General features: G+C 48.5%; 6 protein-coding genes and 1 pseudogene across 7 annotated transcripts; 3 read left to right on the top strand and 4 right to left on the bottom strand.

Moving 5' to 3' along the window:
- Window positions 1-16566: 16566 nt before the first annotated feature.
- On the bottom strand, window positions 16567-19288 carry LOC112894069 (serine/threonine-protein kinase AGC1-7-like). The gene is made up of 3 exons (XM_025961652.1): window positions 19040-19288; window positions 17677-18446; window positions 16567-17559 (listed from the first exon to the last, which is right to left on the bottom strand). Exons 2-3 carry the CDS (start codon window positions 18444-18446, stop codon window positions 16707-16709), a joined length of 1623 nt encoding a protein of 540 aa, XP_025817437.1. The 5' UTR covers window positions 19040-19288; the 3' UTR covers window positions 16567-16706.
- A 937-nt stretch (window positions 19289-20225) lies between these two features.
- LOC112891423 (cyclin-A1-3) lies at window positions 20226-24590 on the top strand. The gene is made up of 11 exons (XM_025958272.1): window positions 20226-20504; window positions 21419-21818; window positions 21912-22045; window positions 22765-22857; window positions 22952-23085; window positions 23186-23261; window positions 23366-23442; window positions 23529-23562; window positions 23660-23809; window positions 23916-24050; window positions 24134-24590. The coding sequence occupies exons 1-11, from the start codon at window positions 20313-20315 to the stop codon at window positions 24203-24205; spliced, it is 1497 nt and encodes a 498-aa protein (XP_025814057.1). The 5' UTR covers window positions 20226-20312; the 3' UTR covers window positions 24206-24590.
- A 1645-nt stretch (window positions 24591-26235) lies between these two features.
- Window positions 26236-28372, top strand: LOC112892289 (salt stress root protein RS1-like). 2 transcript variants are annotated; one of them, XM_025959446.1, is made up of 5 exons: window positions 26236-26394; window positions 26499-26652; window positions 26796-26885; window positions 27038-27125; window positions 27615-28372. In XM_025959446.1, the coding sequence occupies exons 2-5, from the start codon at window positions 26548-26550 to the stop codon at window positions 27938-27940; spliced, it is 609 nt and encodes a 202-aa protein (XP_025815231.1). In that variant the 5' UTR covers window positions 26236-26394; window positions 26499-26547; the 3' UTR covers window positions 27941-28372. The 2 variants fall into 2 exon arrangements, with proteins under 2 accessions (XP_025815231.1, XP_025815233.1); XM_025959448.1 differs by having other exon boundaries at window positions 26281-26398.
- Window positions 28373-32438: 4066 nt separating this feature from the next.
- On the top strand, window positions 32439-36371 carry LOC112892288 (glycosyltransferase-like KOBITO 1). The gene is made up of 11 exons (XM_025959445.1): window positions 32439-32878; window positions 33419-33568; window positions 33653-33705; window positions 34071-34179; window positions 34276-34410; window positions 34502-34546; window positions 34726-34913; window positions 35028-35169; window positions 35505-35551; window positions 35643-35730; window positions 35810-36371. The coding sequence occupies exons 1-11, from the start codon at window positions 32489-32491 to the stop codon at window positions 36059-36061; spliced, it is 1599 nt and encodes a 532-aa protein (XP_025815230.1). The 5' UTR covers window positions 32439-32488; the 3' UTR covers window positions 36062-36371.
- A 69-nt stretch (window positions 36372-36440) lies between these two features.
- LOC112892897 lies at window positions 36441-40327 on the bottom strand (annotated as a pseudogene).
- A 4219-nt stretch (window positions 40328-44546) lies between these two features.
- On the bottom strand, window positions 44547-48239 carry LOC112893473 (putative ubiquitin-conjugating enzyme E2 38). Its single transcript, XM_025960834.1, has 7 exons — window positions 48116-48239; window positions 47883-47979; window positions 46784-47173; window positions 46637-46700; window positions 45732-45871; window positions 45327-45638; window positions 44547-45226 (listed from the first exon to the last, which is right to left on the bottom strand). Exons 1-7 carry the CDS (start codon window positions 48124-48126, stop codon window positions 44894-44896), a joined length of 1347 nt encoding a protein of 448 aa, XP_025816619.1. The 5' UTR covers window positions 48127-48239; the 3' UTR covers window positions 44547-44893.
- A 1890-nt stretch (window positions 48240-50129) lies between these two features.
- On the bottom strand, window positions 50130-61958 carry LOC112893474 (tRNase Z TRZ3, mitochondrial-like). Its single transcript, XM_025960835.1, has 16 exons — window positions 61553-61958; window positions 61086-61175; window positions 60778-60822; window positions 60586-60640; window positions 60439-60482; window positions 59939-60328; window positions 59257-59522; window positions 58807-58942; window positions 58674-58724; window positions 57703-58151; window positions 57001-57604; window positions 56372-56674; window positions 53700-54458; window positions 52671-52826; window positions 51543-52469; window positions 50130-50633 (listed from the first exon to the last, which is right to left on the bottom strand). Exons 1-16 carry the CDS (start codon window positions 61889-61891, stop codon window positions 50598-50600), a joined length of 4650 nt encoding a protein of 1549 aa, XP_025816620.1. The 5' UTR covers window positions 61892-61958; the 3' UTR covers window positions 50130-50597.
- Between the last annotated feature and the right edge of the window lie 6668 nt (window positions 61959-68626).

Below are 68626 nucleotides of genomic sequence, written 5' to 3'. Positions count from 1 at the left end.
CGGATTGAAGGCTGCGGCACGGTTCTTTTCATCTGCAAGAAAAGCGAGCACAAGGTACTTGCCAACGTCTATTACATCCCACGCCTTACAGCTAACATCGTAAGCGTGGGCCAATTGGATGAGGCTGGGCACGAGATCGTGATCAAGGAGGGTGTGATGAAGGTGATCGATCCATGCGGGCGGCTGTTGGCTCAGGTGCCGCGCATGGCAAACCGGCTCTTTGTGCTCAACATCGTCATTGCACAACCGGTGTGTCTAAGTGCGCGGGCAGAGGAGGAGGCTTGGAAGTGGCATGCACGCCTGGGCCATCTAAATTTCCAGGCACTGCGGACCATGGCGCGCAAGGAGATGGTGCGCGGTCTGCCGGAGCTGACTCAAGTGAACCAGCTGTGCGAGGGATGCATGGCGGGAAAGCAACGGCGAACGCCGTTCCCGGCGAAGACGGAGTACAGGGCAGAGAAGGTGATGGAGCTTGTATATGGGGATCTATGCGGGCCCATCTCGCCGCAGACGCCGGGTGGGAGCAAGTACTTCTTGCTGCTGGTTGATGACCACAACAGGTACATGTGGGTGAAGACCTTGCGGTCCAAAGATGAAGCAGCGGAGGAAATCAAGCTGTTTCAAGCAGCTGTTGAAGCTGAGATAGGAAGGAAACTAGATGCGTTGCGCACTGACAGAGGAGGAGAGTTCACCTCTGTTGATTTCATGAAGTATTGTGCTGAAAGTGGCGTGAGGAGGCAGCTAACAGCTCCCTATTCGCCGCAGCAGAATGGTGTTGTGGAGCGACGAAATGGGACAGTAGTGGCGACGGCACGGAGCTTGTTGAAGGCGAAGGGGATGCCTGCGTACTTCTGGGGAGAAGCGGTGGCTACAGCAGTATATCTGCTGAACCGGTCACCAACAAAGGGTGTTCATGGCATGACGCCGTTTGAAGCGTGGTACGGCAAGAAACCGGCTGTGCATCACTTACGCACTTTCGGTTGCGTCGTATACGTGAAGAACACCAAGCCCAATCTGAAGAAGTTGGAGGACAGGGGGCAGAAGATGGTGTTCATTGGGTATGAGAAGGGATCAAAAGCATACCGGGCATATAATCCAGCCACAGGGAGAGTGGTGATCACCCGTGACTGTGTTTTTGATGAAGGGGATCAGTGGGACTGGTCAGATTTGGAGAAGGCGGAGATAGCTGGCGATAACAGCGGCGGCAGTACCTTTACTGTTGAGTATCCGGTGGTGGGAAACAGGGGAGCTGGAGCAGAGGAGAGTAAGGAGAGCGCTCCAAGTGTTCAATTTGAACCTGAAACAGAAGGAGGCGCCAATATTGAAGCAGAGGAGCCGGCCACTCCAATGGCAGCTCAATCTGTCCCTGTCCAGAGCCATCGCCGGTGCAGTTCGTCTCTCCATCAAGCAGTATCAATGATGACCACTTAGATGCAACACATGGTGAGTCTCCTGTGAGGTTTCGCACCTTGGACAATATTATTGGAGTTGCTACTCCACCAGGACTGGCGACACGACATCTGGATGGAGGGGAATTACTTGCAATCAGTGCAGATGAGCCTGCATCTCTTGATGAAGCACTAAAGCAGAAATTGCTGGAAGAAAGCAATGGCAGAGGAGCTAGCTGCCATTGAGGAAAACAAGACATGGAGTCTTACCACTCTCCCTGCAGACCGGCAGGCAATAGGTCTGAAATGGGTATTTAAAGTGAAGAGAGATGAAAGTAAGACATAAAGCAAGGCTGGCGGTGAAGGGGTATGCTCAGAGGCAAGGAATTGATTTCGAAGAAGTATATGCTCCTGTAGTACGCATGGAGGCTATTAGACTTTTGCTGGCACTTGCAGCTCATCAGGGCTGGCAAGTACATCACATGGATGTGAAGTCAGCCTTCTTGAATGGGGATCTATAGGAGGAAGTATATGTAGATCAACCACCAGGTTTCTTTGATCAAGAGAACCAGCACAAGGTGTATAGGCTGAAAAAGGCATTATATGGATTGCATCAGGCTCCAAGGGCGTGGAACCACAAGCTGAATGAAAGCTTGATCTCACTAGGTTTCAAGAAAAGCCCTTCTGAACATGCCATGTACTGCAAGGGTGATGATGCTGGGAGGCTGGTAGTGGGGGTGTATGTGGATGACTTGGTGATCACAGGAACTAGCAGTCAAGAAATTCAGAAGTTCAAGAAGGAAATGGCTCATTTGTTTAAAATGAGTGATCTTGGTCTGCTACACTACTACCTGGGAATAGAAGTGAAGCAGCTAGAAAAGGAAATATCACTGAGTCAAAAAGCATATGCTGGAAAAGTTCTAGAAAAGGCAGGAATGGCTGGGTGCAATCCCTGCAAAACCCCCATGGTAACCAGGCTTAAGTTAAGCAAAGGGAGTGAAAGCCCTCAAGTTGATGCAGCCAAGTATAGAAGCCTTGTGGGAAGCCTCAGGTACTTGGTTCATACCAGGCCTGATCTTGCTTTTGCTGTAGGATATGTGAGCAGATTTATGCAGGAACCACATGAGGAACATATGGCTGCTGTGAAGCAAATTCTGAGATATGTAGCTGGGACATTGAACATGGAACTGTTCTACTGCAGGGAGAAAGGGGAGAAGCCACTGTTATCTGGGTTTAGTGACAGTAACCATGCTGGTGATGTGGATGAGAGGAAAAGCACATCAGGGATCATCTTCTTCCTAGGCAGAGCTGCAATATCTTGGCAATCAGTAAAACAAAAGGTGGTGGCAAATTCTAGCTGTGAAGCTGAATATATAGCAGCAGCCACTGCAGCTTGTCAGGCAATTTGGCTGGTCAGAGTGCTAGCTGATATCATGGGAACTGAAGTTCAGAAGCCAACGCTGAGGATTGACAACAAGTCTGCAATCTCTCTCATCAAGAATCCTGTGCTAAATGATAGGAGCAAGCACATTGATGTTAAATTCCATGTGGTGAGGGAGTATGAAAATACTGGGAAGCTAGAGATCGAGTTCATTGACACTACTGAGCAACTGAGAGATATCTTGACAAAACCACTTGGAAGGCTAAAATTTCAGGAGTTAAGCGACAAGATTGGGAATTGTCAAGTGAAGTAACCATACAAGGTTTAGGGGGAGAATGTTGGTTGTAAACTGTCGGAGGAATTCTCCAGCCGGGTGGCGGAAAGCACCCGCCTAATCCTAGTTAAGGATGGGTTTGGAGGAGACTTAGGAGCGCTCGATCGGTGGACAGATGAACGCAGGAAGGACACGCAGATTTAGAGTGGTTCGGGCCGCCGTAGCGTAATACCCTACGTCCACTTTGGTGTTGTATTGGCTGCGTGAGCCTGAATGGAAAGCAGCCTAAGCTTGTGTGTGTGACCTGGAACTTGGAACGTCTAGTGTAAGTGTTTTTGTTCCTGTGTTCTAACGAGTGCATTCTCCCTTTTATAGTCCAAGAGGAGTGCTTACACTGAGCGGGACCCCGACATGTGGGTCCGGCCAACAGGAGCTTGTTCTACGAGAGATATGGAGGTCATCTCCTCGAGCTCCTCTCCGTAGTCCTCTCGATCGGGAAGTTGATGTGCGTATCCACAGTCGGGATACGGCCGTGTACAGCCTTGTCTTGTACAGTGTTCGGTGTCAGCGTTGCCCAACAGTGAAGCCGTGCTGTCACTGTTGGGATGGAACCTCCAGTCAGGGGGCGAGCCAGCGCTGGCTCGTGCCATGCGCACTGTTACAGTGCAAGCCTTAGCATGCCTATTACAGACCATCATCACGCGCGTAGTACCGTGACGGGACTGCACACAGTCCGCGCACTGTGCGCGGTGATACGATACGCCGTCTTCAGATCAGGCGGGCTTACCGTGGTGTCAGCTTACCTGCACCGTGTGTCAGTGGCAGGCCGCACCTTTTGACCTTGGCGCGCCCAACTCAGCTACCGCATTAAATGCTGGTAGGTGGAGAGGCGACCCGTAAGGGGCCTCCGGCCGCAGGCACGCGGCGGGGTCAGCCCCGCTCCTCCCGCCGGGCAGCACATGGCGGCACCGGACCCCTTCCCGGGGGAAAGAGGGGTCCGGGGCCCCCGTGGCCGGCCGGAGCGGGCTAGCCTGTGATGGTCTAGCCATCACACGTGGCGGCCCCGGACCTCCCAGGGGAGGCCGGGTCCGCAGGGGTTACCCGAGAGCTCTCCCGCCCACGTGGGTGTGCAGAGGCCCCGGACCTCACGGAGCTCGGGGAGGGTCCGGAGACCGTGGTCCCAGCTGTCAGGCCCGGAGGCCGTATGCCACGTGGCCCAGAGGCAAAGGGGGAGCGTGGATTATGAGAAGTCCCAGGGCCTGGACACCCTAGCAGGAGGTACCCCTATCTGTATGTAACGATAGAGGCCCCCGGGCCCACCTCGGGAGAGGGATGAACCCGCAGGTGGGGCTAAATCCCAGCATCACGCCGGGTGTACAGCTCGTTCCCGCCAGGCGAGGGCACGGATGTCCTTTCGCCCGTAGCGGGATCCCCGAGGGACCCGTCTTCCGCGCGCACCGTGCGCGTCAGACGGTTCAGATTCTTGTCTCATTCGAGCCCGCCGCGCGGCTCGGTCGGTTCGGATTCCGCCCTTCCCACGATCCTCCAGCGCCCACGCCAATGACTGGTGGACCCGAGCCCACCGGTCATTGAGTGTGAGGGTAGGGGAAGGCGGTGCTGGCGACCGCTCGGCTTCCCCTCGGTCGCCGCGGGACGCGAAGGGGGGAGCAATCTTTTGCATAAAAGGTATGCGCCGAAGGGAACGGCTACCTTTTCGCTCTCGCCAACAACAGACGCCGTAGCGCCCCTTCGTCTCCGCATCCCTTCTCGCGATCAGCTTCCTTGCGCCCGGCTCCTCTCTCTTCCTTGCTCCTTCGCGATCCACCCCAACAATTTCCATAGCTTCACTTCCTTTCCCGCGCCGCTTCCAGACCCAGGATCAGCTGGATGCGGTGCGGCGCCTTCTAGGGTGGACCGCGTCGGCGAATGCCGGGAAGGTCAAGGCCGGCGAGGTTCCCCTCCGCGACCTTGCCGCGGGGGAGTTCGTCCTCTTCAACTCGTACATTATGTGCGGGTTGGTTCCTCCGATCTCCTCCTTCTTCCTCCTGCTCCTGGAGGAGTTCGGCCTCCAACTTCATCATCTCACCCCCCACTCCGTTCTCCTCGCGGCGGTCTTCGCCCGCTTCATGGAGATGTTCGTGGGGGTGCGCCCCTGCACCACCATCTTGAAACACTTCTACTCCCTGGTCGGGACCGGGAAGAAGCGCGGCGAGATCGGCGCTTACTACTTCCAACTCCGGCACGGGATGTCGAGCGCCTACATCGCCGCCTTCTCCAGCTCCAAGTGGGAGGACTGGCGTGAAGGCTGGGTCATTGCGGTGACGGACCCCCACGACCGCCTAGAACTGCCGGAAGGGGGCCCCCAGAGCGACCGGAGCACCTGGAAGGCCAGGCCGTCAATACCGGTAGAGCTCGACCCAGTCCTGAACCGGATCAAGAAGCTGGCAAGGAGCGGCCTGACTTCCATGATGGTGCTGGGCGACTTCCTGAAGCGACGAATCGCCCCCCTGCAGCATCGGTCCCGGATGGCCTACGTGTACACGGGGCTAAACGACTGCTGCAGGATCGCGCGGGGGCCCGGCGGCGACTTCACCCGGGCGGAGCTGGAGGCGGCGATCCGGGCGATGACCGGCGAGGCGTTCGTTCCAGAGTCCCTGGTCCTCCCGAGCGGGGTGAAGGCCCTGTGCGAGGACCAGGCTCTGCGGTCAACGGTCCTGGCGTCGATGCCGACCCTGGACGAGGGCGGCCTGGCGGTCCGGCAACTGGGGGGCGACCCCAACCGCGGGCTCCAGATCCCTGGCGCCACACCGGACCGCCAGCAACGCCCCAGCGGAGGTGCCGGGGAGCCGGGACCCAGAGGTCCGGCCCCCGGCGGGAAGGGAAAAGAGAAAGCGCCGGTGCCAGAGCACCGGCAGAAAGACTGTGCGGGTGCTGCCCCGGCCCAAAGGAGCGGCGAAGCTCAGGGGCGGCACCCGAGCGGCGCAGCCAAGCCGAAGGGAGCAAGTCCCGGAGGCTCCAGCGAGGCGATGGCTCCTTGGTGGGGGAGCCGGCGCCCAAGCGCCAGAAGACAACGAGGGTGGAGAAACAGAGCGGAGCTGCACCACCTCCACCACAGTACCGGCCTCCGCCGGGACAACAGACTCCTCCGCCACCACCACCAGGGCCGCGGCCAGCGACACCACCGCCTCCGTCCGAGACCAGACCACCGTCCCCAACGCCGCCGCCAGGAGGCTCAAAGGTCGGGGACGGCCCCCAGAGGTCCGGGGGGTCCTCGGCAGGGAGGAAGGTCCCTCCGGCCGCCCGGGGCAGATGGGAGTGGTACGACTTCCCGTAAGTGGTTTTATCAAGTTTTTTCATTTCCTTTCACGGCTTTTGGTGCTTAACCAAACAGGTGGTACGGCAGGCCGCAACCTTCAAATGCTCCAACTGGGGGACCCGGCCCCCAGCCAGCGCCGGAGTCCTCGGCATCGGCTCCAGCAGGGCCTCCGCCAGGAGCAGCCCCAGAAGCCTCCGGACCCAGTGGTCTGGAGCTGGAGGCTACCATGCCGCCACGTCCAGAAGCCGCCCCCCAGGAGGAGGCGATCAGGCCCACTGCGGCGGCAGAGGCCCCGCCAACAGCGCCGGGCGCCGAGGTCGGGCCTTCCCCAGCCGAACCGGCAGCTGAGGGGGTCGCTGCTACGGCGGAGGCTGCTAGGCCAGAGGCAGCGGCGACGGCGGCACCGGAGGCAGCGGAGGTGGCGGCTCCGGAGGCAGCAGAGGCTGCGGCTCCGGAGGCAGCAGAGGTGGCGGCTCCGGAGGCTGCAGAGGCTGCGGCTCCGGAGGCCGCCGAAGTCGCCAGTAGCGCCGCCCCACCAGCGGAGGAGGAGGAACCGGAGGTGGTACTGGGAAGGCGTCTCCTCCCGAGCACAGCGGAGGTCCCACTCCCCCGGCTCATAGCCAAATGCCATCAAGCTCAACTGGAGCTAGAGGCTGGCATGCGCCGGGAGTGGGAGAAGCTGGAGGCGGAGCGCCAGCGGCTCTCCGACTGGGAGGTCCGCCTGGGGGACCGCATCAACACCGCCTCCGCCCGCCACGCCAAGGAGCGCGCCAAGCTCGTGTTGGAGCGCGAGCTCCTTCAGGAGGGGCTGGAGGAGGCGCGCGACCGAGAGGCAGCGGCGCTCCAGCGGGAGAAGGTGGCCAACCGGCGGGAAAAGGAGGCCCTCGAGTCGTCGCGGAGAGGCTGAAGGAGGCGGCGACGGCCAGGGAGCGGGCCGCCCGGGAGCTGGCGGAGGCGGCGAGGGAGGCGTTTACAACGGCCGAGGCGCAACAGGCCTCCCTCGCAGAACAGGTGGCGGCGGCAGCGAAGAAAGAAGAAGAGCTGGCCGCCCGAGAGGCAGAGGAGGTGGCCCGGCTGCAGGAGCTCCAGAAGCGGGAAGAGGCCGTGGAGGAGGAGCTGGCAGCCGGGTACCAGAGGCTCCAGGAGCGCGAAGCAGCGCTCCAGGAGAGGGAGGCCAAGGTGGAGGGGCTCCTGGCAGAGCAGCACGCCGGCGCCAACCGATTAACAAGATGGGTTGGCGCGGTGAACCCTCTGCTAGAGGCGCTCGGGGCCAACCCCATCTGGATGCCGGAGGCCTCTTCACCATACGGTGCCGCACTCCATCTGCTGGACTCCACCGCCAGGCGGCTGCAAGATGCGGAGGCCGGCCTACAGGACCTCCTGGAGGCAGAAGGACGAGTAGTTGCCCGGCAGATGGCGGAGTACATCCTCACCAGCTTCCGGAGCCATGATCCTAGCGTCCAGCTGACTCCCGTACTGGTCGGACCCCTCCGGGCAACGGCAGCCGTTGCGCGGGAAGGAGTCCAGGAGGCAGTAGACCTGGTCGCGGCCCGCCTCCGGCGACGTCCCGAACCTGCAGAGAGTGGAAGTGCCTCCGGACCTCCAGAGCAGTAGTGCTAGTATCTTTTTATTATTTCTTTTGTAATATAATTTTTGTTATTGTAAAATAACTTCGTAATGTTGTGCATATTATCAGAGATGCATTTAAACATTTCGTGCGTCTACTTTTTTGAAAAACCTAGCTGTTTTCCTGGTTGTCGGTCCGGAAAGTGTTTTCGAGTCCACCGAGGTCCCCTGGCCCCCTGGGAGGTAGTCGCGATAAGTCGGGTCTAGCTGCCATAGAACCGAGGTCCTGCACATGACTTAGGATCGACGTTTAGTAGACGTCCCCACAGGTTCCCGGTCTGGCCAGCAGAGGCCTCCTAAGTTGCGTAGCGAGTCAGAGCTCTAGGACCCATGTTTAAGGGCTAAAAAGGGGTCCCGGTCCCCTGGTACATGGTTCGAGGTGCAACGGCGCTCACCCTAGGAGGGCAAGGCGTGTAGGCTTAGGGTACGGAACCAGGCTAAGCGGCTACACAACCCTGGACCCCAGCAAAGGGCGAGCGCGTTTCCCTGAAGCCAGTTAACAGGAGTCCGGTTCCTTTTTTCCTTTGAGACAGAGGTCCGGGGCAGGGACGTAGCTACGCAACTTAAGAAGAACCTTGGCCATGACACAGACGCAGAAAACATGTGAGGGGTTAGCGTAATCAAGAAGCGGAAAAAATGTAGAATTGTATAGACTTCAAGGACGCATTCGAGAACAAACTTTCCCTTAGTGAATTGGTACAGAAGAGTTGTGCGATGTACGCCAGGGACCGGGTTTACGAGGGCGGACCTCCACCGCCCTGGTCCGCACGTTGATGCTACCAATTACAAAGGAAAAATTCTCTCTCGATCGGGTCCTAGGGATAGAACTTACGGAGGTGCTCAATGTTCCACGGATTGGGTAGTTGCATTCCATTCTCCCGCAGCCCAAACGAACAGATCCGGTTCGGCACACCTTTGTCACCTTGAAGGGCCCTCCCAGCTGGGGGAGAGCTTGTGCATACCCTCTCGGTTCAGGATCCGCCTTAGGACTAGGTCCCCGACCCGGAGCTCCCTACTGCGCACAAACCGTTGGTGGTAGCGCCGGAGCGCTTGGTTGTACCGTGCGTTTCGGACTGCTGCTCGCCATCTGCGCTCGTCGACGAGGTCCACATCCTGGCGACGCTCCTGTTCCTGCATTCCCTCATCAAAAGACCGGACTCGCAGAGAGCCTATGGTAATCTCCGGGGGAAGGCACGCCTCGGCTCCGTAAACCAAGAGAAAGGGGTTTCCCCTGTTGCCCGGCTAGGTGTGGTTCCGGTTCCCCCATAACACACTTGGGAGTTCTTCAATCCACCTTGCGCCATGCTTCTCAAGGTCACAGTAGGTCCGGATCTTGAGCCCTCTGAGGATCTCAGCGTTGGCCCGCTCAACCTGGCCATTACTCCTGGGGTGCGCCACTGAGGCGAAACAGAGTTGAATGCCCATATCCTCACAGTACTCCTGGAAGTACTGGTCGTGAACTGGGTCCCATTGTCTGTGATGACGCGGTTCGGGACCCGAACCGGCACACAATTGACCTGAGAAAAGCAGTTGCTGACGCCTTGGTGATGTTGACCACTGGGGTTGCCTCCCGGCCACTAGTGAATTTGTCAATGGCAACATAGAGGTACCGGTACCCGCCAACGGCCCTAGGGAAAGGTTCCAAGATATCCAACCCCCATACCGCAAAGGGCCAAGAGGGAGGAATCATCTGCAGAGCCTGAGCTGGAGTGTGTATTTGCTTTGCGTGGAACTGACACGCTTTGCAGGACCTTACCAACTCAGCTGCATCCTGGAGTGCTGTCGGCCAGTAAAAGCCATGCCGGAAAGCTTACCAACCAGCGTGCGGGATGAAGAATGACTTCCGCACTCGCCTCCATGGATCTCCGCAAGCAAGTCGCGGCCGTCTTCCTGGGTGATGCACCGCATGAGGACGCCGTTGGCGCCACGGCGGTAGAGATCCCCTTCTACCACTGTGTATCGCTTAGCCATCCGGACAATGCGCTCAGCAGATGCTTGATCTTCAGGAAGGTAATTATCTTCAGGTAGTCCCGGACCTTAGAGATCCATGCATCGGGACCTTTCTGAGAAACTGGGCGTGGCTCCCCGAGGTCTCCGGGACCCTCAAGGGAGCACACGACCCTTGGCGGGCTCCACGGATGGAGCGCCGCCGGGACCGCCAGCTTCGAGGTGCTAGTCCGACCCCCTTCGCCCAGGTCGGCAGGCTGGGCGGAAGGCTTCAGCAGACGTCTTTGGAAGACGCCCTCAGGCACAGGTGCCTGGGTCGATGCGCTCGCGGAGAGTGCATCAGCTGCTGTGTTGCCTTCGCGTGGAACATGTTGCAGTTCCAGCACAACGAAGTCCTTCTCGAGCCTCTTCACATGAATGAGGTAGGCCGCGAGCTGGGGGTTGTTGCAGCAACACTCCCCCGGACTTGCCTGATGATGAGTTGGGAGTCCCCTTTGACCAGGAGCTCTCGGACCCCCAGGGACAGAGCCGCCGTAAGTCCGAAGATTAAGGCCTCATACTCCGCCATGTTGTTGGTGGCCTCAAAATCAAGGTGCACCATGTACTTTAGCTGCTCGCCACGTGGGTCGATGAGGACCACGCCAGCCCCGGCCCTCTTGCTGCGGGCGGACCCGTCAAAGAAGAGGGTCCAGTGAGGCCTAGTGAAGACCGGAGCCCTGTCCTCCGGACGCGGGGGGTCCATCCCTTGGTCCGGACCCCCGGAGGCGCTTGGTGCCGGCGTCCATTCCGCGATGAAGTCAGCAAGGATCTGGCTCTTGACGGCGTGACGCGGCTGGAAGTCAAGCTGGAAACCCGCGAGCTCTGCAGCCCACTTGGCGATGTTACCTGTGGCGTTGGAGTTGTGGAGGATGGCCCTCAATGGATAGGCGGTCACCACCACATCTTGTGGGCCTGAAAGTAGTAGCGGAGCTTCCTGGACGCAACAAGTATAGCATAAAGGAGCTTATGCGTTTCAGGATACCTGGCCTTTGTCTCATGAAGGACCTCACTGACGTAGTAGACCGGCTTCTGGACGGTCCTGACTCTACCAGGTGGACTGGATCCTTCAATTTGGGCTGGGGACCCTTCGGCCCCCAAGCTGCTCAGTGCTTCTCCGGGTCGGAACCCGGCCGGACCCTCCGAAGCAGGGCCGGTTGCTGGAGTGGAGGAGGCCGGGCCTCCTTCTCCCTCAGGGGGGTCCACAGGGGCCCCTTGCGAGGGAAACTCGGACCTCTCGGTGACCAGCACCATGCTGATCACTTCGGTCGTTACTGCAAGATAAAGAAACAGTATCTCACCTGGGTCCGGAGCGACCAGGACCGGCAAGGAGGTAAGGTACTGCTTCATCTCTTGGAAGGCACGTTCTGCCTCTTCGGTCCATACAAACGGGCTGGACCCCCTCATCAACTTGAAGAAGGGAAGCGCCCTCTCCGCCAGTCTCGAAATGAAACGGCTGAGGGCTGCAACGGACCCCGTCAACCTCTGTACATCTTTGAGGCGTGCAGGAGGTCTCATTGCCTCGATCGCCCGGACCTTGTCCGGGTTGGCCTCGATCCCCCGGTGGGAGACCAAGAAACCAAGGAGCTTTCCCGCCGATACGCCGAAGACGCACTTCTCGGGGTTAAGCTTGGTGGAGGTCGCCCGTAACTTGTCGAAGACTTGAGCTAAGTTTTCTAAGAGGGAATTCGACTCTCTAGTCTTGACAACGATGTCATCAACATACACCTCGACTATATCTCTAACCAAACACCTAGAGTGATGTTCATTGCTCGAGCAAAGGTGGGTAGAGCATTAAGTAACCCATAAGGCATCACTATATAACAATAAAGTCCATCCACTGTTACAAAAGCTGTGTGCTTCCTATCATCACAAGCCATCTTGATTTGGTGGAAATCAGAATAGGCATCTATGAAGGACAGCAAATCACACCCGGAGGTGGAGTCTACAATCTGGTCTATACGCGGAAGTGGATAAGGGTCTTTTGGACATGCCTTGTTTAGATTGGTGTAGTCGATGCACATCCGAAGCTTCCCGTTGGCCTTTGGGACTACAACCGGGTTGGCCAACCATACAGGATGGTAGACCTCCTCGATGAAGCCAGCCTGCAGCAGCTTGCGGACCTCTTCACGGATGAAGTTTTGCCGCTCGATGGACTGCTTGCGTGGCTTCTGCCGGACCGGCCTGGCGTCGGGGTGGATCTTCAGATGGTGCTCAATCACCTCCCTAGGGATCCCGGGCATCTGTGACGGTTCCCAAGCGAACACGTCAACATTTGCCCGGAGGAAGGCGATGAGCGCGCTTTCCTATTTCTCTCCCAGGTTGCCACCGATGCGGGTGGTCTGGGAGGTCTCCGCTCCGACCTGGACGGTCTTCACGGGGACATCGTCCGTGTCGGACGGATGGACCTTCGGTGCCTTGGCCAGGGCCTTGGCTCGTGAGGTCGAGGGGTCGGACCCCAGGGTGCCAGCTGCAGGGGCAAGCCCCGTAGCCAGCGCATGGAGCTTTTCGACCGCTACAACAGCAGCGGCCCGATCGCTTTGGACGGTGAGGACGCCCGCCGGAGAGGGCATCTTTAGGACCAGGTACCCGTAGTGGGCAACGGCCATGAACCGGTACAGGGCCGGTCTGCCGATGATGGCGTTGAAGAGGAGGTTAACTTCCGCGACCTCGAACTGCACGTTCTCGGTACGGAAATTGTCCTCCGTCCCGAATGTAACCGGTAAGGTGATGGTCCCTACCGGGTACACGGGATCGGGGCCCACTCCTGAGAATGGGCGTGATGGAGCCAGCTTGGACTCCGGGATCTGCAGGTGCTTGAACGCCGCATAGCTGATGACGCTGAGGCCGGCGCCTCCGTCGATCAGCACATGGTGAAGGCGAACATTGGCGATGGTGGGTGCCGTGATGAGCGGCAGCACTCCTGCACCCGCCATGTTCTCTGGGCAGTCGGATGGCCCAAAGGAGATGGTGATGCCCTTCCACCGCTGGTGGGGCGCCGCCCTCGGCACCCCTGGTTTCACCGAGAGGACCTCCCGACGAAGGGCCTTCACGTCCCGTCGGGAGACGAGCTCCGAACTGCCACCGTACATAACGTACAGCTTTTTGCGGCGCTCATCCCCGCCGGACTCGGAATCGGACTGCTGGAACAGTCCCTTGAGGTCTTTATTGGGGGTTTGATACCCCAACTCCCTCTCAGTCGCAGCAGCGTCGGCATCAGAGGCCTTCTCCTTGCCGGACCGCCGCGGAGGGGAGGAGCCTTCCTTGGAGGCTTGGTCACGCCTCTTGCTGAGGCGTTCCGCGAGCTTCTGGATCTCGCGGCACTCAGCGGCGCTGTGGCGAGCCCTAGGATGAACAGGGCACGACCCGGGGTCGGTGCGCTGCTGTCGTGGGCGCTTGCCGCGGGAGTTCTGGCCCCCGGTCGTTGCAGCCGCAACGGCCGGACCCCCGATCCGCGACTTGTCGAAGCCACGGTTCTTCTTGTTCTTCTTCTTGCCGCTGCCAGGGGCAGCGACACTGGGCCGGCTCGTTTGAGCAGGTCCTGCCTGAGTTGCAGAGTGCCACGCACGGCCTTCTGCAGCTCGGGCGCATTTGTCCGCCAGAGCGAACAGGGTGGTGACGGCTTCCACCTGATGGGTCGCCAGCTTCTCTAGCATCTTCTCATCTCGGACCCCTTGTCGGAAAGCCGTGATAATAGATGCATCGGAGATACGTGGGATGGTTCCACGTACCTTAGTGAAGCGGGAGATGAAGGCCCAGAGGGTTTCCCCGGGTTGTTGCCTCACGGCGTGGAGGTGGGCTTCCACGCCATGCTGTTGGTACGCACTGGCGAAGTTCACCGTGAACTGTGCGCAGAGTTCTCCCCAGGAATGGATGGATCCCGGGGTAAGGTTCATGAGCCAGGTCCGGGCCGGCCCGGTCAAGGCTACATGAAAGTAACTTGCCATGACGGCTTCGTTACCCCCCAGCCGCCGTGATGGCGGTGATGTAGACCTGCAGGAACTCTGACGGGTTGGAGGACCCGTCATATTTTTCCGGCAGGTGAGGCCGAAACTTGGACGGCCAGGCGACCACACGAAGGTGGTCTACGAGCGCTGCACAGCCCACGCCTGATACCGGCGCTTGGGCGAGTCCTTGCAGCCTGGCCGCAGCCGCATCGAGCTCGGGCGCAAGGTCCCGACCCTCAATGTTGAGCCGTCGGTTGCGTGCTCGCTCGATGGAGATCCTGGCATCCTCTTCCGCATGCCTGCGGTTGAGCTCTGCCCGGAGGTCCACAGTCCGTGCACTCCTTACTGATGGTGAGTGCACAGAACCGGATGCGCCGCCCTGGCGACGGCGCTGCCTGGATACAGACCCCCCCGCTGAGCCTGGGGAAGCCTGTGCCAGGTTGAGGAGGCGGTCGACGTCGTCACGCCATTGTCTGTGCGCGTCTAGCGACGCCGCTTCACCAGGGGGGTTGCGGAGCAACTCCCTGGCTGCCATGAGGGGCCCGCTCGGTGGGAGCACCGATTGGGCCACGGAGTCCCGCTCCGCTGCGCATGGTGGAGCAGCACGCGGAGCCACCCTGGAGGCGTGACGGCGCGAGGCGTGTGGCGCTGTCGACGCCACTTCTTCACCGATCAGGAGGTCATGGTGACCATTTTCCTGCGCCATTGAAGTCGCGAAGGTCGACCAAGCGCAAACCAAAACCTGGTCCCCTATCTGGCGCGCCAAATGTCGGAGGAATTCTCCAGCCGGGTGGCGGAAAGCACCCGCCTAATCCTAGTTAAGGATGGGTTTGGAGGAGACTTAGGAGCGCTCGATCGGTGGACAGATGAACGCAGGAAGGACACGCAGATTTAGAGTGGTTCGGGCCGCCGTAGCGTAATACCCTACGTCCACTTTGGTGTTGTATTGGCTGCGTGAGCCTGAATGGAAAGCAGCCTAAGCTTGTGTGTGTGACCTGGAACTTGGAACGTCTAGTGTAAGTGTTTTTGTTCCTGTGTTCTAACGAGTGCATTCTCCCTTTTATAGTCCAAGAGGAGTGCTTACACTGAGCGGGACCCCGACATGTGGGTCCGGCCAACAGGAGCTTGTTCTACGAGAGATATGGAGGTCATCTCCTCGAGCTCCTCTCCGTAGTCCTCTCGATCGGGAAGTTGATGTGCGTATCCACAGTCGGGATACGGCCGTGTACAGCCTTGTCTTGTACAGTGTTCGGTGTCAGCGTTGCCCAACAGTGAAGCCGTGCTGTCACTGTTGGGATGGAACCTCCAGTCAGGGGGCGAGCCAGCGCTGGCTCGTGCCATGCGCACTGTTACAGCGCAAGACTTAGCATGCCTATTACAGACCATCATCACGCGCGTAGTACCGTGACGGGACTGCACACAGTCCGCGCACTGTGCGCGGTGATACGACGCGCCGTCTTCAGATCAGGCGGGCTTACCGTGGTGTCAGCTTACCTGCACCGTGTGTCAGTGGCAGGCCGCACCTTTTGACCTTGGCGCGCCCAACTCAGCTACCGCATTAAATGCTGGTAGGTGGAGAGGCGACCCGTAAGGGGCCTCCGGCCGCAGGCACGCGGCGGGGTCAGCCCCGCTCCTCCCGCCGGGCAGCACATGGCGGCACCGGACCCCTTCCCGGGGGAAAGAGGGGTCCGGGGCCCCCGTGGCCGGCCGGAGCGGGCTAGCCTGTGATGGTCTGGCCATCACACGTGGCGGCCCCGGACCTCCCAGGGGAGGCCGGGTCCGCAGGGATTACCCGAGAGCTCTCCCGCCCACGTGGGTGTGCAGAGGCCCCGGACCTCACGGAGCTCGGGGAGGGTCCGGAGACCGTGGTCCCAGCTGTCAGGCCCGGAGGCCGTATGCCACGTGGCCCAGAGGCAAAGGGGGAGCGTGGATTATGAGAAGTCCCAGGGCCTGGACACCCTAGCAGGAGGTACCCCTATCTGTATGTACCGACATAAACCTTGTATTAGCTAGTATTATACTAGGTTCCTTAGTGACTAAGGTAGGCAGGTTGCTAGAAGGGTTTTTAGGCTTCTAGGTGATTAGGAGTTAGAAGTTAATTAGGAATTGGCTCGGTATCAGATTGAGCTGTAAAAGGGCACTGTAGCACCGACCGTTCTATAAAAGGACATGTATACTCCTATGTAAGGGATAGCTTCATTTTTTGTTACTCATATCTGAGTTGGAACCCCTCTCCTTCGTGCAGTGGCAGAGGCATACTGCCAAACGGTGTTCGGTTGTGTGTGTGGCGTTAGATTTGCAACTCCCGGACAGAATGAGGCTCCATATTCTAGTTTTAACTTTACCAGGCTGCGAAGAATCCTAATAGCTGTGAAGAAGGAAAAAACAGTATATTCATCAAGACTGTAGTAGGCATGCGTATCTGTTAGTTCGTTCAGCATTCATCATCAGCTACTCTCTGAGTGTCTGCCACACTGTGTTTGTTCATGACATCGGAAGAATTCTCTCCCTAATTAAATGCTTTGAAAGTAGAGAAATTGTGATATCACATTATTTGTAGAGGTTTGGATGATCATTTCACATTTTTCTTTCCTGGAACTCTGTATCTCCTAGAACTTTGTAGAGGTTTGGAGGTGAGTGAGATATTTTTCTTTCCTGTACTCATGGTGTTCACATTATGGCACGAGAACAGCATATACAAAAGTAAAGATGGAGAGGAATAACAACAATACAGACATCTGTATCTACGGTGTTCAGTCCTACGAATACCCGAACTCGACAGGGTACAGACCTAGAAATACTGAAAATTGGCGGAAGAATTGGCGGCTGCAACACCAGCTGGTAAACTACTCGGAGCAGCCGCCACTGTTCTCTCCGTCGCCATCTTCTCCTTAGATCTGAACTGACTGAAGTCTACAGGGTCAGGGACAGAAGGTGGATGAGCACCCCTCACAAGTGCCCAGTTCACCCCCTCAAAGAACGGGTGCTGCTTGATTTCAGAGGCACCCCTCTTGGTTGCAATTCTCTTCAGAGGGTCCTTCACCAGAAGCCCACGGATGAGGTCTCGTGCCACATTGCTCACAGGTGGGCTGTCAGGGAAACGTAGTGGCTGCTCCACCACATTGCAGAGCGTGGCACGGTTGCTACTCCCCTTGAACGGCGTCATGCCATGTAGCAGCTCATACAAGAAGATGCCAAAGGTCCACCAGTCCACAGCGCTGCCATGGCCTTCTCCTCTGATGATTTCCGGTGCAAGGTACTCATGCGTCCCAACAAATGACATAGACCGTGCATCTGTCGGCTCGGCATTGAACTCCACGAATGATCCATTGACACTGAAGTCTGATTTGGTCTTGCGGCTCTTCTTGGAGAGCATGCGTGGGAAGAATGCTGATGGCTGCATGCAGCCTTGGCTGGCACCCGCAGTGTGGACTAGGCTTTTCTCAACACCATTGGCACCTGCATGGACCGATGAGGATTTGACTAGCATTGGGCTGACAGAACACCGCAGTGATAGGTCAAAGTCAGACAGCATAATGTGCCCCCCATCTCGGACCAGGACATTTTCGGGTTTCAAGTCTCTGTAGACAATGCCTAGCATGTGGAGGTACTCAAGTGCAAGCAACACCTCGGAGGCGTAAAATCTGTCAGATAAAATATAATTCAGATTAGCAAATGATATGTCCTGATGTGCAAGAATTGTATGGAGTATCGTCAGAGGTAACAAGCAAAGGATACTTGGTGATCTTAGATGAACCAACCTGGCTGATTGTTCATTGAAATGTCTGTTAGGTTGCTGCTGCCGAAGAGAATGCAGGTTGCCACCACAGCAATATTCCATGACAAGGCAGTACAACTTATCGGTCTCAAAGTGAGAGTACAATGTGGGTAGAAAGGGGTGATCGAGAAGACCAAGGATTTCCCTCTCAGTCTCTGCCCGTGCCAACTTGTTCCTGTTGATGAGCGACTCCTTGTCCATCACTTTCATGGCAAAAAAAGTTTGTGTCCCCCTGAGTTCCACAAGGTAAACACTGCCAATATCTCCATAGCCAAGGCGCTTCAGAAGCCTGAAGTGGAGTAGGCTGAGAGGTGGGTCCCTGCAGGTGGCCAATTGGATGGCCTCCCACCTGCCATCGCTCCCAGTATGCCGCTTGATATGTCCGGTACTGGAGCTATCCAAGCTGTTACTCCTAGAAGTGTCAAAGCTGCCTCGACGAACAGTCTTGTCACCTTTTCCTGATGCTTCCATTGGTGTGGCACCTGCTTCAGATACCATTGCTGGCACAGGATTTGCTGCATGATTTGTCGCATGACTTGGGATATTTTTGTCAGCTGGATCAGACATCTTGTGTTTTGATTTCTTGTCAGAAGGGATATGCGAATGCACTTCTGGTTTGGAGGCCGCAGATGGATTTGTTGACAGGCCGGGTTGGTTGCGCTCCGAGGCACTGTTAGAATGGCTATTCGCTTGGGTATTGGAATCCATCTTGTCATTTGCACCAGACAGCTTGTTGTATGACCTGGAGTTCATCTGAAATCACACGAGACAGCAGGAGCACATCAGGACAGACAATAACAAATGTTTCTTATGAACGGGAGAAACCAGTTATTGCAGCAGGAATCGGTTATTTTGCGCAGATCAAATGGACCCTCGTTGTGACTTTTGGCAGAACACCATGGATCATTGATTCAGTTTGGCATTACCCACCCACGCACGACCAAGGTCAAAGTAGCACGCTGGAGATGATCGTTCCAGGCACGGAGGAAAAAAATTGGTCAAGGATGACGCGAAACGTGCCATCAAGGTGAACCATGGCACTGCATCGAACCAACCAACTAAACGGAAAGCTGATCATCATCAATTCCCTCTTCTCGGAATACATGGAAATCATCTATTCTATTCTATTCCCCATTCTCGCAACCTGCTGGGTGCAAGCATATTTTGGAGTTTCCTGACGAGCAATTATGCATTCTCGCACCCTGGCTGCAAGCATATTTTTCTGCAACTAGGAGCGATTACGCATTCTGAAGTCAAGCTTTGGACCCTGACGAATCGAACAACGGAACACATATTTCAAGAGGACCAAACGAGAGTGGGGGGGGGGGGGGAGGGAAGAGGCGAACCTAATCGATCCAATATGGAGGAGCGTCGCGCTCCTCCCTTGGGCTTCAAACGGCCGGAGAGAAGAGGGCAAGATGAAGGAGGAGAAGGAGGCGTGCCCCCACGGGGTCGGGTCGGTGGGGACAGAGGGCGCCACCGCCGAGCAGACGAACGGGCCGGTGGCGGAGGGCTGGTGCGAGGGGAGGGGATGGCGTGGAATGGAGGAAGCGGATGGACGAGGGGTGGCGTGCATTGCTAAATTTAAGAAGCGTGCGTGGAGGAGGAGGGAGTGGGAGGGGTGTCAGGCGGTGGCGGAGGGAGGAAGGAGGGACGGACGGGGTCGACGACGACAACAGGCGGACGGTGTTTCCCACGCGCGCGGCAGGCCCAACCCAAACAAGGCTAGGCTCCTCCGGCCCAATCGCAACAAGCGTCGAGTCCAGGGGTCGTCTGTTTAAAAAAAAAAAATCCACACATTTGTAGTAACATATATATCAAATCTCTTCTCTATCCCTACTATTTCTATATTTCTAATCCCAGTCGGATGTTGGACAATCAGTGCCTCACGCGGTCACGGACTTACCACGATAGAGATAAATCTTTTGGCATTTGCATGCCCAAACAACAGCCTGCCGCCGTTCCGCTCGCTCACTGACATCGCCATTCAGCTCAGCAGAGGAGGAGGCTGGCTGGGCCCACCTGACTCTGACTTGGTAGCTTTCCAACGTTCCCATAGCCCCTGCATGCAGCAGTTGAGTTCGAAAGCATTTGAATCCAACTCCCCTGCACGCTCCCGCTCCCGCTCCGAGATTGCGCTGCACCACGTGCCCATTTCAAATTTAAAATAAAAGACACCCTGAAAATGTAACCGTAAGGACTTACGGATCTAACCAAATGATTGCAAATTTCATTTTTCTTTCTTATCTACTGGTTCAAAAAATTCAAACCCCTGACATTCCGAAGACAAGAGAGAGAAAAATTCAAACCCTGCACATCAAATAAAAAAAAGGGGATTTGAATTACCAACGTCAACCCCAGGCAAGGCACAACACAAGCTATTTGAATTTCAAAACACTAGCAGACTGTGTGCATCAACGGCCTAATCACCCTGGCCTCAAAAGGAAACAATTGAAAGTGCAGGGGCCTTTCCCTAAAATAGCCGCTCCCCTCCGGCTCTTTTTCTCCCCCTCCCTCCCCGTTTGTTCTCCCAATCCCCCTCGCCGCTCCTGTCGGGACGCCCCAACCCCCCAACCCTAGCCCTAAGCCCGACGAGGGGGGCCTCTTACCGCCGCGACGATGTCGACCATCGCCGCCTCCCGCCGCGCCTCCTCCTCCACCGCCAAGCGCCCCGCCATGGCCGAGAGCGCCAAGGCGGCGGGCGCCGCCGCCGCGCAGGCCAAGAAGCGCGTCGCGCTCGGAAACATCACCAACGTCGCCGCGCAAGGGGGCAGGGCCGCCGGGAAGGTCGCGCCACCGCCGGGCAGCGCGGTACGTACGCCTCTTCCCTCCCTCCCTCCCACCCACCACGAGGATCGTTGCGGGATTTGGGGAATTTCGCGCGGGAGCTCATTGTATTGTGCTTCTCTGGGGTCCAAGATTCTTGCTTCCTTCCTGGCTCGGCTGTTCTTCTGAAAGATTGCGGGTCGGCGTGGCTTTCTTCGAGACTTCTTGGTAGTTCTTGCGATGCATCGATTGCATTTCCGGTTTCTTGGGCAGGGGAATTCTTCAAGTTTGCACTAGGGGAAATGACATGTACATCATTCTAAGCGACCTTTGCTGGTTTCCTTGTTTTTTGTGCTACTGTAGGAGATAATCTGCGATTTGGTGGGGTCTTTTTTTTTGCCCATTCACTAGTGTTTAGTGCATTCCTGGTCTTGATACACCGTTTGCATTCTTGTGTTCGGCCTTGAAAGATCTTTTTTTCCCCATCATCAATCTGATATTCTGATGCGGCGTGCTGCGTGTCCTTGGTGTACTGAAGTGTTTAGCTTAGGAACCACATCGCCTCTTCCACATTCCCTGAATCTTGCAGATTTTGTACTGTTACTCTCGGTCAATGTTATAACTTTACTAGAACTCTCTTTTCTTTTTGGAAAAAAAGAGAAAGAAATCTGTGGCTTCTCTCTCTTGCTGATTTAAAGGCTACTACTCTTGGATTCTGCTCATGGTCAAAAGGCAGACCATCGTACAAATTTTATCGGCATTTTCAAAAGAAAGGTCCTTGGTTTTCGCAATGTGACACTCTTTTGTCTTTGTTTGCTTTGGAATCTTCTCTTGTCAATATGTAATTATGCACCTCAGCACCTGTAGTGTTGCTATTCATTTTTTTTTGGTACCTGATTACTGGTGATCCCAAATAGAGGTTTGAACTGACTTATCCGTTTTGTTAAATTCTCGTGCAGAAGTTGAATTCAGCTACCTCAGCTGCACCCTTGAAGAAGCCATCTTTGGCAAGTGCTCGCAGTGTCAGCTCCGTTCGGGGTCCTGCTTTGAAATCAGCTTCAATCAAGCCAGCTCCGCCCTTTTCTCGCCATGACAGCACAACGCAGAAGCATAGTGTTCCTCCTCCTAAAGTGCCTACCGAGGCGCCCAGTCGCATACCTGCTTTGGTTCCCTGCAACACCTTTGTGTCTCCTGGACGCTCAGGAGACTCGGTTTCTGTCGATGAGACGATGTCGACTTGTGACTCCATGAAAAGCCCAGACTTTGAGTACATAGACAATGAGGACTCCTCAATGCTCGCCTCATTGCAGCGACGCGCAAATGAACACCTACGTATCTCAGATGACAGAGATGTTGAAGGTTTGCTTAAATTCTTTTTAAGATCTGCACTTTTTAGTGTATTTGTTAACTTTTTGTTGATTTGAATGTGTACGGCCTGCTTTCATTTTGCAGAAAATAAGTGGAAGAAAAATGCCCCTGCCCCAATGGAAATTGACCGCATTTGTGATGTTGACAATGACTTAGAGGATCCACAGTTGTGCGCTACTCTGGCTTCTGACATTTACATGCATCTGCGAGAGGCTGAGGTGACACATTCTTTCCGCTGTCTTCGTGCCGAAATGGTTTCCCTTAAGCATTGAACATATGGAATTGCATTTTTGGAGAAAGATCACTATGCAAACAGTCATTTTGGGTAGATTGCATAAGTCTACATGCAAAAATGTACATTGGTGCACCAAATAGCAAGCTGTAATTTGCTTAATTTTAGTGGGTTTGATCATATATAATTGCACTTTCCCGGTATGGCAGCAATTTCCGATTCTTCTATAAAGATTTTTTGTTGATGGATTGGTGAAGCTCGATTCTGTATTGATGGATTTGGTGGCAGCAATGTATATTTAATCCACACATTCTTTCCGCTGTCTTCGTGCCGAAATGGTTTCCCTTAAGCATTGAACATATGGAATTGCATTTTTGGAGAAAGATCACTATGCAAACAGTCATTTTGGGTAGATTGCATAAGTCTACATGCAAAAATGTACATTGGTGCACCAAATAGCAAGCTGTAATTTGCTTAATTTTAGTGGGTTTGATCATATATAATTGCACTTTCCCGGTATGGCAGCAATTTCCGATTCTTCTATAAAGATTTTTTGTTGATGGATTGGTGAAGCTCGATTCTGTATTGATGGATTTGGTGGCAGCAATGTATATTTAATCCACACATATGTTATAGAGCCCTAGATATTCTGCTTCTTCCTTCAATATGTATGTCACTAATAGTGCTGCTTTTGCTTTCTGGTAGACAAAGAAAAGACCATCTACTGATTTCATGGAAATAATTCAAAAGGATGTCAACCCAAGCATGAGGGCGATTTTGATAGACTGGCTTGTTGAAGTAAGTTTTTCTGCAGAATATAATAAAAAACCTAGATATCAATTTTGTTTGATCTTCCATTACATATTTATATTTATGATTTCCCCTTGTGCAGGTTGCGGAAGAATATCGTCTTGTCCCCGATACTCTGTACCTGACAGTTAACTACATTGACCGTTATCTTTCTGGCAATGAAATCAACCGCCAAAGGCTGCAATTACTTGGTGTTGCTTGCATGCTTATAGCTGCGTAAGATTCTCATAGTTCTCCTTTATTTCTTTCAGTTACCATCTGTCATCATTACACTGTTTGCATTCTGATTTTGACATATTGGAAACTTCAAATTCAGAAAATATGAGGAGATATGTGCACCACAAGTAGAAGAATTCTGCTACATAACTGACAACACTTACTTCAGAGATGAGGTATGTGATATATTTCTTCCGAACGTTCCTTGTTTCTTATCTGTTAGACCATATCCAATAGTCTCCTGTCATCATTGTCACGCTCTAACTTGTACATTGAACAGGTTTTGGAAATGGAAGCTTCTGTACTGAATTACTTGAAGTTTGAAATGACTGCACCAACAGCGAAATGCTTTTTGAGGTCCTTTCCTGTTCTATTTCATTTCAGTAAATTTATGACGTTCATCTGAGTCGAACTCGACTAACTCTTTTTCTTGCTTATAATAGGAGATTTGCCCGTGCTGCACAAGCGTGTGATGAGGTACTGCTATGTAGTCAGTTTCTGATCAATGCGACCAATTCCATAATCTACCAATGTCATTATTGCATTGCGCTGACAATTACTCTTCTTTATATAGGATCCAGCTTTGCATCTGGAGTTCCTGGCCAATTACATCGCTGAGCTATCACTCCTGGAGTACAGCCTACTCTCATACCCTCCGTCGCTAATAGCTGCCTCAGCTATTTTCTTGGCAAAGTTTGTACTCCAGCCAGCAAAGTATCCTTGGGTAGGTAGCATAATCATGTTGCCCTTCCCGTACATATTGCTGTAACAGCTGCCTAACGAAATGTATGCATGAGCTAACATACACAACTCATTGTCATTGGAAGCAGAATTCTACCCTTGCTCACTACACACAATACAAGCCGTCAGAATTGTGCGATTGTGTAAAGGCATTGCACCGCCTATTCAGTGTTGGTCCCGGGAGCAACCTTCCTGCGATCAGAGAAAAGTACAGTCAACATAAGGTAACTGAACCTTGGGCCCCAGTTTCTTCAGTTAACAACACTGTTGTCAGTACTAATGCCATCCTCTTTCCATCCTTCCTCAGTACAAATTTGTTGCAAAGAAGCAGTGTCCAACATCGATTCCCACCGAATTCTTCCGAGACGGGGCATGCTAGACTTAGAAGAAGCCCAGGAGTAGTTACAGTTGCTTACTGAATTCGTGCTCTTGTGGCTGAAATGCCCAGTAGCACCCGCACTGACTGTGCAGGTGGTTGGTTGATGCAGGACCTTGCTGATACCCCCCTGTTGTTTCAGGGGATTAGAAGAGTGTAGATTCTAGATCGATGCTTTGAAGTTTGTGGCCATGTTAGGGCATTGGTGTGGTTCTCCCTGTATTCCTCTCCTGCTTCCTGTTGTAATCTTCCTGTATCTAGGCCCATGTTTGCAGGCGCATGTAAATTGGAGTTCTGTAGAAGTAGATCATAACATCTCGTTTGCAATGTCATATACTGACTGGAGCGGCAGTCACTTGAAGAATGGCCTCACATGTTGCATGATGCACTTCTGTTCCGATGATAAGAGCACCAGGTTTTTGTAGTGCTCATTCTGAATAAGTTGTTATTCTGTCTCTTTTCCTTGGAAGAACTTTACATATGGATGCAGAGCTGAAGAGAAGTGTCTAATGGGATCGACCAGGCAGGCGAATCGATGTATCTGGACGTGTCCCTCTCGATCCTTTGAATTGAATATATCTGGCAGCCCAATTCAGGCTCAAACAATTCATGCTGCTGTGCTGAGCTAGCTGTTTAGACGTGCCTACCTACGTGTAATGCAATTCGCTTGAAGCCATAGTAACCAATTAATCATTAGTAGGAAAACCATACCATCAGCAAATTAAAGATGGTGCCAGGTGCGTGATGACTACTAGGGTTACGCTACAGATCGTATCTTCTAGCTGGTGTCGCAGCTAATTGGGGCCTGGCTGAAGCTTCCAGATAATCCTAGCTAGCTAGTCAGCTGAATTTGCAGTACTGTGCCTTGGTAAGCTGTGCACAGGCAATGATTGATAGGGATTTGTGCCTGTGGGAGTATTGTATTACTCTCTGTAGCTGCATAGAAATCTTCAGACGCAACACGTAGCTCAATCTTGGCACAGAAGACATTCTACTATGTTGGATCTGATTTGCGTTCAAAACAAAAGTATTTGCACATTAAGTCTCTGTTCCGTATTCATTATAATAATAATAATAAAAATCTAATCTTAGCTCACAAGGTTGAGTGTTCATCCGTAACAAGTAACTTGACTCAGAAATTCCATTCCTTAGACTGCAGATTAGTTTTGCTAGCTGTTTCTGACCTAATTGCACAGGAATTAGAAGGAAAAAAAAACACCACCACCACCACGGTTAGCTTGATTCTGTGGTTGCTGCACACGCTCAAGCATAAAACTGCTGAGTGAGAATAGTTTTTGCTGGTTGAGGTATGCATGCATGTACTATCTATCACCGAGCTGAGGTGGCCTTGGCACCTACCTGGCTCAGTGGCTCACCATCATATACAATTGAAGAGGTGACAGAGACTGTCATGTGCCAAGTGGGCACAATTTTTTTTTAATTCAAGAATTACATTTTAGTTTGGTTGTATTATGCTATGCTATTTAAGATTCTGTGTTCTAACCTGCATTTATGAAGTCGTTGTTGGGTTATGTTTTTGGAGTGAAGGTTGCAGCCGTCCTGCATACACAATGCTCCCAATTGGTTCCTAGCTTAGCTATTACTCCCTGGTAAGAGTTGGAGTTGGTCACAATCATACTCGATGAGAGTTTTCCCCAAATCATACTTGGGAAAGGAGCCTAGCTGCCATCCATTCTATCATGCTGCAGATTTGATGCGAAATGAGGAGATAATAATAATAATAATAATACAGTTGGTTATTAAACTTGCAGTGCCAAATCAAACGACAAGAAATCGGCTCCTGTGTGATTGGCCGAGGGAGTTGCTTCTTTGAGGAGCTCACGCCAGGGGCGGGACCCACCGAGCCAATGAGGCCCTGCTTGATCCTCCGCGGAGCACCGAGCAGGGCACGCACAGAGGATCCTAGCAAACTCCAGCGCAACGCAGCCACGGCACGACTCCCACACATAATTTGGCATCTATACCCCTGGCTGCCTCCCTGTGCGGGGGGCACCACCGTAAATTGAGGGTGGCTTTCTTGCCAGCCCATGGTATTATATATCACTCTCGTGGCACCGTGGCTCCTGTACTGCTTAATTTGCTGCCCATTCACGCACAGGCTGGTTTAGTTTGGTGATCAGATCGCAATCACAGCTCCGATCCACACCTCCATTCTCCTAGCTCCCCTGCGTGTATGTATGCTTCCGATCCTTTGCTGAATTCTTCTTCTTCATGGTTTTCTATACTCCTATATATGTATGCCTTCATTTCGGTGTTCTTGCGTTGGCCGGAGCAGAGAGGCTGCCGGTCCTTAATTTGAAGAGAGAACAGGAAAGGAGAGAAAGATGACCAGCGTTTGGAAGACCAAGGTTCTGCCTGGCCTCAACAAGATCTTCGACAAGGATGGCAAGAAGGCGGCGGCGGCCGAGTTCTTCAAGTCCTTCAACAAGGTAGGTACATAGTATAGTACATATCTAGAGGACCTCAGGCCTGTCTGCTTAACTTGGTTCGTTCCTCTGCATGCATGCATCTTGGTTTATTCTGTTCATCAATCACGCCGACCTTCGTTCGTTGTGTATGAAATAATTTGCAGGAGGAGATTGGCAAGGAGATCGAGGACAAGAAGGCAGAGCTGGAGCCCAAGGTCGCGGAGGCTTATGAAGCATCTCCTCCTCAAGTTAAGGTAAACTACTCATGATGCCTTTCATCAGATCATATCATGTCAGTGTTTGGTTGGTACGTTCTGCTTTGAACATAAGCAACTGTATCTGTATGTATGGTCCTACTGTTACTGATAGTCTGTCTATTTTACCTGCTCTACGAACTATATATTAGGCTCTGTTCAAGGACAAGAAACCAGTCAAGATCAGCAAGAAGAACTCGGCTGCAGCTACCAAGTTCCTCGACGAGCTGGCTAAGATTGGTAATAATGATAAACATCTATCACATCTTCAAAGAAATAAGCTGTATTTAATTCTTTGTTCTATCAGAACATCAATCTGAGTGGTGAAAACTGCATATATATATATATATATAAATATAATTTCCAGATATGAATTTCTTGTTTTTCAATCACCAACAACCGCCTTCGTTTTTAGTTCCTTTTTGCAGTCCAGTGGTGTGGACAAGCAAGTCATTTTCTTGGGGGTTTATTTCTGGGGTAATAACCTTTTTGTGTGTTTTTGGACAAACTAAACTTTTATTCTCCTTTAATTTGGTGTTCAAACAAACCTTATATATTCTCCTTTCTTTCTACTCAAGCAGCGAACTGCATGCATAGGAATCTTCTCAGCTACTACGTACCAGTGTAGAGTACTTTATATACTATGTTTGTTACAACAGAATATTACATTGAAGCTCAACACAAAACAACAGAATTAATCTGATTTGCTTGTTTATGTGCATGATGCAGAGTTCCCTGGAGCGAAGCTGGTGAGCGACGCGGTGGCCAAGTCCGGCACCACGCCCCTCTCCCCGGCGATCACCTTCGTCTTGGACAAGGTTGCGCCGTTCATCCCCAAGGAGGAGCCCAAGGCCGAGCCGGAGGCCGCCGCCGCGGCTGAGGCCACCTCCCGGGAAGTCGCCGTGGAGGAGAAGAAGGAGGAGGCCGAGCCGGCCGCTGCGGCGACGGAGGAGGCAGCTGCGCCGGCACCGGCGGAGGCGGTAGAGGAGAAGAAGGAGGAGGAGAAGCCGGCGGAAGCCGCGGCGGCGCCACCCGCTGAGGAGGAGAAGAAGTGATGATCGGTCGACGACACTGAATGAAGAAGCTAAGCAAGCAAATTAATTGCTGGTAAATTAAAAAGTTACCGTGAGATTAAATTAAATTACTCTCCTGTCAATCAACCACGTCGTATAGTAGCTGCTGCGTGCACAAATTAAGTGATGATTAAGTAAGTTACACAGCACATAAACCTAGCTGCTTCGTTCAATTTGCTGCATATATGGGTGGACTTGATGCATGAACATTTGTTATTCTTTTGTGTCACCTCGATCGATGGATGGATGGATGGACCTTCTTCTGTAAATTTGTAATGTGGGGTTTTCTCTTTCTTGTTTTTTTTTCTTGATTTGGGGTGATTAAACGTGCACATGTAATTATCTATATTGATATACATGTTTGTTGGTGGTCATCATATTTAAGAAAACAACGAACTCGATCGATCTTGTGTATATAGTAATTTCTTTTGCTTGGTTTCCAGCCTCAGGACGTATAATTAGCTAGCTAGTTCTTATTAGGTATGAGAAAAAATGTGTAACATATGATGATCGATTGATGATGTCTGAATGACCTCATCACGAGCGTGCGTGCATGCGTGTTGACCGCTGAATTAACCGGTGCCTCTTCACAAGCAACAACGACCCGGAGGATAAGCACGAGAAACAAATTAAATTGCTAACAAATAAGTGTGTGTGCCAAATAAAAGGAAGTTGTCGATCTTGGCACGAAATTAGACTTGGAAGAAGGAAGCTAAGAGTTATCTGATGACAACTACAGGGTTGGCAGGCAAGATCAATCAAGTATTCAGTGGCGCCCTCAAGGAAAAGGACGTGATCTTAATCCTCTCGCTCTATCCCCCCCACCCCCCCCTCCCTCCCTCTCTCTCACTCTCAACAACGCGGCTTCAATTCACTCCATGGCTAGCTAGCTCCATCGTCGTACACCATCTCTCTCTCACACGCTCTGTCTCTCTCTCTCTATATGTGCGTGTATATATATATATATATATATATATATGAAAAGTCCTCGCTTATAGCTACTCCCACATGTAAATATATATGTATATATTCTCGATTTCTTTCTTTTCTTTAAACATAGTCAGTACTAATGTATCCTTGCTCCATTTGCCAACTTGCTGTCTGATGTATATATACTCCCTCCATTCCAAATTGTAGTTCGTTTTGGCAAATTAAGATATATAATTTTGCTATGTAGGTAGAAACAATATATATAGATGCATAACAAAATCTATGTATCTAGATTTGCCAAAACAACCTACAATTTAGAACAGAGGGAGTATATAGAAATCAAATATAGAGAATTAAGTTAATCAGCATCAATCATAAGTGATGATCGATCAGTAGTCCACCCAATGCAAGGATTGGATCGGAAGAAATCAACTAATAACATGATTAATAAAGAAAGATAAACAAAGTACAGACGATTCAGAAGGAATAAAAGCCATTATTTGCTGTTTTAATTATTAGGTCCAGTACTTGGGCATGGGCTGGCCGGGCCGCATGCCATCTGAATTGAATCACCCACGATCCAATTTACGGTGCCGGCCGGCCGCTATCGTCCTTCACTAGCTTGCCTGATGAAATCAAAGGATCGGAGCAGGGAGTTGCTGGATAATCTCGATCACATCAGTCGGCGCCATGGTCGATCGCTTAGCTTGCTGGATCTGGATCAGATTCAATTCAATAATGAGCGAGCGAGCTTTACAGTAGTAGTAGTAGTCCTTGTCGTCGTCTCGAAATACAAGAGATGCATGTGAAAAAGGACAAAAAAAATCCAAACACTGCTAAAAAATGATTTGCAGCAACGCCTCTTTTTTCCAGAGGCAAGTCAAAATATAAACCGTTGCTACAAAGAGAGCGGGATTACTGTAACAACTGATCTGCTCTTGAAATATATTTGTGGGGGCGGGTGATGGCATGACCTGCCCCTACAAATGATGGCACGTAAAAAACTCATAATTTTTTTATATGATTTCGGATAAATATAAACTTTATACCAAAATTGTAGAGCTTGGCAAGATCTACAATTCTATAGTTGATAACTTTTTATTTAATATTATTTAATAGTCCAAAAAATATTATAAGTTCTCTAGTTGCAAATCTACTAGTTTTGATTTGTTTTCAAACAACCTAATACGTAGATTAGTTCCATATCAAAGTTGCAGTGGTAAGATCTAAAATTTTATATTTTATACATTATTCATTTAAGACCATTTAGGATCACATGATCATTTACTAGTTGTACCATACGTATGACTATGACTATACAGTATCTCATACAACTCAAATTATATTTTCAAGTTCCCACAATCTTATCCCTTTATATACTGAAATATTTTTGGAATATTTTTTTTTCTGTATCTATAGTTCACAATAACTATAGTGTAGAAGTTTAATTTTTTTTAGTTTATTCTTCTATATTTAAAATTTAAATAAATTTTTAGAATAAAATAGGAAAATATTTTCGAGGGCGGGTGGTGGCGTCACCCGCCCCTAAAAATCAGCCCCATAAGATCGCCCGCGCTCCTCGATCCGGCGGCATCCACGTCATTGATCCGTGCTCCCTCACCCTCCGCCAATCATGTGCCGCTGCAGCCAGTACATCACCCGGTTCCTTCTGTATCCCTGGTCCTTCCCTCTCCCTCGTATCCCCTCCCCTCCTCTGTGGATCCCCTCCTCTCTCCCCCGCTGCCCTCCCTTCTGTCACCCCTCCCTTCTCTCCCCCGTTGCCCTCCCTTCTCTTCCCCCGCGCGACCTATTCGCTGCGCTTGCTGGCCGCATCGGCCGCCGCGAGCCACGCTGCCAGCACGCTAGCTGCGCTGCCGGCCGCCGCGGCCCCGCAAGCTGCGCAGATCTACTCCCAGGCACCAGCCGCCACAAGCTGCCACGAGCCGCGTAGCTGCTAGGCCCACCTGCGTGCTGAGCCGCCATCTCAGCCCGCCGTCCAGCCGCCGGCCCGCTCCCTACACCGGCCGCGGGGAAAAGAAGGGAGGGCGGTGGGGGAAGAGAAGGGAGGGTCGACGTCGATGCAATCTGGGGCAAGACGGCGCACTGCGGTGAGCACTTCTAGGGCGACACGGAGGTGCGGCGCCGTTGCGGAAAGGTGGTCCTCCGAGCTGCCCTCGCTGCGGGCCGCGCGCATGGCGGCGGCGTATTGGAGCTCGCCCAGGAGGCGGTACGCGACCACCGAGCCCGGGTGCAGGACTGCACGCCGCCCCTGCTCGGCATCTCAGCAACTCCGCCCAGGGGCGCACTTCGTCCCCGCATCCGCCTTGCGCCTACCCGGCCTCCGCGCCGGCGTCCTCCTCCGCTAGGACCCCGCCCGCGACGCCGCCCACGAGGCGTGCCCCGCGCTCGTTGTCTGGACCCATTGGCGCCGTACCCGTACGGTCGCGGTGCTCTTTTGTTTTTTTATTTTAAATCGGTTTTTAAGGTGGGTGAGGGGGTGACCCGCCCTTAGAAATAGGTTTCCAGGGGCTGTCGCCTTACCCGCCTCTGCAAACAGCATTTGTAGTTGCGAGAACTAGCGGCGGCTATTGCATCCCTGCCTAAAAATACGTTTTTACCCGTCCATAAAAACCGTTTTTATAGTGGTGAAAGATAGATCTTTGTATGCTCTTGTAGTTGTGTGTGGCAGCAGACGCATGCTGCATGCAGAGTATATACAGTCACCAAGATTAAGAATAACTACTGTGCCGGCTTGGTTTTAGGTGGATGAAACTCTCCCTCATCTCTTCTAATGATGACACTGACGAGACAATAAAATTATTGATGTGGTATATTATTTAATGCTCATAAAATTTCTGATAAAACTCTTATTGAGACTGACCTTATTACTCCATCATCTACATATATACACGGTTAGTTGCAATTAACAATAATTCAAGCCAGAAGATTTATTCATTCACGGGAGCGGGAAGGGAATCTGGGTGAGATAGGGTTGGTTCCCGTCATCTCCGGTGGTTGGTTTGCACAAGGAACGAATTAGATTCCAGCAGCTGACACTGTATTGGACATGATATCTACTTGCTTGTCGCTCTACCATCTAGTCATCATCAGGTAATTACTAGTAACTGCTGCAATTCATTTTACTACTGTTGAAGGACTAATAGTATGAACTAGCAGTTCATATATCTTAGCTACCTGAGCTGGACAAGCAAGCAATCATCCATCTAGCAACTTGCACGTACTGAAGTAGGGTTGCCTGCTTGCCCTGAATGATTGCACCCAGCAACCAGCAAGAGGGAGGGAGGATCGATCCCATCCATCGGAGAACCAAACAGGCATGGTCCGCAGTTTCTTCTGCTGAAGAAATGGGCCACATGGTATCATGCTTCAAGTAGCATGGCCTAAATCTCGCCCATTTACGAACTAGGCCCGTTTATACCCAGCCCAACAAGCCTATTTTTGCAAATAAGCCCAGCCCGTATAGTGCTCGGCCCACTCTCCTTCCTTCCTTCCTTCTGCCCCCCACGCCCCCCGCGACGCGAGCGACAGTACAGCCAACAACGAACGACTCCACCGACCGGCCGGCCGGCCTCCCATCCCATGGCGGGCTACCGCGGCGCCTCCTCCGCCTCCTCCGCCGCCGGGGGCGGCGCGGGGGCCGCGGCCTTCGCCACGCGGATGCTTCTCCTCCTCACGCTGCTGCCGCTCGCGCTCGCCGCCTTCGCCTTCGTGCTCCAGTGGCGCGGCGGCATGCGGGACCCGGCCGGCGCCGCCTGGCCTGCCGACACCCAGAGCTTCCCCGGCATGGAGAACAGCCCACTCGGATCCTCCTCCTCCTCCCCCGTGGTCCGAGCCTCCTACTTCGCCGTCTCCAAGTCGTCCTCCGCGGCAGCCGACTGCGCCGAGATCCTCGGCCGGAGCGCATCCTCCCACGGAATCTCGCTTTATCGCGGCTGGAACTTCGATTCCGAATCTTCCATCACCCCCAAGGTTACCCTCCGATCTGATCTGCTCTTTCAAGATCCCATTTTTCGACCAATTCCGTGCGATCTCGTGCTGCTCAAATACTGTCACCACCTGTAATGTACTGTAAATAGGAGTTGCTCTATTTTTTGGCAAATTGGCTATGCAGGTCATACTTTACCAATGAAGTTTTCCTCGCATTTACAATCGCAAAGTTGCACTATACTGAGATCTAATACTGTCCCATTGACATATACGAGAATTTAGGCATGAGTGTGAATCCAAGTAAAGCTTAGCAACTCTTTTTTTTTTCTTTTGGTTTTACCGGGTTAAGATAACAAGTTGGAAAAACTGGGTATATCATGTCCATGCAGTTCTTAAATTCTCTGTTCAGGTACAGAGGACTCTGAACATCATATTGAGTCAAAATGAAATTATCCAGATGATTTATTTCAACCTCAAAAAATCATATCCTTCTTCTCAATTGCAAGGACCTTGCAAGCATTTTGAGTCTGATGTTGCCAATGTTGTACTTATATCAAGCTAATTCTGTATTTTGGATTGCAGATCTGTATCACGGGAAGCACATCTGCTGGCCTACACCAGATTCTTCCATGGTTGTATTATCACAAGGTCATCGGTGTTTCACATTTTATTCTCTTTGTTGAAGGAGAGGCTGCAAAACCAGCCGTCACCTCTGTTCTTGAAGCTATTCGGGTAAACAAGTCATTTCATACCCCCTCCTTCTGTTTGTGATTTCTTTGCATAAGCTGCCACTGACTTTCTGTGCCCCTTCTTTAGGGTGTAAAAATTATTTACAGGACTAAAGAACTGAAAGAGAAACAGGACAAAAGGTATGTTGATGGACTTAACTGTTACATGACAATCTTTTCAACATAAGCAAAACCCGCTACATGTAAGATAAGTTTAGTTGGAAATTTGATCTGCAGCTAATGTAAGTTTTGATAATTCTGCTTTTACGACTGAAATGCATTGAAAAAAAAATTAATTTGATAGAGGTAACAAGAGGGACGGCAAGTTACTTGTTTCATTGCAATACTGTAATCGAACAGTTCTGAATAGTGAAGCAGAGACTGTATTTGTTTGTTGTTGATTGGTTCTTGTAGTCATATTTTCCTTACCATATGCATTTCTGAAGTATTGTTGTTGATTGTTTGGTTGTCTAAACACCATTATTTCAACCATTTTATGATTTCAGCCGCATTTGGAACGAGACTTGGCTGGCAGGTTTCTTTTACAAGCCATGCAATTATGAACTATTTGTTAAGCAATCACTTAACATGGAAATGGCTATTATTATGGCAAGGGTATGAATAATTTCTTTCTTTCTATTTTTTAGCATCTATTCACACAGAAATCTTGAATTTTGTGGTGAATTAATGTCCCTTTTTTTATTATCACAGGATGCTGGGATGGATTGGATCATTCACCTTGATACTGATGAGTTGATTCATCCAGCTGGTGCGAGAGAGTACTCTCTTAGGCGATTGCTTTTAGATGTTCCTGACAATGTTGACATGGTTATCTTCCCCAATTACGTGAGTCACAGAAGTAACGTTATCTTTGTTGCAGTTGAATGCTCTAACATGCTTCACGTGATCACGTCTCATATTGTATATTTTTGTCCAGGAGAGCAGCATTGAACGGGATGACATCAAGGATCCATTTACTGAGGTATGTGTAAGCTACTGATGATTCACTGGCTTGTTTAAGAGAATGCCACCTGTATGTAAATGGATTGCCTCTCGCTGCTGTAGTTTGGTGAACATTAGTGCATTATAGAAAATAATTGATCTAGCTCATACCATTTATCACATGATTGCATGAATATTTACCAAGTTTTATATGTGCAGGTTTCAATGTTTAAGAAAAATTACGATCATCTCCCAAAGGATACATACTTTGGCCTATACAAAGAAGCAACACGTGGTAATCCAAACTACTTCCTCACTTATGGTAATGGAAAATCAGCTGCAAGGGTTCAGGAGCATTTGCGTCCCAATGGTGCTCATAGATGGCATAATTACATGAAAACCCCAAAGTAAGACATCTGAATATGCTGACATTTTTTTAAAACAAATGTTCAGTCAACAAATTTCTGTCTGTTTCAACCAGATATTTTATTCACCTGTTTCTTTTGCTTCTTTTTTTGTAGCGAGATCAAATTGGAGGAGGCTGCTATCCTGCATTACACCTACACAAAGTTCTCGGACCTAACCTCAAGGAGGGATAGGTGTGGCTGCAAGCCAACTAAAGAAGATGTGAAGCGATGTTTTATCTTGGAATTTGACCGTTTGGTGAGCTATCTTTTCTTCCCTTTTCTGTACCTGGATAGCATCTATTGTTGTCATATGGGTACAGGCTACCATGTGAACATCATAACTGTTTTCTGGCTGAAACGTTGAAATACTGCATCCATTTCAGTTAAAAAGTACTTTTGAATGCCCCCTTTCCTGTTTTTCTCAACATTTTTTTAAGCTAAAGGATCAACTTGGTTATTAGCCCAAAGTTCTTGATTATACACTTGCCAAAAAAAGGAAGGAAAAACTGATGTGCCTTTTATTAGGTATCATGCTCATATATGGCTAAATGGAAGGACTAATGCATTCCCCCTTGTACTCTTTCATGACAGGCCTTCATAATTGCATCGACAGCTACTGAGGAGGAGATGAGGAACTGGTAAAACCCTTAACTTCTGTGTACCAACCATGCGTCCCTAACACCTCTGAATTAAGAGAGAGATCACATTTGTCTGACTACTTTTGTTCAGGTATAAGGAACATGTTGTATGGACCGATAAGGACACCAATTTGAAACTTTTGAAAAAGGGTGTGTTAACACGTATATATGCGCCGATGGTTAGTCCTGATCATCTTGAAGGCATCAGCTCATGGAAGTTGTTTCTTCTTGCTGTAAGCTAATGCCTTATGTTTGTAGGCTATCATCCGTGGTCTCAAGGAATCTGGTGTCTTTACATCTGCTGTAACATCAGCGAAAGCACAGTCAGAAACAAAATCATCAAACATGGGTCTCGGAGAGGAGTCCATCGTACCAAACGTAACAGCTGGGCATGAAAAATTGCAAGCTACTGTAAGAAAGATCCTAGAGATGGTTGATGCCCAGGAAGAAGCGATGGCGCCAATGTCACCCCCCGGTTTTGTTGAGCTGACTGAAAGTGCTTTGTCATGAGTCCATGTGAGAATTCTGGAGTTGTTCTGGATGGATGATGCTCGTGGGCTCTTGGCGGATGAAATTTTAACCATGCATGAAGAGTTGAACATATAGATAGGGCTTGTTTGGTGGCTGTATCTTGCGACTCCCCATGTCTTGTGCTGATGTAAAATTGCTTTTATTAAGTAGGCTGGTAAGCAAGTGCAAGACATGAGAATAGCATACTGTAATATATATACAGAAACCAGGCGAATCTTCGTCCGGGATTTCTAGCTTATGTCGTACGATTAATGGCTGCAGGCTAATGAAATAGCTGAATTTGTCACTAGAGAAACAGCAGAATGATTTCAAGGTTGGTGTGGCTCCTAGGTGAGGAGCGCATGCATGCTGGGGTGCGGCCCCTCTGCGGCGCGTCATGGTGGCATCGGTGGATCCCTCTGTTGGTCTTGCCTAGTGAAAAAAAAGGCAGAATGATTTCAATTCTGGCCAACTTAAACTTAATTTTGGGTTGAAATTAATCGTTTGTAAGGGAGACAAATAAACCATAATTGTAAAAAAAAGGTCCAAATGCATCATGCTGTCCTGCAGGCATTGCAAGAGGAGATCACATTAGCCTGCAGCCAAACAACGCACCGGGAAGGAAGGCGACCAATGGGAGCTCCCAAACCTCCCGTCTTCTTCTGGCCCCCCTCGGCCTCGGCCTGGCCACCAACTTCGCCGCCAAGCAAAACCCCAGCTCTTCCACCGCCACCGCCACCGCCACTCCCGCCCGGCTTCTTCCCCTCCTCCTTCTCTCCCCTGCCATTGCCGCCCCCATGCGGCCTCCTGATGCCGCCTCCGCCTCCAGCGGGCGGGTTCCCTCATCCGGGAGGTAGCCGGTCGCCGAAAGGGGGCCGTTTCGTCGAGCATCTGGAGCATGGTGGCGGGGTCTCGGTGACGGCGCCCGCCCGCTGCGTGCCCGCCGAGGGGGACCTCGCCGGCGTCCCGCCCGAGCTGCTCCCGCTCAAGAAGAGGGTCGTGCGCTACCACCCGTACTCGGCGGCCGCGGCGATCCAGGAGATGGCCAGCCACCGCAACCACGGGGGAGGAGGGTTTCTTCTCGCCGTGGATGTGGTGCCCGTGCCCACGACGGGCGCGCGCCTGGACCTGGACCTAGGGGAGCGGGACGAGGGCGGCCTGCGCGCCGAGCTGCTCCGCCTCCGCATCATGCGCCCGGCGCTGGTGCTCACCAAGCAGCTCACCTTCTCGGACCGCAGCCGCGACAAGGCGCGGCTCCTGCTCCCCGACGGCCTGGTCGCGCCGTCGCCGCTGCTGGGCATGCTGACGCCCGCGGAGCGCCGCCTGGTGTTCGGCGCCGGGCTGCCCGTGCCGGCGTTCGACCGCCTCGGCCGCGCCTACCGCATGTCCCTGCGCCGCGACCCCAAGGCCCGGACGTACCGCCTCACGGGCCAGTGGTCGCTCTTCGTGTCGCGCCACCACACGCGCGCGGGCGACGCCGTCGAGGTGCGCGCCTTCCGCCCGTCCGCCTGGCAGGCGCGCCTGGACAAGCACGGCGAGGGCGGCCTCGGCATGGCGCTGCTGCACCGCCGGGACGACGCCCAGGGCTACCGCTGGTGCAACCGTGAGCGCGACGCGGCGGACGGGCTCCTGCGCATGGCGGCAAGCGCCAGCCCGGCAATAGCTGCCGTAGCCTAACAGGATTACAGGATCGGTGTCCAGATTAACAGAAAGTGGAGGGGCGTTGTGCGCGTCAGACGGACACAGGGTGGTGGTTTCTTTGTGATCCCAACAGAAGTGCATCTTCAGAGGGTTTTGTGAAGCTTTGATCATGCAGGTTGACTTATCAGGCGAGGTAGATGTAGATGGATCCCATTGATGATAGATATTGGATAGAGATAGATATGAACTCATATATATAGACAGATCATGGAGTGGGGTCAGTGCAGATTGAGGATGCAAGTGCAAGGCCAGGCTGGTACAGTGGTATGGAGCTAGCAGGGAAGATGAGTGGTGCTGCCCTTTCTTAATTTACAGGTTATATATTGTCTGTCTCACCTATCTAATGCTAAGCTTGCACTGTAGTAACTTAACTACTTAAGGCAAGCATATCATAGGAAATGTAATGCCATGGATGGGACGGAGTTGAAATTGAAATTCTTGAAAGAGAAGTTCATTCCTTTATTGCTTGATTCTGCTGTTGCAATTGTGAATTGTGATTTCTATTTCTGCAACTTTACTGCACTGTGCACTGCATGAGTCCAAGAACTGACCAATTTCCCTTCATTTGAAACTTTCAAGATCCATGTGTTTATGCATTTCCCTTTGAAAGTTTCATGCTCCCACAACATGATATTTAAGTATTGTAATTTGTAATATATATGCAAATTAAAACCTGTTACGTATCCTTTACAACTCATGATCAGATAATTACTTTTAAGATGACTATAAAAATTGATATATTCTAGGACAGAAAGGGATATCCCAAACACTGGGCTACATCTTTGCTTTGCCGTTTGACTGACACCGCAACCTTGATGTCAGTCAAAAACCTGTATAATGCATCTACACCTCCACATCCCATATCCTCGTACACCTTTTCACTCATGTTCTCATTCCAGATCATTGCTTGCTTTGCTGGCATTCCATTTGCGGTTAGGACTTGTGCTGGTTCAGTTGTGTGGCTAAATCTTTGCTTTGTTGTGTCTCTAGCTCTATTGTTACTGCAACCTAGAGCTAGGGGGGTTCAAGCCCGATGCAACGGCTTTTGTATCATTCATTTTTACATCAAATATAATGATTGTTTAAATTGCAGATTTGATGATATTTAAATGCATACAATGTGTAAACTGATTTATGCATGCATATATTAACCATTTTCCGGTCCTTTTTTCCCCACTGGCGCCTGAACATATTTTAAAGAAATTATGGTTGAAGTGCTAAAACAATCTATAAACTGGAATGGAGGGAGGGAGTATTTGCTGAATGCTGAGTGAAGGGAGGCTGCTGCTCCTTGCGTTGATATGCAGGTTCTCAAGTAAGGATCATAGAGATGGCCTCTTGCCAATCTGAGTGACCCAAATTGACAGTGCATCCAGCCAATGCCGTCGTCGGAAACAGCTTGGACTTAAGTTATGCACAACACTGACACCAAGTAATGCATGTATGTAATAAGATAAAACAAAAACGTACCTACTCACACAACCACCACCATCAGCTTCAGCAACAATCCTATCAAACACACACACACCCCAACCGAAAGAACAGATTAGTAGACTAAAAATACTAATATATGAATATGGAATAGGATTTTCAGGCTGAATTGGTCCACAAAATTTCTTCCCACAACATGTACACATTTCACATGCCAAGTGCTTACAGACCCATGAAAGAAGCAATACCTTTTCCTCTCGAAATGAGCCAGAGCTTCAAGAATGCTAGTTTGTGGTAGGAACGGAGTTCCTTCTTTCGCATCGTAAAAGTTCATACCAACAAATTTTCCGTCAAAATCAACAAGGGCCCTCCAACCCCAGCCTAACCAAAAAAAAAACTTACTATTGCTAGCAGCATGTAAAAGGCAAGAAACATGAGCATTGTACCTTAGTGATTTCACAACTGGAGTAAAACAAATCGGTGCAATCAAATCTTCTCTTGAAACACCCCCGGCTCAGTGTTCCTCTTGTCGCCATTAAAATGCCTGATTCAAAGACACGCCCAACTGCTACCACTTCGGAATATTTATATGACACTGGATCATAAATATCTGCTGTTATAGAAGTGCTTCCCTTGAAACTGACAATAGCGACATTATAGCGCAAATGGTAATGTTGCAATGTCCCTTCAGTGCGTTGCTTGTCTGGAAGCAACACATCAATCTGCAAATGACAGTGAGAGTTAAGCAATATGTTAAAGGGACAACGAGTACAGCACGAATAAGAGCACCAACCCTGAGGTTTTCATGGATCTTGCTTTCATCACGACGATTTCTAACCAAGCTCGCCGAAGTCAGAATAGTGGTGCATCCGTTCCATTTTGTAATTAGGCCTGAACACGCAAAAAGCCTTGTTTCTCCTGCATAATACAATTTTGATTATTACTTAATCATGGATGAATACAAATATGGAAAAGCGAAGAGCATGCTACTGTTAAATCACCATTGTATGAAGCTAGGGAGACAACACTACGAGATAAATTTTTCGAAATTGTTTCACTGAGTGCTCCCCAGACACCTTTACTAGAATCATATGTGTCACCAAAAGTCTCTTCGAAAGTATTAACCAAAACCATGTTGCCTGGTTGAAGATACATGTACAAAACTTGTTAGTGCCTGACCTTTAACAAATGTGCTAGACTCAAGAAGTCAATAAAATAAAAAATATTTGACTTACAATCAACGGCAGCTATTGATTGCTTGGCATAGCCCAAGGAGTTTAGATCCTCTTCCTGATTAGTAAGTTCATTTCCTGTTGCGACAGCTCAAGTGATTAGCACAGGTCATATGCTAGCAGTGATATAATAGTCATGACAAAAGTCACTCATCTAAACCTCTGCATACAAGGATGGGTCACTTTAACACACCGTGAAATAATGTATTAAGGTTATCAGATTAGCACTTTGCGGTAGTATCCTTGTCATGAGAGTACAATGATAAGGAGAATAAACTAAACTTGCACTACTTGTGATGGACTTGCAGACATTATTCCTTTGACAGGTTATATACTTGGTGGTCTCAAAGAGTACAATGATAAGAAAATGTTAATGTGCTCACCATGTAGAAAGTAAAACCTAGGTGCATGAATTCTTCTAACCCTGCAGCAGAACATAGTGAAGTCATTATATTCCACACAAGAATACATGTAGCATGGATCAAACTGAATCTCTGAAACACCGTCATGAAAAGAATTGCACTGAAGATCATAAATGCATGATTTGTGAGATGTTACAAATTAGAGCTCAATTTTCTATATTTTAGCCTGAATGAAATTTTTAGTTTCTTTTAGTTTGACAAGCATGCTGGCTTCAACGTTAAACCCATAGAGGAAATCAAGTAATTAACGAGGGATAAAAAATTTCAAAGAAATAAGAAATGCAAAAAACAGCTAATATTGGGCATCCTCTTCCCATAGCTCACAGCTACAACCACACAGAAACAGTGAACACAACAGAAAAGCCACAGCTGATCTGTTCTGGAAATACACAAGACATACTGAAATATCCTGCTTGCAAGCAATTGAATGGTATTCTCAAACTGCTCCAATTTTCCAATAGCGACGTTCCTTCGCATGAAAGCGCCTCTTTTATTATCCAAGAAAAGGTTCATTCCAACAAATTTTGCATCAGCATCAAAAAGTGGCCCACCATCGCCAGCCTAGCACAAATTGAATTAAAATGACAGGCAATAAGGGTTACACTGAGACAAAATACATCAAAGTGGCACAGAAACATCAACACCTTACCTTAGACATTTTACAAGTGGAGTACGAAAGCTCTGTCCCATCTTCAGAAGTGCACGAATCTCTAGTCATGGTTCCTCTTCTGGGTATTTGTTTGCCAGAGTCCATAAGCTCTATACCTACTAGGTTACTGCCAGGTAGAATTTCCACCTCATCATGAAGATGAATCGCACAAACATCAAGGGATTGTTTGACATTGACGAGAGTAATTCCACGACTTAAATATTTTTGTTCCAAGAACCCTGTGGCAACATTATTGGATGCATCGCGCACTTGAATCTAAGATGACAATAAAATAAAAGCAAGGATATAAGCATGCAATTAAAGAACACAGAACTACCACAACGAACTTAAATGAATGAATAAGCAAAACGAGTGCAGGATGCATCATGTAACGACCAGCATCTCTTCTACTTATGAAAGTTGCACCCAACTTTTCTGAAGTCAATATTCTTGTAATAGAAGATTTCTTGCTTTCTATAGGAATGCCTGAGCATGCAAAGCACATTGATGCATCCTACATAATTGCAATAGTTAGCTGCGGATGTTCAAATGTTTATTTGAGAAACTCAGAAGCAGTAAATAGAATCATCACCGTCAAACAAGAGAAGCGACACGACACTTTTGGATATTTTTAAAGGAAAATCTTGATCACTAGAGCCACCAATAAGTAGATAGTCAACAATGCAACCTAGTTAAAGAAAAATGAGTCAGGAAACTGGTAGTGCTCCAATTGAGGATTAAATGGCTGGTATGCCAAAGAAAGGAATGTTCAGCAGACCTGAAGTCAATGAACCAGTTGCCTCTCCTTCACTAGTATTTTGTTTCTTTGCTGATGTTGTGAGGTTATAGCCAATCTCGCTCTCTCCGACGCTTGCTAGTCCTTCGCTTCCCAATCAATTAACATTTTGAGAAGATAATCAACTCTCCCACCATGCCTGCTAGTCCTTTGCTCCTCATCCGAACTTCTTGTGAAATCGTCAATATTTTTGTTGATTGTGGCAGCATCTTTCCAAGTCATGATACAGAGCGGAATCAATGCAGAATATTAGTATTGTAGCCAGTCAAGCATTTTTGTGAAAACAGTCACTCGAAATTCTCAAACCATTGTTAATAGAAGTCTGGTCACGAACGACCAAAACATCCGACAGAGCTAAAACTAACAAAAATAACATGCGTGCGTACCATCCAAAGTCTGTAAGACGAAACAATCACAGCGATCAGAAGCTAACTTTCTGCAATTATTGAATCCCCACACGAACAAACACTGTTCTCTGACAGATTCGAACCGCTGGAGAAGCAACCCCCCGGCGAATCTACGATAGGAGACACCCAAAACAAATTCGAGAAACAACCCAATGAATCTACGAGAGACACCCAAAACGATCGGACCCGTGCGGTGGACACTGATCGAGTTTTCAGGTCGGCGCAGCGGACCGGAACCTGACGACAGGGTGGCCGCGGCGGCGCGAGTCAGGAGATCGATCGCGGGGTTCTCCGATCGTTCATCCTACACGGCGTTATCTGGTGGAGCTAATCTCTTGTACGGCAGCGCTCACCGGCCGCTCGGACCCTGTCCTCCGCGGCGCAGGCGACTTCCATACCACGTCCACAAGGTAAGGTTATTTCTTGATCATGCAAAGTTATCTGAATCTGCAATGCTATCTGAATCGTGTTCCCTACGTGTTCATTTCAACAACCACCTTGCAATAGAAGCAAAGCTCTTTGCTAAGAGACTAATTTACAGTATCTTGACCTTGCCGCGATAAATCTAGCCTCCTAGAACACAAACACAAGATTTGATTCGAGTGCTTCGAGTACCATCAATATAACAAATTATAATATCATATAATTAAATATTTCCAATCTAAGCTATGTAGCAAGTTAGAATGTCATGTAATCGAATTTCTCTCGTCTATATGTGATAAGTTAGAGACAAAAATCTATATAAATCCCTAACGTTTGCCTGAGCGTCTACTTCACACCCTTACTTACAAAACTAGATGTTCTGCACCCTAAGCTACCCAAAACCATTCAGTCCCCCTAAGTAGTTTTGCCTTGTTGGCACATGGTGGGGCCCACCTGTCTGGCTTGACTGTGTTACTGTACTTAAAACGATTATAGGGGGTTATTTGCAAAAGTGTGAGGACAAAAGAAATATATGAATAATTATAGGGTTATATGAGGGCTTTTTTTAAAAAAAAAGACTTTCTTCTTCCCTAGACCGGCTGACTGGTTCAGGAGGCCGAGGCTTGGTGCGGGCAGCGGCGTGGCGGGCGGGGCAAGGTCTGTGGCAGGGCTGCCACGCCGGGCTGCAGCGCAATGACCGATCGGGGTGCTCGCCCCCATGGCATTGGCACCGCTCCCGACGACAGCCATGACAATAGCAGGACCGAAGCATGGGATTCGTTCCGATTTGAGTCTATTATGCTTAATTTATTCGATTTGCGGTTGATCTATGTTGATTCGAATTCATTGTGCTACTATTTTGATAGATTTTATCAGCCTTTTTTTCCTTGTCCTTATTCCGTTCGGTTGGTATGGTCATGACCTTGCGACAACTCTTGGTTTGTATCCGGTCTGACATGATCCGCATCCGGTTCGCTCCATATAATAATTGAAGCAATCCGAATTTGTATTTATATCCGAGGCTATCTGTGTTCGAATCCAAGTTCGATAAAAATTGTGAAAATAAATACAGTATCGATGATATCTGTCCGTATCCGATCTGTTTACGTCCCTAGATATCGCCTAACAATTTTCAAACAAGATAGCACATACCACTGTTCTATCAAGCCCTTTTAGTAGCCTAACAATTTTAAGGATCCTAGCCCAAATATTATGTAATTTTAAGTTCAGGCCCACCTGACGATGACTTGGCTAAGTTAACAGTATGATGACGGTGCGTTAAACGCTTAAAGCACCACCAGCAGCAGACTTTGCACGCATGACATCCATCTCGCGACTCCATGCTTCATGCCCAGCCATGAGCCCTCGAGCCATGGTACATGATGCTCGAGTATTCTTTATTCACTGTCCCACAACACGCATAAAGATTAGAACCATTTAGCAAAAGCTACATATATTTATGAGGTTCAGAATACACTTGCTGTAGTGTATATTATACTGATGAACATCGGTTCCGTCTGCCGTGGGAGAGAATCTCTCTCGGCACTCCGATACATGATGCCATCCCTAAAATATTCTACTTACAGTGAGCAAGGAAGTCCCAGCAGGTCCTAGAAATCAATTATCACGAGACGAGTTATCCACAAAAGCTTTCCTGCAGCTAGGCAACCCTTGTTTCTACTACTTACTTTGCAGAGACTCATCATCTCTATCATCTCTGCCTTAGGAACTACTACTACCTCTACCTGCATGCAGCAGCCTTCAATGCTTCTCACACTGCTGCAGGTTGGTTCTTCTTCAACTTCTCGACAATGAACCTCCTTGTGTCCGCGCCCTTCACATTGAATTCCATCAGAAGATCTTCGTACAGCGTCTTCAAGTTTGTGTTGAACGTGATGCGTCTGGTCAGAGGGTTTGCCTTTACTGCTCCTGGCTTTGGTGCCTTGCTGCCACTGCTGGATGCTCCTGCATCACTGCTTTTGCATTCTAACTCCTCCTCTGGCACTACTGAGCCAACATCATTACCCTCCATGTAGTACTTGCATGCTGCAAGAATGGTATGCCCATGCACCCGGAAGTGGCCGGCAACAAGGTCTGCGAAGTGCTGTAAGGCACCACAAGGCAAAGACGGATCAGTTCGGCTACAAAACAGCAGAAACCAAACTTTACTTCTTCTTTGCTGCACCAGTAAAATTACTAGTTACCTCTGGAGGCCTCCGAAGTGAGTACAACATCGTCCTGCATGAGTGCAGAAAAGTAGTGTCGTTATACTCCAAAGCATTCCGCTGCCCATGCGGAGTGTTGGCAGAGGCCTCATATCCTGGCTCATTGTAATATGGCTGCTCATTCAAAATGAGAGCTTGAATGGAGACAAGAACCTGTAGCAAGGTTGATTGAGCTGGATTCCACTTCTCACAACCTTTACCACTCCAGGTACCCAGCAGGCTAAGGCATACTTTTCCACAGTTATACAAGTTTGGATTAATCCGAAGTCCACCAGAGTGGTAGTGCACCAACTGCAAACCCCATCAGAGACAAATATTTCAATAAAACGTGAAAAGACATTATATAAATAATAAAAAGACACGTGCGAAAGCTTTGGTATATACCGGAGGGCCAGAAGGATAAGAAGAGGGAATGTGAACATCAAAGAAGAAAAGACCATCATGGTAGGGTGTTCCCTTAGGTCCAATAATCGCAGCCCTAAGAAGGTCCATTCTATCTTCGGCAACCCGGACATAAATAGATGCTGTACAAAAGAAAATCATCAGAATCTATACCTCTAAGATAAGAAGAATAGACTGAAACAATGCTACAAATTAACAAGAGTGCTGTGAAAATAGGATACTAAAGCCTAGTAATGATATCACTTCCAAAATCACAGCAATAGCTTCTACAGACAAATAATGTGCAATAATTTGAGGAACAAAGATGCGACACTCCAGCCAAGTGCTTCATAACAATGAGACACAATGATCTATCATAAGGAAGGCTTTACATAGATGTTAAGCAGTGGAGATAGAATTAAATAACAGTTTTATTTGCCCTTAAACATCTGTTTCAATCTAGCCCAGGGCAGTGCAATGAAAATAACTATAGCGCATGAAGGACGCTGTCAACCCTTATCGGAATGCAACTAGTAACTAAGGTAGTGCAGTTTCAACCCTGGCTGAGAATCCCAGTGTCATGCAGCACAAGTAGGATTGTTTTGTCTCCTCATTGAGTAGACATGAGCCTAACAGACATCTTATTCAAATCAACAAAACAATCTTATATCAAACTTATTGCTTCTTCTAACTAATTGATTTTTGGGTAACTTGATGAAGGTAACTGATCTCTAAACCTGGGCTGGGGAAGCAATGGTGGACATCACTGTAGGTATGGCCACACATGAAGAAAGCATTTTGAATGTTGATGTTGCCCCCAATGTATGAAGATGGTTGGTTTAAACTTAAATAAGGGGGCATACTAAGCAATAAGCAAAAGAACCTCGCCTATTTTTCTCATAGCTAACCTGGTAGATCCTTCTCCAGAAGTTTCCAGTCATGTTGAACTCTCTTTGACCAGGCTCTGGCTGGCTGAAACAATATTCACATGCAAGAATAGGTAAGTGCCCAAAAGAAGTACAAAATCAAGAGCAACTACTAGTTGAGCATGGCACCTCTCCCTGAGAATTTTTAGCAAAATGGTGGTCAGAGAAATTATGAACAGTGTCAAACTGCTTGAACTGCTTATATTTATCTGCATTCTCATCTGCATTATTTGATTTAGATGGCTCCTCAACTTCTTCCTTGGCTGCAATTTTCTGCAGCCATGGTACAGTAGCCTCCACGCCTGGAGGCAGATCTAAATCGTCAAATTTATCAGCAAGATGCTGATTAAAGTCAGCTTCGTCAAACTCATAATCATCTTCATCATAGCCATCACCATCATCATCACAGTCGTCCTCCACATAGTAATCTTCTTCTTCTTCTTCTTCGATTTCTCCAGAGTTAAGATCCAGAGGTCCTGGTTCAGAGATTTGTAAAGAGCTACTTGTGCTGGATGAACCCTGCAAAACAGTATAGGTTAGTCAATAATTATAACAGGTAATTAAAAAAAGCATGAAAAGGACATGTAAAGTCATTTCTTCCGCAATCTGGGATCGTATATTTAATTAAAAATCTGAACAATAATGCTTCCAGCCTTAATGGATTCACACAAATATGCAGCTTGATCACAAAGGCCAAAACGACCACTGTTAGTCTACTATTGCTATTCACACTGCATTGGACAGATTGTAAAAATCCCTCTGCGGCCGAAATAAAGTAACAGCAGCAAGGCCTCTCTTTAACACAGTGGCGGGCACAAAATCACACAATGTTCAGAGACAGGAAACTGCCAGTGCATCCCAATCGAGCGAATTATGACTGCCATTGCATCAATCAACCCAGGATAGGCTCGAGAATGGCAGAGCACACCCCACTTGTACCATATCCCCAAGCAATTCAGGCTAAGGAAGCACCGAACCCACCCTGAATTGTGGCCCCCAAAACCCAAACCCTAGTAGCAAGACGAAAGAAACCCTTGGGGGCAAGAAAACCCCAATCCGGACCCCGAACCAAACCCTAAACGTGAACCCCGTCCCACCAAATCCGGCCCGGGAAAGAAGCTCGCGAGCGAGAATCCGTAGACGAATCGATCAACTCGAAAGGGAAGGGGGAGCGCCGGCGCGATTGGGCGGGACAGGAAACAAGGCGGGAAGCCGAGCGGGTGGTCACCTGGCATCGCTGGCGCTTCTGCTGCTGCGCGGCGCCCCAGGCGACGGCGTCGGCGGTGCGGCACGACGAGGAGCTCCCCTGCTGCAGGCCGCAGTACCTGCAGGCGCCGAGAACCAAAGGCGATCATAATCAGGAGGAAATCCCCCAGAAAGAAGAGGAAGGGGAAAGTCTTTTCCCCCGTCCGCGAGGAAGTGAGGAGAGAGAGAGATCGCGGCGGCGTGGAGGCGACGTACTCTGCGTCCATGGCGGCGGCGGGCGATCGTGGCGGGGCGATCGATCGATGGAACGAAGGAAGGAAAGGGAAGGGGCGGCCGATTTATGCAGGCTGCGTCCTAGTCCCGCTCAGCCACGCCAGCGGAACCGCGCCGCATCCGATGACGTGTGGGTCCACGCGAAGGGGAGTCTCCTTAGACGGGCCCACCTGTCAGTGACACACCGGTCCGCTTCAGGATCTTCTGCGGCCGAGAGTATGCAGAGCTGGAGCATGGTCTCTTTAGCAGGCAGCGACAGAGCAGAGGGCACATGCGCACAGCAGCAAGACAGAAAACGGGGGGCAGGGGATGAAAGATGACGTCAAGCTTGTAACTTGGTCGACTCGCATTGGACTAGTAGATCATATAACTAAAGTGTAGGTGGTTCAGAGTAGAACATCAGAAACAGCTGACCTAATGTTGGGTTCAACTGTGTGCTTGGACCACAGGTGGGGTGGTGTGGTGTCGCCTGCGGTGCGGCGAGCGGCAAGGCCATGCCGAACCAAAAGGTGTACAGGGCAGGCATCTTAGATGAAGTAGCCAACAACAAACACCAGGCAGAAAAACTACAATCCATGGGCCAATTCAGCTTCAAAACAATTAGAGGACTCCAACAGTAACTCAACTACATCACTGCGGCTCTCTGATAGAAACATAAACTAAACTGATAGTCAAGCGAGGAAACTAATGAATGATCAGCTGAACGGACTCATGTGCACCCATGGTAAAAAAAATCAATTGAGCCATGCCATGGAGTTATCATACATACAGGTTACTGGTAGCCCAAAAGCACACCCCTTCTACCTTGCATGTGCTGATGTGGCATGCTCTTATATTCTTTGCTCTCAAGAAAGCTTATGAATACAGAGAAGGCAAGGGTCAGGGGAAAATGAGCAAAGAAAACGAAGGATGCATATTGTTTTTGCTCGCTAGCACACTAGATATAGAGAAACAAAAAACATACTAGGTAATGGCATTATTGTACTTTCACCTCTTTGTAACATCAAAGAATGGAAGAGGGCATATAACCACAGAGCCCAGTGGAATGACAAAGATTCAGAAATATGGTTCTCGTCAGCAGATATGAATGGATAACTGGAACCAAACTTAATTCTCAGCAGTCGGTTCAAGAGATAACATGGATTCAACAGGGAGCTGCAATGCGCAACCAGTGCTGATTTCCATTCCCTACATGATTCTGAAAGTTATTAGAAAAACCGGGACCCTCAACATCGTCTCTAAAGTCTGGCTCTGGCAATGATCACAACTAACAAAGCAGCATTACTCCATAACATAGTACTAACTAACAATGCGCAATGATCGTCGCTATAGCAATGACAGGACCAACTGGTGTCATGATCACAACTAACAAAGCCACTGACGAAGAACGATTACTCCATAACATAGTAGTACTAACTACTTACAGCAACAGAGGGCGCATATATATTAAACAGAACTGGAAGCAGTACTTGCGTAGCAATTTATTCAGCTCGTCCCAATGGGCATCAGAGATCCCACCAGCTGCAGTGAGCAAGCAACGCCGGCGGTTGAGCTTCTCAGAGGACAGTCCAGGGAACTCCAGCGCCTCGTGCTCCGACCTGCAGCAGCCGCTGGTGTCGCTTACCATGGCAGCAAGGCCGTCCAGGGAACCCGGCCTCGTCGCGAGGGAAGGCGGCGGCGTACCTCCATGCCCCCGAAGCTTTGCCAGGACAGGCGCGAGCAACCCAAGACGAACACGAACTATACAAATTACTGCATACACTAATAACACTATACTCCCTGAATTTCCTTTCATCACACGTACGTATCAATTTGAAGATCTCAATTTTTTTTATAAATTTCGACCAACAATTAGTCAAATCAATGCATGTCTAGTATCAGCACATTTTATAGACCTTGCAATGTGATACCTTGTTTTTGTAGCAATTGATAATATATTGCAGAAGAAATTGATGGCCAAACTATGCTTCTCCTATGAAAATAAATGGAAGCAGAATTCCAAGAATCAGTCTAGCAGCTGATATCATGTTGCACCCTCTTATTCATGTACCAAAGCTTTACAATTCCCAAAAAAAAACATCCAGCATGTACTTGTACAGTAAAGAGCTAAAATAAAATCCCGTTTGCAGGTTTATGTATACAATACCTCTTAACTCTTTTCTTTTTTCCTGAAAAAAGAGAGAAAAGGGCAGAACATAAATAAAGTCAGAAGATGCAATTTATTTCAACAGAAAAAACAGTCTTTGTCTAGATATACATAATACAACACAACATCCCGTCTTCCAACCGTATGGATCAAACCCTCCCTTGCTCATCCGTCCAAGCATTAGATGACACCAACCCAAACCAGCCGTGTGAATCATGCAGCCAATCTGCGAGGCTGGGACGAAATGCAGCTTTCACGTCCATCAGGTTTGCAGTCCCCGCCCTTGCCCCAATCTGGACATGCTCATTGCTCTTCGCTTCACTTTCTTGAACCACGTGCTGCTGCCAGGTGATCCTGGAAAAAGAAAAGGCCAACGTTTTTAGCAAACAGTCGCAGATTAAAATCATACAGACAAGGTTGCTCGATCCAAGACTGCAGTTTCAGAACAAGTAAGATTTGGCTACATTTGAGGAAGAAAATGAAATGCGGCAAAATATTGGTACAACCAATGCTTGCGGCTGCAAGCACCGTCATGGTTGAACATACAGTTCTAAAGCAAGCAGCCTTGCACCATCGAACTACATGATTTTGGTTCCAACACATAACCAATCAGGGAATGATGCAAAGAAATGACATTATTCTTTGTTAGTTTCTTACTACAGTTCGACCAGCTTCACATCATCATGTACCTGACCAGGTCATGTCAAGTATCAGACAAATTTCCCTCTAAACAGCCATACCTTTTCCCCCTCTGCACCATCTACTACCAAAAGCCCTAGGAGCTTGTGAGTTGTGGAGAGTGTCTGAAATTCCAATGAGAAATACACCCGATTTTAAATCCTAGTTATTTTGAAGGATCTTGAGTGTCCAAATCCTATAAAGTATAAACCTCACCACCTTACAAATCAATAAATTCTTAACTACTCCCTCCATTCTCTTTTGATAGTCTTATCTCACCTTGACACAATGACCAAGGAAAACAACCTTACTTATCATATAATAAATGCAACACGAACTTTTTAGTTGGTCCTCTAATGTTTTAACTGGGAACTCCTCGTTACTAGTGATATTTATTGCCATAGTCCATGCCAATAGCAAATAGGACTATCATTTGTGAACATTTGAGTTTTTGAAATAGGACTATCAAAAGAGAATGGAGGGAGTAGATACTATGCAGTATGCACTAATGAAATTAGAATATCCTAAGTTTATTTCAAGTTGTAAGCGAGTGCAAGAAACTAATCACTAGATACAAATACATACCGAGACAAAATCAAAAGCTTTAGTGTCATCTTTCTTTGAATTGCTCATCACTGCAACATGATTTTGTGGCTGATTGCTTGAATTGAAAATATCTGGAAGCACTGACGCATTTCCACTGTTCATCGAATTGAAAGATGAATTCCCAAGACCAGCATTGAAATTTCCAAAATTTTGCAGTAGCTGCTGCTGCTGAGCAAGAAGAATCCCCATGGCACCATAATTTAATTGCTGCCCAGGAAATGACTGATTGAGCATCATTTGTTGAGGCAAGCTGTACTGCAAGGGAACCTGTTGCTGTTGGTAAAAGGAGTTCTGACCGAGAATGCCATTCAATGCTGCAGCACCTGCCACGTGGCTAGTCTGATTGTTTGTATCAAAGAACTGTGAGCCATTGAAGTTGGTATTGGGCTCTGCTTTAACAGCAGGTTGAGCCTGGCCTGTTCCATTAAGGTTCAAACCAGCCATCAAATCATTGACAGTTCCTTGGTCACCAACACTTCCTTGGATGAAAGGATCAGGGTTGCTGCCAAAGATATCCGGTAATTCATTTTTGTTTGATGAAGAGCTATCATGCATGGCAGTTGATGATTTCTCTTCTACTGTCAACCCCGAGAACAGATCATTGGTCTCCTTAGTCTCTGCCTCGTGGAATGATACATCTGCAAATGGATCACTTCCATTACTATCAGAAGTGACACTTATATCAGCAATAGGTTCACCACCAAGCAAATCATCAACTGAAGAAACATGTGCACTGTTCCCATTGTTCTGTCCATTGCTTTCCTGTCCAGAACTTTGAGTTCCTAGATCATCTTGATCACCTGTATCAATTAAATCAGGCATCTGAACCGGTGGGGGCATTGGAGTTTTTGTTGCTGAAAGATTTGTGGTTACATTAGGCTGTTCCCCGATCAGCATATTCAAAACCTAGGAAATGTAGCATACCTTATTACAACCAATACTTGCCATGAAACAAGTTTTCGCCAAGAAAAAATTGTGTAAAAAAAAAACTGAGTTCAATTTTGTAGTTTCGAGGAAACAGGAGTCACTTTCTTTTTTCTTTGGATGATGGACAAATAGCACGCAGAAGTCTACTTTAAAAACTTCCAGTTTTCCAAATAGACTCACCTTTGAGGCCTTCTCTCTAAGAGAAACCTGTGGCAGCTCAGAGCATTTAACAACAGAAGCTGTGTTCTCAATGAAATAGGAAGCGATGATGGAATAAGGATCAGTATCCTGTTTCCGCACAATGGCTTCCAACACACAAATAGCCTTCATACGAACCTGCGAAGTAAACAAGCATACTGAATACTAACGAAAATCTAATGAACTATTTTAAAAGCTTACTGGAATAAATTTAATTCACTAGAAGCATGCAGGCATATGATCAAACCAATTAAATGAAAGCTGTGCACGAAAACTATTCAACAAAGTGAACAAGTCAGCAAACATTAAAAAAAATAGAGAGAGCATACTCAGTACAACTGGGCTAATCGCTGGTTATCATTTGGTCCAATAATTGGCCTGTATTAGCTGCAAGGCAAACAAACTATACAACTCCACTCACAAATTTACAGTTTGCTGCTGGTTCCCTAATGATAATGTCAGGACTAATCTGCCAGCCTATTGGATTTTTTTTCTCGATATGTAGGAGAGCTGTGTGTCAATGCATTAAGAGAGAATTGTGGAGTACAACACACCCAACACAGCACCGCCCTGTTGGATGAATAAGCTAAAAATATCATGAACTGCAATAGCAGTCATGCTTGCGTAAAATTCACTGTTTTCATGCAAATAGGTCCAGCATCAACATATTCCATCCAGCTACTCAATAACTAATAATAAACTATGGAATCTTTCAGACAAGTTGAACTTTGAGTTGATAAGGTTGTTTATCCATGAACTCTATTAAACATCTAATAACACAATTCAAAAGAAAAATATAACATCACAATAGTTACAGCATACTTGAATCAACAAGTGCCTACATGTAAAACTTGAATCAACAGCACAAAAGAAATTGATTTACACCGCTTCTCAGGAGAGCGGAACCATGACTTGGCACTCGTTTTATACTACTATATGTTAACAGACTAACTGTGCATGTGGATACTAGGGGGTGAAATGGACGATAATGAATGGTCCACATAAACTCACCTGCCATAATGGAGAATTCAGTTTGTTCTCAAGTGCACGGCTCAAAGCGACTGCATCCAATTTGGAAGCTTCTGTTAAAAATATATGCAGAGCGTCTCGCGTTGGTTGCAATCGCACACCACTTGCAGTAACAATTGTCTCCAAAAGTCTCTCTTCACGAGTCTTAATCCCTGGTTGACTTGAGCTAGTATCATCAGTCGGTGCAGAACTGGAAGGAGTTGGACCCCAGGAACCAGAAGCCACATTCTTCGAAGCACCAGATGAGGCACGGCTCTCACTTTGAATTTCACTTGGATCATACCGACCATACCTTTCAGATTCTGTGGTCAAAGACCTACGGAGGTTAGGGCTCTTGTATGTGGCACCATTATCATTTGCCATCATTGCATGTGCTGCAGCAAAGTTGCTCAAACCCTGCTTAATGGATGCACTTCCAATACCCACTACCTCGCTGAGTTCACTAAGGAAAGACTTCTTGTCATCTATTCTAGATGGCTCATAGTTTGTATTTCCAAAGCCCTGTATGCGCTTGCCAAGACTTTCTGTTGCAACAGCAGGTTTAGGGTCCTCTGTAGAGAAAATTGCGGCTATAGCCTCGTTCGCAGTTTCGCGGACAGCCTTATTAAGGGCATCTCCTCTTAAGGGATCAGGGTGGCCCTTGTAGTGAACTAGTTGTCGCATAGCCGCTGAGTGCCTTTGCATCTCCCTCTTGAAATCATTACCAGATTTTCCAACTGCGTATTTGATCAACCGTAAGGCCTGTACAGCATGTATAGACAGAGTTATATAATACTGAGTTGGAAGAACGGAGAATACAAGTAAAGAAGAGTCCAAGCAATCAATGTACTCGAAGAACAAGATTGAAATTAGCGCATCTACAAAGACAGAGACCACCATAACATGATGGAAAGAAAGAAAGAACTGGGTGCTCCAGCTACAGAATATATAAAACTTAATAAATGCATCCACTTAAGCTAGCATGCAACATGCAGTAGAAAAGTATAGTGAAACTGTGTTATGTCCTAAAGCAGCATTTGGTTTGGTTCACCCTGGAGAGGGCCTTATAAGTAGGTCTGCTATGTACAAGAAAAAAACTCAGATAAAGATATTTCCTTTATCAGAGACAGGGAACAGAATAAAAAACTAATCACACCCTCATCGTATGTAATTCAATTTCTGATTGCCACCAGCAGTGATGACAAATTATAACGCCAAAGGACCTAATTTACGAGAGTCAACTTGTCGACACAACCTCAGCTAAATAGAGCCATGGAGCACTGCTAAAGGAGGTACTAGCTCTCCTTGGATGGCAGCAATCAAACCTGAATCAGCCGCGTTACACTGACACAAACTAAGCCAGCCCTCCCAGCTAATGAGTCAATTCGTCACCCCCTGGATGACAGCCGAATTAAAGCTTTTTGCACATGCTTATTCAATTGTGCATCCATGAGAAGCAACCCAACAAGCCCTTTCACGGTACTTCTCGGATCAGATTATAGGAAATGCATCAGAAGAGCACGGCACAATCGCCGCCGACGCTGAACCATCAAGATCAATACTCGGATGATCTGCGTGGCCATCATCCCTCACCCAGGCAGGCAGGTGAGCCCGATCGCGGAGAGGCACGCACCTTCTGCTTGACGAGGGGGCTCTTGTGGTCGAGGCGCTTGAGGACGAATTCGGCGACCTCCTTGACGATGCTGGCGTCGGAGGCGCGCAGGAGCTCGCAGATCTCCTCGAGCTTGTAGACGGGGGCGACCTTGTCGTCGTCCGCGGTGACGCCGTCCACCATCCGCGAGCGCCAGTAGGACTCGACCGCCCGCCGGCTCTGATCCATGGCTGCCTCTGCCCCTGCCCCTGGAACGGATCGGAGGGCGGGGGGGATCTGGGAGGGGAGGCGGGTGGCCGTGGACCGGGTCCTCGCGTCGACGAGGACGGGAGGGGAGGGTTGGGTTCGGGGGGCGAGCGGCACGTGCCGCCGGAGGGAGGGAGGGAGGGAGGGACGTGGTGGATCTGTGGAAGCTTCTAGTGGGGTGGGGGGGGCGGGTCAGCCTCTTCTCGCCTAGGCTAGGCTGGCTCTTCTACCGTTTCGCTTGCTTTCTTCCCACCAGAGGAACGAACCGGAAAGAGTAGCTTCGCAACCACAACCTTTTCCTGTCTCCTGCTACTTCCATTCCATCATGTAGTTGAGATTACTCAGAATTCCTATGAGCTGACTGAATTCGTGGCGAATTCAGTTGAGATTCGAAACCTACTTTTTGTTCCTCTTCTGTCGAAGAAAATAGGCTACCAAACACCCGTCTGCTTCGAACCGAACCCATAATAAGACCAAAAGCTTCACCCGTGTCGAAAACAAAAACAAAAATACAAACCCTCCCGTCTAACCACCCTACAGCTCTTCCATCAAAAGAATTGCAAATACGCACAAGCTCATATTTGTTATCCAATTCACAGCACTTACACAACAACAATTGCAAAAGAGAAAGAAATGAAACAGGAACTTCCTCCAGATGCAGTTCCTGGCCTGGCAGTGGTCGGCTTTAGTTTATTCCTTCCCGTTCCCGTCCCATGGCTGGGCGGCCTTCAGTTGGATTCTCAGGCCAAACAAACAATGCTAAAAGCTCTAGTACGGAGATCAAAATTAGTGTAAATCCTTTTATCTATCAGTACACAGCAGCCTCTAGGATCTCATCAGCTTCCTCAACTACCATCTCGTCCTTGAATAGAACCTTCAGGTGTGGCAGAACCTTGGGCAAGACCGGCAAATCCGCAAGGTTTACGCTCATCAGGTCAAAGGCAATGCACGTCTTCTCCATGTCAACCTCATCAATAACTGGGATTTTCGGGTATCGCTGGCTGAAGTGGGTCAAAATGATCCGGTATGCTCCAGCCGATGTGCCTACTTCTATTGCCTCCTTTGTTGTACTATGGTTCCTCGCGATTGCTTCGTCCTTCATACTGTCCTCGAATGTTGCCTGACGAAATAGAGTATTACAAGGACAGCTAAGAACAGGAAACAACACCATAGTTTTATGTCATCTATCATCAACGGTAGTTAGAAGAGAATATTGTGCAGCTAGCAATATGATACAATATCTGCAAGATTAGTTTATTATGGTACCATGGTGCGTGTGGCCCAGATTAGTTAAGAGCATAAACCATATCCAGCGGTGTGCACACAGGAAAGTGGAGAACTATAATCCTATATATTGCACTTTTTGGAAGACGCCTGCCATTTAATCTTGGAACATAGCAATGACGCCACTTATTTGCAAGAAAAACTATGTGTGCTGAAGCTTACCTCATGTATCAGCACTGTTGCATCTCTGGATGCATCTATAAGAGCTGGACAGGGTCGTGTGTCACCAGAATATACAACCTTCCAGCCTGGAATAACCTTTCCAGCACCGTTCACCTTCTCTGTGGCTCTCAAAACAACGCCAAATGCCTGTGGACAGTGTACTACGGGGACACTGTACAGAATCTCCAAGCCTGATTCCTGCAGAACTTCTCTAAAATTAGCAAGAGCTGTGGTATCCCTTGGACTTGCAGGCTTCCTGTTGTAGTTCTCCATTCTACTTCCAGGGGCAAACATGGTGTTCTCTAGTTGAGGTGTGGCTGATCCGGTATCATTTTCACTGAGAAAAGTCTCAACACTAGGCTTCAAAGTATTCCTGCAGTCTAGGAATTCAATGTCAAGATCTTCAAGCATTGAATAAGCATTTAGGAATCTCTCAAGTGGTCTTGGTCCAATAACAAGCAAGGGTTTATGAGGCATCCCTTTTAACAATTTAGACCTTAGAGCAAGAACTCTAGCTAACCCTGTGTGGTGATCAGCATGAATATGTGAAATCCAAATACACCTCAAATTTTTTGCAGCTTCATCAGCACCATTTACACCGAACCTATTACAAAGACAGCATACTCCAGTATGAGTTTATGACTAGAATTAATATATAGGTCTATGGCTCTATGCAATGTTAAAATATGTGCAAACGCTAACCTCCTCTTTAGTTGTCCTAAAGTTCCTTCACCGCAATCAAGAAGTATACCTCCTCGAGCAAACAAGTTAATATATATAGAACTTACGTTCCGATATTTTGAAGGCTGAGATGAACCTGTACCCAAAAATGTAATCTCCATATCTTCCCTCGTTGCATCCTCCACACAACAAGGGATGTCCTGATTGTCCCGTGGATGCTTTGGGCTGCCATCATCTAGCTTATCTGATTTCTGACCGATCCATGGCTCTTCAACCATCAGCATTCGACTGCCTGCTGGTGGCATATTTTTAACGTTCACATTATTTTGCCAGAATTTGAGAACCTGCTCAGGAACTTCCCTAACCTCTGGGATCTCAGATACAAGCTCTTCTACAATATCCTTGTAGGTGAACAAACTTGGAATAGAAGCACTATCCAACCCCAGTTGAGCATATGGACGCAGATGAAACTGCAAGAAAATGGACACTAATGGTCAGTCTTATATTGCAGTTAGTTTCCAAGACACAACAGTGCACTCATATCTATCCCTCCTTCCCTCAGCTTTTCATACATTCCTCTTTGATAGAAGAAGAGTCTTTCCGTACCTCATTGCCTTAGTTGTATACAATGGTATATTATGGAAAAGGTATTAGATGACAAGGATCAACTTTGAAAATTATTTGGTGTGGAAACGGACGCGAGAAAATAAAAGGTCTGAACTATTACTTTGGTTGAACACAAACTTTATGTAAATAGATTTTCTACAGGTAATGTTACAATGATTGTAGAGATCCAAAAAATTTTGAGGCTCCAATCAGACCTAAGAATTCGACCTTTCCCAAGCTTGTGGTAGGAAAACTGAATGATATGATGTTCAATAAAAAAATGTATCAGTAAAGCTCCTGTCAGAATGCCAGATTAATATATATGATCACATAATGAGCACTGGCACGGACACGGTGATACAGCAAGGATGATGGCACACAATTACCTTGAGCAGATTTTGCGCAGACACAATTCCACAGGCTTCCAATGAAGTACTCTGAAAAGATCAATAAAATATTTACATCTATAACCAGCAGTAGTTCAACATTCAGAGTATTCTATAGGCTACTGGAACCTACCTTATCATTCTCCATGACATCATTTGCAGGTTTCACAGACCAAAACCCAGAGGATGGGAATAGCTGAGGGCATACAAAATTGAGGCGCGATGATATCCTTGCGCTACCTTTCAAGATTGGAATTTCCATGTTTTTACTGCATGGATCGAAGAAGGAAAATCAGATACCGGTGGCACGAGACCAATCAGCCAAAAAACAGTGGCGCAAACTGAACTTAAGCAGTGGCATGGAACATATTTTCTAATAATATTATAGCAAACTAAACCCTAAGAAGGAACCAATTCAGTTTAATTCATCTGTATTCAGCATTTCAATATGTGAAATTTGTTGTTTGCATTGGAACAGAGTATAACATTGGATTAGCAAGTGTCAATAAAGTTCAAACTGAAGTAAAAAATCTATACCGAGAATGCACTTAAACAAAAAAAGACAAATGTAACTGAACCGTACATTTCATGTCCTGCCATGATATGCTGTGTTTCACCAAATCGTTTCATCCAGTTCTGATAGTCAACAGATTTAGTCACGGAGGATGGACCTAAGTGGATTACGCAATTTACTTTCTTGCCACTCTCTCTTTGGTTCGAAGAGTCTTCATAAAAGCAGATAAGGGGTTGCAGTGAGAAAAGTTCTGGCATATGATATTGTGTAGGGCAATCCACCAGAAGAACAGTTGGTCCAGGAATTGATGGGCCAAGAACATCACTTGGATGAACCTAGAGGTTAATTGACAAACAAGAATAGCTTTAGACAAGAAATTCAAACCAGAAAAATGGTGTATGTGATTGATATTCAAACTTATATTGAAAACTTACATTATCCTTAATGTTTTAATAATGATGTCTAGGGTAAAGGATCAGATTCTCAAAGATGCCACTGCGGTTAATATTTCTGATAAGCATACTCACTCTGTTCAAATAGCCATGCCATAACTAATGAGTCCATGGACAGCTAGTATATGCTTTCATAGACTAGTTAGGCAACATCAAACTTAACAGACTCCAAACATCGAACAACATTAGGTCAATAAGAGGCAGCAGCAGTCCCCTATATGGCACAAGCCTCATTCAAAAGAGAAGGTGCAACAAAAAGGATAACCAAGTTAACAACTACAATTTTATAAAGAACTAACCATTTCGTCGAACTGATCAGACTGCACAGAGTTCCCAAGTTGAAGTTCACGATACTTGGGCCCAGGCTTCAGACCAAGGGCAGCAGCCTTAGCAGGGTCAAACTTTCCCTTAATTTCTGGCAATTCACACGCATAGACTATAGCAGTATCACCTGGCTTCGAGTCAACATCATTCAAGCTACCAGCTCCATTGTGGTACTTTGGTTTGACAAACATTGCTGATATCCGAACTACTTCATCATCAAGAATAATAACAGAGTCTTTAGGTTGCGAAGAAGATGCATTCCGTTCAGCACCAAAGCTATGCGTGTGAAGCATTGCTCTATTTGGTATAAAAGATCTCATTGCCCCGGCTAGAAAGTCAAGGTCAGAAGGGCCCCATATGTTCACCTGTGTTGTCAGTTACAGGAAAAGGACTACAATTAGTCTGCGGAAATACTTTTAACGCTGGATGCATGAGTAGACGCCAAAAACACCCAAGAACAAAGAAGTGAACACACCGACATGCCCTCATCTCCTATGCCTGCCAGAGTTAGCACCAGGCCTACAATTTTAAATCAAATAACTATGTCATGAAAATATAACATCAGTACGTCAAGCAAACCAAATAATCAAGTTATTATATAAAAGTGTTTAAAAAATAATACCTGGAAGGCCCCCTGCAGTTTCTGAGCACACGCGAGTCAAAAAGATATGGTCAATCTGGGAAGCGGGGGATTGTTTTGTAAGAAAGTTAACATTTTACAATACTACAATACAAAAGATTAGGATATAAGAAATTTAGGAACAAGACAATGAATGTGAGTGTTGTCTTGGTGGAGGGCATTCCACTCGCATACCTTTGATAACTTTATCTTGTGTTCAGTACAGAAACGTTGAAGACCCTGTCAGATGGCAAGATTTGAATTTAATCAGAAAAAATGGCAAAACCAAGATGAACTTTCTCCAAATCTTTAAGATGAATCTCGTATTCACTTCAGCTCAACACAAGACCATTGTTTTCAAAATTCTTTGTTCAACAGCTCACAAAAGAGAGAGAAATAAAAATTATGTTTTCAGCTAACTACAACTGTTAGTTATTTTTTAGGGCATAAGTTATTATCTTGTGCGAACAAATACAGGGAAAGCATATCACAGCAGAACATACCTCGCCCGCATTAAATATAAACCTTTGTTTGTCAAAGAAGAGTAAAATAGAAGGTGAAGTGTCCTGGGTGTCCATCCCTGTACCAAGTATCTGCACAAAAGGAGTGACAGGGTGTGAGACCAAAAGAAAACCAATAGTACAACAGCTCCCATTCCCATGGATCAGTCCAAGGGAAGAAATTGCCTTGCACTAGTAGTTTCATGCAACAAATGTAGTGACTTAGAAACAGAACAGCTCCATAAGGCCACACAACCAGCAGCTGGGATTATTGAATCTACAAATTATGCTTAAAATGTTTAGGTAACAGAAGCAAATGCAGCCTCTGGAACAACTTCACGGCACTGCACGCATGATCCAACCCCACATAAACTCCAAACTAGCATCGTTATTAGAATGACGAAACCGAGCTGAATTGGCGCAATGTCAGCAGAGAGATGGCGCCGGGGGGGAATCAGTCAGTCTCTCACCTGCACGTAGCAGGTGGTGTTGACGGGGTTGAGCTTGCGGGCCTTGAGCTCCATGCTCCCGCGCTTCCCGCCGTCCCTCCCCTCCGCCCGCTTCCTGTTGAAGGCGACCTCCTTATCCCCTCCGCCGGCCATCTCCTCCTTGGGCGCCTTCCGGAGCGTGCTGCTCCCGCGGCGGGGGTGGTGGTGGCGGCGGCCGGGCTGGGCGCGGAGGCTGGCGGCGCGCCCGAAGGAGGGGAAGGAGGAGGTGAAGAGGCGGCGGGAGAGGTGGAGGAGGGGGGAGGGGGCTAGGGTTTGGGAGAGGGGGAGGAGGAGGCGGAGAGGGGCGGGCAGCTGCGGCATGTCGTCGGCGGCGGGGTTTTAGGGCGGACCGCCGGAGAGGCAACCGCCCAAGGGGCAGGGATGGATTAGATTTTTTTCCAATTTCTTTTCCCCTTTTGCGGCTCCTCACGTGGTAACATTTGAATCTAAATTTATAGTTCAAAACTGCTCATTATCGTTTAATTTATAGTGTATTGTAGTTACACATGTAAAAAGACACTTAGGCAGGCAGTCTCATATCTACATGAAAGCATGATATTTTGTCCATCCAAAAAATAAAAAGGGAAATGCAGATTCATTGCTGGAACAGCATCTAAAAATGATCTAATATTCATAAATATTATATCAAGAACCCAACAAACCAGCTAAGCTGGAGGCTTCCCTTGCTCCGATGATTGTGAACCTATTTAAGCTGCAGGCTTACTGGGCCGACAAAAGTCTAGAGTCATGAGGCCCAACTCTGGCCCAGATTGGCGGCCCAGATCTGCAGTGTGAATCTCACATATCGCTCCAATTAGGCTAGACATTTCAGTTAGTTGCAGGTTGCTTTACCAATTAGCAATCAGCATCTTCATATCATATCAGCACTTTGAAAAATGATTCCTGCCCGGTCTGAACGAAACAAGTGAGACCAAACGGTCTGGTCTTACAAATACTGAAGAGACCACTGCATACAAGTGCAACTACTGGCACCTGGGCCATGGTTGATGGCTGAGATAGCTGCAGTGTGGAACTAACTGGGAGCTAGCTACATTATTGAGAAGTAGTCCCCAGGCAACTTTACTTGTTACTTGTTTAGTTTTGAATTCAGGGTCTAATAAGTTCTGTGTGGATCCCTCCAGGCCAAGAACTGATGATACATCAGTGTTCCATCTAACGATGCAAGTGGATACGAATAGTGTTTTGGATCAGCTAATTAATTACGATAGCACGCCACTCTAGTTCATTTCTCCTATTAAATTATTTACGTAGAATACCACTCTAATTTATTTCATCAACTTTTGAAGTTGATCCAATGACCCGGAATACATATAAGTTGCATCTCGGCGCGCTGCTGGGTGCAGGCTAGTACCCTCGTCGGTCATCAGTGCTAGATAATCTAGCATGATCCATTCCAGTGCCCTTTGCAGATTGATATGAGGAGCGCTCCACTGATCGAGCACATTGATGAACAACATCGGTTCTCCTGTTGTACAGATTGATCTGATACAAGGAGCTAGCACTCTATTGATATGATGAGAGACTGAGAAGCATGATGGATCATTGAATCATCTATAGTATCCAGGAATAGATATAAAATGCTTTATTTTTACTGCATTGTAAAATTGTACCAAATTCAGAAAGATTCGTACGTACTACGCTATAGGTAGATGAGTAACACTGATGACAGACAGAGAGATATGCTCCCTCGATATATGGCGAGAGAACCGATGCGACGCCAGCTGCGCCTACGGATCGGATGAAGCGAGCCCTGCAGTGGCATGCATGTGCATTCAACTCCGCGCGTGTTCTTGTCTTGGTGCTAGATTACTTGTCGGTAAAGATCCTACTTGGTGGACACTACTTAAAAACGGGGCTTCAATGCCAGGTAGAAACAGCCACCGATTCTTGTACCGGTACTGCGAAGGCAAGACTAAAAGTCTCGGCCTTTATCACCGGATAAGATAACTGGTGACTAAAAGGTGAGGTACCATTTGATACCAAAGCATTTTTATTAAAAAATTATATTAAACCTAGGAAGAGGCCCGCACCCATGCACGTCGCAACTCCCAAGTCACAAGAAATGCGCGTGCGTGCAGTGGCCGGGATTCAAACTCACGACCTCTTACCTCGCGTGTGCCTCCTTTACCATCTCACCTACACAGCAATTGTGATTGGGAGGGAGATGCTTTCCTTTTAAGTATCCCGTGGAGGTCCGTTAGGTACCGGTTGGTATTACCACTTGGTACTAATGTGGATAGAACCTTTAATACCAGGTGGTATTACCACCCGGTACCTTTTATCAGACCTGGGCCCACGGAACTGCACACGTAGCGATACATTTTCTAGGATAAGGGATGGGACATAGCCGACGACCTACATCTGTTGTAACTACCCGTAGCATAGTATGACTACTCTCGGAGATGATAGGAAACTATCCAAAAAGTACTCGGGTAGGACTCCTGGGCTTGTATCTGACTAGGACTTTTATGTAACCCTATCCCCCAGACTATATAAGGATGGATAGGGACCCTCTCCAAACAGGAGATCATCCGATCACCACCTAAGGCAATACAAACCACACAGGATGTAGGGTATTACGCTCTCGGCGGTCCGAACCTGTCTAAACCTTGTGTTCCTTGCACCTTTGAGTTTCTGATCTCGGCGATACCCTATCTACAAATTCATCACCTCATGGGTATCCCTCAGTGGGCGTGGTGGTAAAACACCGACAGCTGGCGCTTCAGGTAGGGATGTTCATCGAGCATCCACCGAAGAACTCGATGGCGTCCTTCAACTTCACAGGCGCTGTGCTCAACGAGGGCACAACTTTTATCTTCGGCTCCTGGATCTGAGTTGCCAATGGCTTGGGTGGTTTCCATAGTCACCTAGTCGACTCCTAGAAGCCGGAGGCCCTACATCAACTCGAAGCAGCGATCTCGACGAGTTCATCGACAACCTCGACGAGTTGTTGCTCCCCGATCTAGTCCTGCTGATCGAAAATTATCCGTTTTCGACGCGACTTCCACCCGTAATGCACCAAGACCAGTCAGATCGGACTCAAACCGATCTGAGGGGACCACACAATCTAAGTTCCTCTCCGACTTGGAGGAGGACTTAGATCTCCTGCTCAAGCTCAAGGACGTGGGAGCCACCGCTTGCCGGGGGGGGGGGGCATTTTCGACAACTACTCGGACTCCAACAAAAAGTACTCATCGCTTGGTACTACACCTTCAAGCTAGATCCGAGGAGGACTCGGAGATGAGGGAGCCACCGCCTGTCGGGGGCCCTTGCTCTTGAAAACCACTCGCAACCCGATGACTACCCCGAATCGTTTTCGGGCAATCATCTGGGTTTAACGATAACATCTACGCCCCAAAGCCATTTCATGTACTGGAAGGGCTTAGAGCCCTCTGAACTACTCGACTACGACTCCCGCCTTGTGACATTTATGCAGAAACTACCCTTCCAGGAGGGCAAACCTCTCTCTCCCATCACGGAAGAGGGAGATGGTAGCACAGAGCTACTCGAGTACAACCATATGGCTAATAACTCGCCGGATCATCAAGTCTACATATCCTCCCTTCGCAGCTCAGACGACAACGAGCTAGGCCCCGAGTATGATGACGAACAACTCGCGGACGTGTCTGCCGACGAGCCCACGGCAGATGCCCCCCAGGATGAGAATGAGGAGCACCGAAGGATCCAGCGGTTGAAGAACTCCAAGCGCGCGCAACGCAGGTGGAACGTGAAAAATCACACTCGCAATCCAATGTACCAAAGAAACGTCAACAACGCTTTTGCAGCAGCCACGGATCGGGAGTATCGTACGGTGATTGGCGCCAATGCAGAAGTAGCGCTCCTAGCCCAACAATTACCACCCAACCCCCACATTCAAAAGCTGCAATATCTAACCCAGCGCGCGCTCGTGCAACTCGATGGGCAGCATCCAGTGTCTTTCACTCGGAACTTGTCCTCAAGATCCGAGCGCCATGGTGACACTGCAGTGATTAGTCGCACCCCCGGTGGAGGCCCCGGGAACTGGAAGAACGACAGTTGCCAGCACAACGAGAGTCACCAGTCCGCGCGTGGCAACGCTGAACAAGAAGTACAATAATCTACCTGCCAACCTCGCAACCAGCATGGCTCAAGGCCTCAAGGCCAAGCTCCACTTGAGGCCAGCCTTCACGACGCTCCCACGATCGATCTCAGGAAGAAGATCAATGACGGCCGCGACGTGCGGTGTATTATTGAAGCAAGGAAAATGGACCGCCCCGACAGGTACCACGATGACGATGACAACGACTGCTTCCCCGCCTTCACTCTAACATTACTGAAAAATCCTACCCCAAGGAGTTTAAACCAGCTGGAATCCCAAGTACGACTATAAGAAGGAGTCGCCCTAGTGGATCCGATGCTACTCCGTTACCATCGAGGTCTCAGGGGGATCCAACTCCACCAAAGCTCTCTACTTTCCAGTAGATTTGGAATTCACGCCCCTCACTTGGCTTAAAAGCCTCAAGCTAAACTCCATCAAATCCTAGGAGGACCTCAAGCGGACCTTCATCGACAACTTCCAAGGATCCATGATCAGAGCAGACACTCGCCATGATCTGTCCCAAGTCAAGCAAGAGATGAACGAGACCTTGAGATCCTACACCCGATGTTTCTTTGAGATACACGCCACCATCACCAACATCATCGACGAGGATGTCATCCGCTGCTTCCAGAACGGACTCTTCTCAAAGCACACATACCACGACTTCGGACGCAATCGCCTGACTACTGCCGTGGAGCTACGTGACATGATGGCACGGTGGGCTGACCAGGAAGACGAGGAGAACGACCGCTTCCCCAAGCGCAATAGCGATAAGCGGGGCAACGGTAATAGCCACTTCGACAAGAGATAGCAGAACCACTCTGGGAACCCCCGAAAGTGCAAGCAAGACCAAGAAGTAGATTGGATGGTGACCTTCATCGACTACATCCAGGAGCACAAATTACCGTCCGGCGTCGACCCTAAAAGCGCTAAGGCTACACACATCCTAAGACGCAGCAAAGGGTACATTCTAGTCGGGGTAGCGTCTATAAGCGTGGATCAGCGTCTGGTACACTTATGAAGTGTATCCGCACGGAGGAGGGCAGAGAAATACTCCAAGAGATTCACGAATACATGTGCGGGAACTACACTGGTTCCCGCACACTAGTCGGCAAGGCTTTTAGATCTGGTTTCTATTGGCCGACTGCTTTGACAGATGCAGAAGCACTCGATCACCGGTGTACAAACTGCCAGTTATTCAGCAAATAGCCCCATGTCCTGGCTCACAACCTCATCACCATACCACCTTCATGGCCGTTTGCATGCTGGGGCTTGGACATGATAGGGCCTCTGACCACTGCGCCGGGTGGTTCTACTCACGTGTTGGTGGCCATCGACAAGTTTACCAAGTGGATCAAGTACAAGCTAATCACAACGCTTTTCTGCAGATCGAGTGGTTACCTTCATCCATGACATCTTGCACCATTTTGGTTTCCCCAACACCATCATTACGGATCTGGGATCCAATTTCCACTCGCATCAGTTCTGGGATTTCTGTGAACGCAGTTCCATTAAAGTCAAGTATGTTTCAATGGCTCACCTGCGGGCCAACGGCCAAGTTGAGCGCGCCAATGGCTTGATTCTTTACGGCTTGAAGAAAAGACTCTATGACCAAAATAGCAAAAAGGACGGCAAGTGGATCAACAAGATCTCATCAGTAATCTGGAGGCTTCGTACATAACCAAGCAAAGCTATAGGACAATCGCCTTTCTTCCTCGTATATGGATCTAAAGCTATATTACCAGCTGACATAATGTGGAAGTCTCCTCGATTGGAGATGTTTAAAGAAGGCGAGGCTGATATGGCAAGACATCTTGAGCTCAACTCAGCTGAGAAAATCAGATGCAACGTCTTGCTCCAGTTGACCCGCTACTTACAAGGAGCCCGTTGTTACCACGATCGGAACATTCAACGACACTCTTTCAACGTGGGAGATATGGTTCTTCGACGAATCTAGGATGACACCAGGTTACTGTCAGACCCGGGGCCACAGGACTGTGTACATAACGTAGTTTAAATAGGCTTAAGAGATAAAGCTTGTCTTATCTCTTATTTGTTTTATTTATCTCGTATGAATAGGAGATAAAGCTAGTCGGTACGGAAGGAATCTACTTGAGTTATATTCGGTTACGATTCCTTATCTAGTATTGGACTACAATTCCTATAACCCTGACCTCCTGGATATAAAAGGGGGGCAGGGACCCATTCAAAACAGATCATCAAAATCATTCTACACCAAAGGGAATACAAACCACCACACGGGACGTAGGGTATTACGCACCTCGCGGCCTGAACCTGTCTAAGTTTTGTGTTCCTTGCACCTTCGAGTTCCTGATCTCGGCCTCTCCTCACCTAAAACTTACCACCTTAGGTATACTCTTCGGTGGGCAGCCGGTAAAACACCGACAGTTACACAAGCTTAACTCGCAATGGGAGGGGTATTTCATCATGCACAAGGTTACAGGACCTAGGTCGTACTGCTTACAGTACCCTGATGGCCAAAAGGTTCCTAATTCATGAAATATCGAGTATCTATGCCGTTTTCATCCTTAATCAACTAAGACATCTTCTATCGGCGCCTAGAGATCAATACTTCTAGTATAACTCTATTTTACTGGTTTACGACTGGTATTACGCGCAAGTTTGCTAGACCTCGCTTCCATACTTTGAGTAACAGATTACTAGTTTCCAACTAGTATCTTATGTTACTGAAGGGCCTCGCGCTTATACTTCCAGTATAACTCTATTTTACTGCCTCGCACTTATACTTCCAGTATAACTCTGTTTTACTGGTCTACGACTGATATTATGCGTGAGTTTGCTGAAAGAGCCTCGCTCCCATACTTCCAGTAATAGATTATTAGTTTCTGACTAGTATCTTATGTTACTGAAGAGAACTTGCGCTTATACTTCCAGTATAAATCTATTTTACTGGTTTACTACTGGTGTGACGCGCA

This window comes from Panicum hallii, chromosome 5, assembly GCF_002211085.1.
Source record: "Panicum hallii strain FIL2 chromosome 5, PHallii_v3.1, whole genome shotgun sequence".
NCBI classification, from domain to species: Eukaryota; Viridiplantae; Streptophyta; class Magnoliopsida; order Poales; family Poaceae; genus Panicum; species Panicum hallii.
This window is presented reverse-complemented; position numbering and strand designations above follow the sequence as displayed.

What these genes read in the sequence shown, in the direction of transcription:
- LOC112893474 (XM_025960835.1), bottom strand. Translation starts at nt 61,891, where the DNA reads ATGCCGCAGCTGCCCGCCCCTCTCCGCCTCCTCCTCCCCCTCTCCCAA. An exon ending in ACAAGATAAAGTTATCAAAG is followed by an intron (nt 60,641 to 60,777) that starts GTATGCGAGTGG and finishes CCCGCTTCCCAG; the next exon opens with ATTGACCATATCTTTTTGAC. An exon ending in ATCATGGCAGGACATGAAAT is followed by an intron (nt 58,943 to 59,256) that starts GTACGGTTCAGT and finishes CGATCCATGCAG; the next exon opens with TAAAAACATGGAAATTCCAA.
- LOC112891423 (XM_025958272.1), top strand. Translation starts at nt 20,313, where the DNA reads ATGTCGACCATCGCCGCCTCCCGCCGCGCCTCCTCCTCCACCGCCAAG. An exon ending in GCTTGCATGCTTATAGCTGC is followed by an intron (nt 23,086 to 23,185) that starts GTAAGATTCTCA and finishes CTTCAAATTCAG; the next exon opens with AAAATATGAGGAGATATGTG. An exon ending in AGCCAGCAAAGTATCCTTGG is followed by an intron (nt 23,810 to 23,915) that starts GTAGGTAGCATA and finishes CATTGGAAGCAG; the next exon opens with AATTCTACCCTTGCTCACTA.
- LOC112893473 (XM_025960834.1), bottom strand. An exon ending in CTTATCCTTCTGGCCCTCCG is followed by an intron (nt 45,639 to 45,731) that starts GTATATACCAAA and finishes TGGGGTTTGCAG; the next exon opens with TTGGTGCACTACCACTCTGG. An exon ending in CACTTCGGAGGCCTCCAGAG is followed by an intron (nt 45,227 to 45,326) that starts GTAACTAGTAAT and finishes GGTGCCTTACAG; the next exon opens with CACTTCGCAGACCTTGTTGC.
- LOC112892288 (XM_025959445.1), top strand. Translation starts at nt 32,489, where the DNA reads ATGGCGGGCTACCGCGGCGCCTCCTCCGCCTCCTCCGCCGCCGGGGGC. An exon ending in CTGTTCTTGAAGCTATTCGG is followed by an intron (nt 33,569 to 33,652) that starts GTAAACAAGTCA and finishes CCCCTTCTTTAG; the next exon opens with GGTGTAAAAATTATTTACAG. An exon ending in TGGTTATCTTCCCCAATTAC is followed by an intron (nt 34,411 to 34,501) that starts GTGAGTCACAGA and finishes ATTTTTGTCCAG; the next exon opens with GAGAGCAGCATTGAACGGGA.
- LOC112894069 (XM_025961652.1), bottom strand. Translation starts at nt 18,446, where the DNA reads ATGAACTCCAGGTCATACAACAAGCTGTCTGGTGCAAATGACAAGATG. An exon ending in TTCAATGAACAATCAGCCAG is followed by an intron (nt 17,560 to 17,676) that starts GTTGGTTCATCT and finishes TTTATCTGACAG; the next exon opens with ATTTTACGCCTCCGAGGTGT.
- LOC112892289 (XM_025959446.1), top strand. Translation starts at nt 26,548, where the DNA reads ATGACCAGCGTTTGGAAGACCAAGGTTCTGCCTGGCCTCAACAAGATC. An exon ending in TCTTCAAGTCCTTCAACAAG is followed by an intron (nt 26,653 to 26,795) that starts GTAGGTACATAG and finishes AATAATTTGCAG; the next exon opens with GAGGAGATTGGCAAGGAGAT. An exon ending in CGACGAGCTGGCTAAGATTG is followed by an intron (nt 27,126 to 27,614) that starts GTAATAATGATA and finishes TGCATGATGCAG; the next exon opens with AGTTCCCTGGAGCGAAGCTG.